We start from the raw sequence: 70,000 nt of genomic DNA, 5'->3' as shown, positions 1-70,000 counted from the left end.
ACATGTAACGATTAATTGAGTATCAAGGACCCCAATTGAAATAAGCCAGTGGCTTTCTTGGGTTTTTATCCTGTTAGTTGACCTTGTATGTAATATGTACTTTCATGTACCTACTTCTGCAAATCTTCTAATAAAGTTTTCAATCAATCAATCAAAAACAGTGACTGCATCTTCAATTAGGGACTTAATACTAAACAATACAACATCGTAGTCAACAGAGTGACAGGTAGAGAAGAGAGGAGGAGTCTAGAAATGTTTACCTGACATTCCGGGGAACAATCTTCATCAGCAGAGTCTGCATCAGAAGCAGAGTCTGCATCAGAAGCAGGGCCAGGGCTGCGACCATCGTCAAAGCCATCGCCAAAGCCGTAGTCAAAGTCAGAGTCAGAGTCAGAGTCAGAGTCAAAGTCAGAGTCAAAGTCAGAGTCAGAGTCAGAGTCAAAGTCAGAGTCAAAGTCAGAGGCAAAGTGGGGTTCCAGGGGGGTCGAGTGTGACGTCCTCTCACTCCATGTGTTGTGACACGCTTCCCCCAAGGAGTTCATCTTCAACTCAGTGTATTGCAGGTAGACGTCCCTCAGCTGCAAAGACCACAGTATCTACCAATCAGATACCTCCGTCCGCTACACAACAATGAAACACTAGCCAATCAGAGCTCAGAACAATGGGGGGGCATTTACCTGGACGTCCTCCAAATACCGATATTGGGAGGTCTCCTCCGAGCAGTACGATATCCACTGCTGGACTCTCCCGCCCATGATCTACAAAGGGAGGAAAGAGAGAGGAACTCCTCTAATATCTTTATATCTGGGGGGTCGTGGTGGTCTAGTGGATAGTGAGTTCGACTGGTGATCGGAAGGTTGTGAGTTCAAATCCCGCCTGAAATCACACCACTGCTAATGTGCCCTTGAGTAAGGCACTTAGCCCTCAGTTTCTCCAGGGGGAATGTCCCCTAATTAATTAATTAAATTAAAACACAGGTAGTTATGTATCTATAGTAAATCAATGCTCACCAGACTAGAAACCAAACCATTGCTTAAAAGACAATAAGAGGTTGGTATAAAGTATAAAACAAGAATGCGCTCCTACCTGAATCCCAGTACACATTTTGGTCTCCGTCTTGAAGAGGGGCTCAAGCTGAAGGTGAAGACCATAAGAACATGCACTATGACACTGCCGTACATTAACATTTACATAGAGACATGAGACAATAGAATTAGAATTATTATGTCATGTGACACTGGTCAATTCTAATTCAATACATAAGACACTCACATAATTCACTACGTCTACTCTTGTCTGGCTCAACCACATCCAGGTCACGACCCCTGTGACCTCACAGATGCAGATCCATTTGACTTCTGAGCTCTAAAGTGAAATCAGTCAAATAATTTCAATACATCTGAGCGGGTATGTTTAAATTAAATTCAATAGTTCAAGTATTAGGTAAAATAGAATAATTATAATTTCATACAAGAAGCCAGCAAGTGCTTTCATACACTGGCTCTCAGTGCAGGCAAGGAATTAGAACATCTTATTATATTCCTTGAGTGCAGGGAACCTTTTGAAGATTAAGCCTTAATATCACATTCTATAGTGGAACATTTGAAATGTTTTACATTAGAACACTCAGCTTACCTTCCGTGGGCCTCTGACACGCCACTCAGTAACAAACTGCCAGATGTGATTTGACTTCTGGACCTCAGAGCTGAAGTCCTTCTGTATAAGACAGAGGCGATATCAAAATTGTCTCAAACTACAGTGAATACACCAACTGGGACAATGTATGTGAAAGTCTTGGTGTTCTTACCTGGAAAATGGCCAGTGTATTATTTGATTTGTAATACAGGGGGCTGTCCTGCCAGGACAACAACTGCCCTGTCTCCTCAGTGACCGCCTTCAGAGACAAACAAACAAACAAACAAACAACAGTTCGCGTACAGAGCCAACAGAGCCAATAGAGCCAACAGAGCCAATAGAGCCAACAGAGCCAATAGATCCACGGAGGACGCCGTGAACATGGCTCTGCACTACGTACTAGAACACCTAGACACTGCAGGCAACTACGCCAGGATCCTGTTCGTGGACTTCAGCTCGGCCTTCAACACGATCCTCCCACACATCCTGGAGCACCAGCTATCCCTGCTGCAGGTGCCGGACTCCACCTGCAGGTGGATCACGGACTTCCTGACTGACAGGTCTCAGCGGGTGAAGCTGGGGAAGAGCATTTCCAGCTCCAGGTCCACCAGCACGGGCTCCCCGCAGGGCTGCGTCCTGTCTCCAGCACTATTCTCCCTATACACCAACAGCTGTGTCTCCCGCCACCCCTCGGTCTAGCTCCTGAAGTTTGCAGACGACACCACCCTGGTGGGCCTCATCTCCGGGGGGGACGAATCTGCCTACAGGGGTGAGATCGAGGGGCTGCAGAGCTGGTGCAGTTTAAACAATCTGGAGCTCAATGCTCTGAAAACAGTGGAGATGGTGGTGGACTTCCGTAGGAAAGCAGCCCTGCCCCCTCCCATCACGCTGGGAGGTACCCCGGTGGCCTCCGTGGAGTCATGCCGCTTTCTAGGCATGACCATCTCCCGGGACCTCAAGTGGGAGCGGAACACCGAGGCCCTCACGAAGAAGGCCCAGAAGAGGATGTTCTTCCTCCGGCAGCTGAGGAAATTCAGTCTGCCGAGGTCCATGATGGTCCAGTTTTACACGGCCATCATAGAGTCCATCCTCACCCACTCCATCATCACCTGGTTCCCTGCTGCAACGACCAAGGACAAGGCCAAGTTGCAGCGGGTGTTACGTTCAGCAGAGAGGGTGATCGGCTGTCCCTTGCCCTCCCTCAACTCCTTGCATGACACCAGGGCTCTGAGGAGGGCAAGAAAGATCATGGCCGACCCCTTCCACCCCGGCCACGGCCTCCTCACCCTGCTTCCCTCTGGAAGAAGGTTGCGGCTGCCTAAGGCACTGAAGGCCCGCCACAGGCTCAGTTTCTTCCCCTCAGCCGCCAGGCTGATAAATGACTCTGGCTTCCCCCTCCCCCCCGCCCCCAAGTCTGCCCAGGACTGAATATGCACTGGACTCACTGTAAAAACTCTGCACTGCACTTTATATATGTTGCACTATCCAATGCACTGTTGTCTGTCCTGTGTTGTCCTGTTTTTTGCATTTGTTTTTGTATACACGTGAAAAAAGTATAAACGCACTTACTGTAATGCCGAAGCAAATTCCTATATGTGTATGCATAATGGCAATAAACGTTATCTGAATCTGAATCTGAATCTGAACAAAGGTTGTGAGGTTTTTGTTGATATTCTATGTTGATCTATATTCTAGAATCTTCCGGATTTATTGGAATGTCAGTCTCACCGACAACGCTGGTTAATAAGGACGTAAAGTGAGTCTAGAAATATTTACCTCATTCAAGAATCCCTGGAGTTCCGTACCAGGGCCAGGGGCGGAGCTAGATCCAGGGGCGGAGCTAGGTCCAGGGGCGGGGCTAGGTCCAGGGACGGGTCTGGGGCCAGGGGCAGGGGCAGGTCTGGGGCCACGGGGAGGTCTGGGTCGAGGGGGAAATCTGGGGCCAGGGGCAGGTCTGGGGCCAGGGGCAGGTACGCAGCCAGGGGTGGGTCTGGGGCCCTTTGGCTTGGCCTGAGAATAGGGGTGGGGCCCTTGGTCAGATGCAGAACCAGGGCGAGCTGAGGCAGGGCCAGGGCCAGAAGCTGGTGATTCATTATACTGGGCATCCATGAAGGAATGAAACTGGTCCTGGGTGTTACCGCTTGAAATCCCATTCAGTACGTCCTCCCACGTCGCCTGACAACACAAAACACAAATGCACATTCATGGCGTCTGATACTGTTCTCTTACACAATCACATCATGTATTAACAGTGACTGCATCTTCAATTAGGGACTTAATACTAAACAATACAACATCGTAGTCAACAGAGTGACAGGTAGAGAAGAGAGGAGGAGTCTAGAAATGTTTACCTGATATTCCGGGGAACAAGGGGCGGGGCTAGGGGCGGGGCTATGTCCAGGGGCGGAGCTAGGTCCAGGGGCGGAGCTAGGTCCAGGGGCGGGGCTAGGTCCAGGGGCTGGCGTTCGATTCTCAACTCCTCCTCTTCCGTTGACAATTCGAATGCTGTCACGTAGGTCTATCAAGAAAATATCTTTAAAACATAATAATTTAATCTAAACGCAAATGCAGGTAATTCCTCTCTATGACATGAAGTTATAACAATTAATTCAATATTAATTTCAAAATCTGTGATTTGACCCCAGAGGAGCTTTCTTGACTAGGTCTGGCTCCTTTTTTACTTAATTGTCTTTTGCAGCAAGCTCTAAAAAAAAACACTAAAAAAAACCTGGAAGAGGCCATAACCAGCTTAAACTCAGGAAAGACTAATTGGCATAAATGCTTGTACTCGTGTCTTTGTATGCTACCATTGATAATGGCCTGCTCCTCTGAAGTGGCTTTCAAAACTTCGAAAATGGCCCCCTGTCAAAGTCTTAACTTAACCCCCCCCCTTCCAACCCATGCCAGTGAGCTCACATGTAGCCCACGTGGGACACACATGGGCTTGCCCACTTCCAACCCGTGCCAGTTAGCCCACATGTAGACCACGTGGGAACCACATGGGCTTGCCCACTTCCAACCCATGCCAGTTAGCCCACATGTAGACCACGTGGGACCCACATGGGCTTGCCCACTTCCATCCCATGCCCAGTTAGCCCATATGCAGACCATGTGGGACCCTCATAATTTGCCCAGTTCCAGCCCATGCCCACTTGGTACCCAAGTAGCCCGCATTGAACCCATATGGGTCCCACGTGGGCGTGCTGGCTGGGAGTGCTGCTCGAATAGTGCATTGTGGGATTATGAGTTTTAGTGTACTTTTTATTGTTACTTTCTGACCTACCGATCTACTCTAATATCCTCAAGGGAAACACATTGGCATATTAATCGCTTAAATAGACACAATTCAACTTGTTTCATGTAACTTGAAAAAACTAATAACTGTGAAATAACATTGTAAACCCGTATTATGGGTCTAGCGTAGCATTGAATCATTGTTGACGGTGAACTGTGTTCGAGTAGTGCATTTTGGGACATTGAGTCTTAACGTGATAATTTCTGAGCTACTCTCAACTGAATGATCCCAATATTTTCTCCGAAAACATAATAGTATGTTAAATCACCTAGACACGCACAGTTTAACTGGTTTGCAAATAAACATATAAGAAAAAAGAACAATATAAACCAGTGTTAGAGGTCTAACATGACGTTGCTCGTTATCAAAGCCAGTAGTAGTGTCTCATATACTCATCCACTCCCGTTCTCTTCTTGGATTCGTTTGATGAAACTTTCCACTTCTGTCGGTGTGCCAAAAGTTTGTGTTTTGTCCTTGTGTGTCACCAGCAATCTAGCCGGGATCAACATGCCATGTTTTATCCCCATGCTGCGTAATTTCTGTCTGGCCGAGTCGAATTCCTTCTGCTTCTTGTGTTCTCCTGTCGCTAGGTCGGGGTAGAAACGTACTGGTTTGTCCTTGTGTAGGATTTGTTTTTGGGCTCTGGCTGCTCTTAATACGGTCACCTTATCTCTGTCGTTCAGGAATTTCATGATCATCGTTCTCGGAGGCGCGTTGCGCTCCCGTTTCTGGCCAATGCGATGAGCTCTCTCCAGTGTGAGTTTGGATCTTAGTGCTGCGAGCCCCAGTGTCTCCGGTATCCAACTCTCGAGAAAGGTGCAGGCGTCGTCTCCCTCCTCTCCCTCCCGCAGGCCAACGAGTCTCAGATTAGACCGCCTGGCTCTTGCCTCTAGGTCTGTCACCTTGTCTTCCAGCTCTTGCTTCTTTTCCTCCAGAGAGTGGACCTTTGCCTGGAGGACATTCACCTCATCCTGAACTGAGTAGAATCTGCATCTGGCTAGCTGACAATAAACTATCAATACACCTAGGTAAAACTGAAACCATCCTATACGGATCCCCATCTAAACTCAGAAAGGCTGAACATTTTTAAATAAAAGTGGGTAACATTAATATCACAAGAAAAGAGGATATTACATACCTGGGCTCCATCTTAGAGGCAAATCTTTCCGGAGATAAAATGGCAGCAAAAGTAATCAAAAAAGTGAACCATAGAACTAGATTCTTGTACAGGATATCCTCACTTGTCAGTAAAAACACACTGAGGACCCTATCAGGAGCTCTCATTCAATGTCACTTCGACTATGCCGTAACATCATGGTACTATAGAACCACAAAGGCCCATAAAACAAGACTCCAGACAGCCCAAAATAAACTGGTTAGGCTTCTGCTAGGCCTCAACCCTAGGACACATCTAACCGCTGCTCATTTTTTGAGCCTTGATTGGCTACGAGTAGTTGACAGAGTGCAGCAGCTTGCACTGGGCCTGGTCTTCAAGATACGCTACACCACAAAGACACCCAAGTACCTGTCAACATACTTCCAAAAAGTGAACAACGTCCACACATACAACACCAGAGGAAGCTCCACGAACCACGTTCAACCGCGTTGCACCACAAACAAGGGGTTAAACTCGTTTGCAAACTATGCAGTAAAAATGTGGAACGCCCTTCCTATAATCTTAAAGGAGTGCAAAACACTGCCCACCTTCAAAACCACTCTCAAAAAACATTTACAGGAGGCTGCAATCCGTAACTGGACCCTCTAAATCAAAAATCAAATTAAAAGACTACACCCCCACCAGGACTACCCTCTATATATTCTTGTGGTTTTGTTGTTATGTCTCCCACACCTCCCCCCCCCCCCCCCCCCCCCCCACCCGAAAGACCCTCTGCACATACTAGTTGTTTAAATGATCAGTTTTCTGTAGTACCCGGAGTATTGCCATTTTCAATGTTTTGCTGTGTTAAAAAGATGTAAATTATCTCAAATAAGTATCTCACGTTGTGGATGATGCCGCACCCTCTTTTCAGTTGTGAATGAAATGTTTGTTTGTTTAGTTAATTACGTTTTTGATTGGTTTGTTTTTCCAAGATAATTTCCTGCCTTCTGCGTATACACGATGACATTATTTATATTGCAACGTGGTTGATGTCTCTTTATATACAGTACCGACCACTGTACATTTCGTTTACGGCCATACCACTCTGACCACGCCCTGTCGTAAAAGTTTGGTTGAGCAGCGAGAGCGTTTGGATTTTGTTTGTGTGCATGAGAGTTTAAGTGTTTGAATATTTGCGTAGTTTGTGTGAGTGAAAGGAGAGTCAGTGTGTGAGAGTTTATTCCCCCAGCAGCTTGCTGTTAGGGGGGATATTTTTGTTTTTTTTCGGTTTGTTTTGTGCACGGACGGCTCAAAAATGGTGAAGACACGCGGAATGACAGAGACGGAGAATGACACGGAAGCAGACAATACGAAAGAAGGAGAGAAAGAAGGAGAGAGCGAAAGAGAAGAGATGGAGAGACAGAAAGTAAGAGAGGAAATTGAAGGGTTTATAAGAAGGGAGAAAGAGAAAATCGCGAGGGAGAAACAGGAGACGGAAGCGAGAAAACAAGCGGAGCGAGAGGTCCCCGCATACAGCAAGGAACTGACGGTGGCGGTGGAACTGGTCGGCGAGGAGAGGATAACAATGATGGCACTGCTACGGGCGACGAAGGAGGTGTGCGGGCTCGTCGTGGGATGTCGCTATATCGGATTAAATAAATACGAAGTCACGATGAGCCATCCGAAGGGGAAAGAGAGGCTGCTCGACGGCTTTAAAATCAAGGAGACGAGGGTCATGGCGAGGGAGTTGTGCGGGGACGAGATGGTGGTCTCATTCATTGGACTGCCAGTCTACACCAAGGACGGGGACATTATCCGGAAATTAACGGACTGGGGGGTGCAAGCGGTCTCCCCGATAAAGAGGAGGATGTGGCCGGGGACCAGCATATGCGAAGGTACACGGTTTGTAAAAGTGAAGTTTAATGATGTTGTAAAATCACTGCCGTACTCGACCAAGTTCGAGACGGACAATGGGTCTGACTTTTTTCGGGTGATTCATGACAGACAGGTGAAGGTGTGTAGGATGTGTCTGCAGCCAGGGCACATCCTACGAGAATGTCCCGAGTTCAAGTGCAGAAGGTGTGGGCGCAGCGGGCATTATGCGAGGGAATGCGCGACTTTTGAAAACAAGTGCAGGGGGTGTGGGGACCTGGAATCCCAATGCAAGTGTAGGGAGGAGGAGGAAGTAGTGATGAGTCCATCCACTGTTTTTAGACAGAGGGAGGAAGAAGGGAAGGGGGGAAAGGGGGGAGAGGAAGAGAAGGGAGAGGGAGAAAAGGGAGAGGGAGAAGAGGGAGAGAAGAGCGAGGGAGAGGAGGAAGAGAAGAGCGAGGGAGAAGAGGAAGAGAAGAGCGAGGGAGAGGAGGAAGAGGGGATGGAGGAGGGAGTATCGTTGACAGCTCAGACTGTGCCAGAGACTCAGAGAACGGAGTGGTCGAGACTGACAGGAAAGAGCGGGAAGGGGGGGGGCATGGGGTCGAGCCTCGACAGTTTTATGGGGGTAACCCAGGCATCGGAGTTGCAAGGGAGCGCACAGACGACCGGGGGGAGAGGTTCCCAACAAGAGCCTTTGCCCCCGAGAGTCGTGCGCCCGAAAGAAGCAAAAGAGGCAGGCAACAAATCGAAGGAGGGAACCCCCATGAACAACGAGTCGGAATGGCGAGAGGCCGTACCCGTAAGCCCCCCCCCGAAAACATCTGAAAAGATGTTAACAAACAGTGACGAGGGGTGCGGTGAGCAAGACGAGTCTGAGCTGTTGACGATAGTGGGAGGAGGAAGAGGGCGCTTTTAGCGGGGAAACTAAAGCGCAAATCAAAGCAGCAGTACATAGAGGGAAAGAAGAAATGAAATAAAAATGGCAGTAAACATATTTATCCTCCTACACTTGTTTTCAATGGTCACGATTTCCTCCATAAACATCAATGGGCTCAATAACATGGAGAAGCTAGAGGAGGTGCTGGTGACTTTCACATCTGATGTTCTGGTACTGCAGGAGACAAAGTGGACAGACACCAAAATGACAGAAATCAAGGGGAAATGGAGGGGTATGCTGTTTACAAATAATGGGACGAATAAATCATGTGGGGTAGCGATATTAATTAAAGAGAATAGGGTAGAGAATGTAAGAGAGGTTTTGAATGACGGGAAGGGCAGGGTAATAGGGATAGAATTTAATATAAATAATGTAATGTTTAGATTAATTAATGTGTATGCACCAAATAGAGAGGTTGAAAAGAGGGATTTTTTTGTAGAACTGAGCTTGCACTGCACAGGGAATTGTATTTTGGTGGGTGATTTTAACGTATTTTGCACTAAGATGGATGTTTATAGAGTAGATAGTTTTAAGACGGATTCAGCTAGGAGAGGGTTATTAGAAATGATAGAGCAGAGAAATTTAATAGATGTATGGAGAGTTAGGAACACAAGTAAGAGAGAGTTTTCAAGAAGACAGGTAGTTAGTGGGGTTTTGAAGCAGAGTAGAATAGATTTATGTTTAGTATCACAGGGGATAGAAAAGGAAATAGGAGATATACAACACAAATTCACGGGATACAGCGATCACGCAGCAATCACGTTTCACTTAGGAGGTAGGCACACAGGGAAAGGGGGGGGTGTGTGGTGTTTGAACACGAGGGTATTAGGGGAGAATGAGTATAGGGATATGGTGAATGAGCATATTAGTGAGCGAATGAAGTGTGGAATGTATGAAGAGAATGTGTGTGAATGGTGGGAGTGTGTTAAGAGACAGGTAAAACAATTAAGTATTAGTTATTGCAGAAAACGAAGTCAGGATAGAAAGAGAAAAGAAAGTGTATTGAGAGGGAGGATGGATGAGGAACTAAAAGAAATAGACAGGGACCCAGATAGAAGCGTAGTGAAATACATGGAGATTAGGGGAGAATTAGAAGCGTATGAAAAGGAGAAGTGTAGAGGGGCTATAGTTAGGAGTAGGGCACAGTATACAGTGGAAGGGGAGAAATGCACAGCGTTCTTTTTAGGGTTAGAGAAGCAGAAGCAGGGGAAAACATACATAGAAGAGATAGAGAATGGAAAAGGGGAGATAGTGAAGGACTATGTAGGGGTTTTAGAGACAGTGCAGGAGTATTATGAGAATTTATTCAAAAAAGGTAGTGTAGACAATGACAGTGTAGGAGAAGTTTTAGGGACAGTTGAGCATAGGTTAGCAGATAGTGACAGGGAAGGGTGTGATAGGGATTTATCAGAGGGGGAGGTCACCTTAGCCATTCAGAGCTCAAATAATGGCAAAAGCCCGGGCTCTGATGGCTTACCAGGTGAATTCTACAAGTGTTTTAGTGCAGTGCTTAGTAAGATTTTGTTGAAGGTTTATAAGGAAATGGAAAGGGTAGAGAAGGTTAGTGAGTCGATGGCAACAGGGTTAATTACTTTATTATACAAGAAGGGTAGTAAGTTACAGTTAGGGAATTACAGAGGGATTAGTTTATTGAATACAGACTACAAAGTGTTAGCGAAGATTTTAGCCAATAGGATTAAGTCAGTAGTAGGGTCCATAGTATCATCGACTCAAGCGTATAGCATACCAGGAAGAGATATAGCGGATACAATAGGATCAGTCAGAGATACAGTGAAACACATGAAGGAAGAGGGAGGGATAGTGTTGAGTGTAGATTTCAATAAGGCTTTTGATAGAGTAGAGCACGAGTTTATGTTTAGGACGTTAGAGAAGTTTGGTTTTGGGAAGAGGATAGTTCAGTGGATTAGGTTACTGTATAGTTGTGCAAAGAGTAGGGTAAAGTGTAGTGGAGTTTTGACAGATAGTTTTAGCTTAGAAAGATCAGTTAGGCAGGGTTGTCCGTTGTCCAGTCTGCTGTACAGCATTACAGCAGAGCCACTGGCGACGTTGTTAAAATCAGACAAACACATTCAGGGTATACATATTCCAGGGGGTGGGAGGAGTTTAATACATCAGTATGCAGACGACACAAACATAACAGTTAGGGATGTAGACAGTGTGAAGAGAGTAGTCAAGTTATTAGAAGTATATGGGAAAGCATCAGGGGCCAAAATGAATGTAGAGAAGTCAGAAATACTGTGTGTAGGGAGTGTAGACATGAGTGAATGTGATATACCTTTGAAAGTGGCAAAAGGAATGATAAAAGTGCTAGGAGTGAATGTGGGTGTGAATGAAAAAGAAGCAAGGGATGTAACATGGACAGGGATTTTGAACAGGGTGAAACAAGCACTGAATTCATGGAGAAGGAGAAAACTGAAACTAAGGGGAAAGGTGACGGTAATAAACTGCCTGATCCTATCAAAGGTGAATCATGTGTTGAGTGCACTAGATTTACCTTTGTGGGTCACGAAAGAATTGAATGGGGTGATAAATAGTTTTTTGTGGGATAGCAAGCAGGCACTAATTAGGCACGGGGTGTTAATAAATAGTTATAAGAATGGGGGGTTAAAATTGATAGATATAGAAGTGAAGAAAAGGGCACTTAGGGTCAAAATTGTGAAAAAGTTTTTGTATGGTAGGGATGAATATTGTTGGATGGGTTTCTTTGAGGATTATTTGCACAGATATGGAGGGTGTGGTGTGAATGGTCTTTTAATGGTTTTTAATAAACCACGGTACGAGGGAATGTCACTGTTTTATAGAGAGGTGTTTGAAGCATGGGGGAAATATTTAGAGCAGGTAAGGTACAAGTGTGTAGGGAAAGATGAGGTTTTAAATCAGCCCATCTTTTTCAACCCCAAGATAAAGTACAATAACAAGATGATAGTTAGTAAGCATTTTGAACAGGCAGGGTTTAGACAGATAAAACATATAGTGTCAGAGAACAATTTCAAAACAGAGCAGGAGATAGTGCAGGGAATAAGGGCAGTGAATAGGGATATAAGGAAAGGTGGGATTGCAGGAGTGTATAATAGAATTAGGGACAGTATAAGTAGGGAATGGAAAACGTTAATGTTAGGACAGGGAGAGGCAGGTGAGGAAAAAATGATGGTAGAATTAAGGGTAGAAAGGAAAGGTTTAGAGGTCAAGTTTGAGGATGTGAAAACGAAAGGGATATACATGGATTTACTGGGTGATGGGTTGGTGAGGCCAGCGTCAGAGAAGGTGTGGAAAAGGGTTTTTGAAGGTATTGATGTGGGAAAGGTATGGGCAAATCTGGGTGTGAAATATAATAGCGTAGAATGTGAGCACAATGATTTTAAGATTAGGCACAATAGGGTTTACACAAATGTCGTTTTGCACCAAATGGATAGGAATATAGGTAGGGTATGTGATGTATGTAAAGGGAGGGATGAAAACTTTGACCACTATTTTGTTGAATGTCCAAGTTTGTCTGTCTTATTTGTGAAAGTAAAGGGGTTGTTAAGTGTACACTGTGGGGTTACCGTCAGGAATGAGATTGAATGGAAGGAATTGTTATTGTTTGGGGTGGTGGGAAAAAAGAAAGAAGTGAATGTAGATTTGGTTAATTTTTTGTTGAGTCACGTAAGGTATGCAATTGTATGTAGGAGGAATGTAGCACATTATGAGGGGAAAGTTACCAGGGTGTGGGAGTTGTTTGTGTCACTATTTAAAAAGGATGTTAGGTTAGTGCACACACTGGGGAAAGCAGATTTTTGTAAACACTTTGTCAATAATAGCACTTTGGTGACTATTACAGGATCAGGGATGTTAGGTTATAATATAGAAGATTAGTATCTGTGTTTGGTTTTGAGTCAGTGTTTTTGTTTGTTTTGTTTGTTTTATGTTTTTTCTGAGTTGACCAAGGGCTGCCAGGCATAGATAAGACCTGGTATGCTACTTGGTCTCATGTTGTTTTGTCTATTCTGGTTTAGGTTTAGGGTTAGGGTTAGGGTTAGGGTTGTGTCTGTCCCACTTTTTGTCTGTCATGAATCACCCGTTTTTTATGTGTCATATGTCCTTTGCTTCATCATTTTTTACTGTTTTATCATTTCTATATTTGTTGTAGCATTCTTTTTGTCTCTTTGTTTGGATTATTTTGCGTATGGTTTATTTGTTATGTTTGACGTTATGATTTTTCTGATTTGACCAAGGGCTGCCAGGCATAGATAAGACCTGGTATGCTACTTGGTCTTTTTTGTTGTCGTCCTTTGTCTATTCTATGTCTGTCCCACATTATGTGTTGTGCTGTCAGTCATGTCTCACTGTGTTATTTACGTATCGTATCTGTATGTGTTTTGTGAATAATGTAAATAACCAACTGAACAAATTATCTGTGAAATGTATTTTTGATAATAAAAGTAAAAAAAAAAAAAACCACGCCCGATCTCGTCCGATCTCGGAAGCTAAGCAGGGTCGGGCCGGGTTAGTACTTGGATGGGAGACCGCCTGGGAATACCCGGTGCCGTAAGCATTTTCCTGATTTCGACCAGTAGGGTGTACTATTGTACCATCACAACTGTAGTTGTAACAGTGCTGTAGTGTTACAGTTTTTCTCCAGCGCTTCCACAAAACATGGCTCGTTTTCTCAAAACTCTAAACACAAATCCCAAAACTCACACACAAAACCTTAAAGTGTAAAGCTTTACAATGCATGAAACACATTCAAATGTAAGAACTTCTAAATCTGGAAAATGGGTATGCAGTCGTAATGTCGTAATGTCAATTGTCTCATTAAAGGGGACAATATTCATGCCCGTAGCGAGGGGGGCGGGGGGGGCGGACGGTTCGACGACCCCCCCCCTCTCACGGCCAAAGGTCCACAATTTAAGGCCGTTTTTTAAAGTGTGTCCCCTCTTAAATAACGAAGTGAAATAATTCTGAACTAATCTAAAAAATATATATACACAAGTAGCAGACACACTACACTATCCAGAATGCATATAAACATATCTTTTAACAATGTTCATAGGAGGATTCCAACTAACAAGACTGTTGGCATGGGAGAACAGGTAGGTTTTGAGGTGGGATTTAAAAGTGAGGAGTGAGGGTGAGTCTCTGAGTGGTTGAGGGAGAGAGTTCCAGAGGCGGGGTGCAGCTCGTGAAAAGGCACGGTGACCGAAGCCTTTGAGTTTTGAGGGTGGGACAGTGAGGGGAACAATGGATGAGGATCGGAGGGTACGGGTAGGGCGGTGGGGGAGAAGGAGGTCAGTCAGGTAAGGGGGGGCCAGGCTATGGAGGGCTTTGTATGTGAGGATGAGGACTTTGAATTGTATACGTTCTTTGATGGGGAGCCAGTGGAGAGAGTGGAGGACAGGAGTGATGTGGTCACGGGAGCGGGTGTTTGAGAGGAGGCGTGCAGCAGAGTTTTGGACCATCTGGAGTCTATGGAGGGAGCGGGAGGTGATGCCGGTGAGTAGGGAGTTGCAGTAGTCAAGGCGGGAGGAGATGAAGGCGTGGATGAGGGATTCAGCAGCGGGGGGTGAGAGGCAGTGTCTGATTTTTGCAATGTTTCGGAGGTGGAAGTAGGATGTCTTGACAATAGAACTGACGTGGGGATCGAATGAGAGGGTGGGGTCCAGAATGAAGCCGAGGTTGCGAGCCAGGGGGGAGGGGGTGATGGTAGTGTCGTCAATGGTGAGTGTGATGGGTCCGGTTTTATTGAGGATGGATTTGGTGCCGATGAGGATGACTTCGGTCTTTTCACTGTTCAGTTTGAGGAAGTTGTGTGTGAGCCAGGTTTTTATTGCAGAGATGCAGTTTTCGATGTGAGTGAGGGGTGGGTTCTGGGTGGAGTTTGTGGTGATGTAAATCTGGGTGTCATCGGCGTAGCAGTGGAAGTCCAGGTTGAATTGGCGGATGATGTGACCGAGGGGGAGTGTGTAGCAGAGGAAGAGCAGGGGGCCGAGGACTGAGCCTTGTGGGACCCCCTGTGTGACAGAGGAGGAGGAGGAGGTGTGACCGGAGAGGGAGATGAACTGGTGTCTGTTGGTGAGGTAGGAGGTGAGCCAGTCCAGGGCGGTGCCCTCAACACCCAGTTGGCGCAGCCTTTGAAGGAGGATGGAGTGGGACACTGTGTCGAAGGCTGCGCTCAGGTCTAGTAGAACTAGGATGTTGAGGGCACCTGAGTCTGCAGAGGTGAGGAGATCGTTGATTACTTTGACCAGGGCTGTTTCAGTGCTGTGATGTGGGCGGAAGCCAGATTGAAGGGGTTCATACAGTTTGTTGGATTGGAGGTGGGAGTGAAGTTGGGCAGCGACAACGCGCTCTAGGGTTTTGGAAAGGAATGGTAGGTTGGCGATGAGGCGGTAGTTGGAGAGATTGGCTGGGTCAAGAGTGGGCTTTTTGAGAATGGGGGTGACAGCGGCAAGTTTGTAGCTTGAGGGAACGTGGCCTTGGGATAGTGACTGATTGAAGAGGGCAGTGAGGTGGGGGATGAGGGCAGGGAGGCAGGCCTTGGTCAGGGTAGTAGGGAGGGGGTCGAGGGAGCAGGTGGTTGTTTTGGAGGCGGTGATGATAGTAGTGATGAGGGAGGAGTCAACAGGGGAGAAAGTAGTGAGAGGAGTAGGGGGAGGGTAGTCAGGAGGGGGGAAGATGACAGCAGGGGGGGCGGGGGTGGTGGAGTTGGAGATGGAGGCAGTCAGTGAGCTATTGATGTGGGAGATCTTGCTGTTGAAGGCGTGGAGAAAGGAGTTGCAGAGGTCAGGGGAGGAAGTTGTGTTGTTGTCCGGGGGTTGGAGTAGTGTCTTGACAGTGGAGAAGAGGGTGCGGGGGTTTCGATTGGAGGTGTTGATGAGGGTGGAGTAGATGTATCAACACCACCCATGTACTTATTATACTCCCCGACAGCTGTGGGCCCGGGGATGGGGACCCTCTCATTTTGTCCATCAGCTAGATAGATAGGAGAGAAAAGGAGGGTGCACATTGTCACAATGGTAATTCAATGTGTTTTGCTCCTGTCATTTATTCATCAACTGACAAAAGGTTACATTACAGCATTATGTCAATACCTGTCTTCTGCCAGCGCTGTACCGTCTCGCCAGTGTAGACTGGATGGACATTGGTGCACATGGACACCCCTCTCGTGTCCATCCACTTTACAAAGAGCAGGTTACCATCCCTGATCCACCGGATGGTTCCTCGTGGTGACCTTTGAGGTGTTTCAAACAAAAAGTGCATTACAAATAAAATCAAATGTATTATTACTATTATTATTCTGTCTAGATAGTATTATTACTGTTATTACCTTTTACACACAGCATTCTCCTGAGAGGATGGAGTGCCAACTCTACCCTGCCGATAGGTTCCACATGCCCCAAATCCCTGCTGGCCGAGGTGTCTGAAGAGGGCTGGGCTGGTGTAGTAGTTATCACAATATATGTGATAACCAGAGCGCAGGAAGTTCTTGTTCACCAGGTCAGCCACAACATCAAACGACAGACCCTTCCCAGTGGCAAACTTGGACTTGCCGGTGTAGAGCCTGTAGTCGATGGTATAGCCATTTACATCGGCAATAACAAAAAACTTCAGCCCCCACTTGGTGGGCTTTGCCCCCATGTACTGTTTTATGGACAACCGGGCCTTGTGGCGACCATCCTCTCATCGACGGAAATGTGTTGCCTGGGATGGTAAATGGCCATGCAGCGGTTCCTGATCATGCCATACAATGGCCTGACCCGGTGGAGGAGGTCATATTCTTCAGTGCCCCTTTTTCTGTCATTCTCCACATCTTCAGTTGGATCGCTCATGTGGAGATTGGCAGAAATTGACATGAAGCGGTCTCTGGGCATCATGGTGGCCATGTAAAGCATTATGCCCAGGTACTGCTTCATGTCTGCAGGGGTCAATTCTCTCCACGCAAATGTTTTACCATTCTCTTTAGTCTTTGCTGCTTTGCTGTTTGTGTTGTTACACAGAACTCTCATTATTTCCTCATCAAAAAACTGTAAAAAGATTTCGCCTGGGGATGGATTCCCAGTGTTGAGGGGGGGCTGAACTCCGGGGCTCCTTTTGGGAGCAAACCGTGGTGGTTTGGGGGCAATGTCACAATGTCAGGGTCAATGTCAGGGTCAATGTCAGGGTCTGCCTCCGTTTTCCAACCGGTTGCTCTGATTGGTGACCGGCTTCTGAAGCTGTCTGCGGTGTGCACTCTCTCCCCTCTCAGTACTTCCATTCCTCCCCTCAGAAGGCATGCTGCTAAAAGTCATGTAGATAATATAACATAAGATTATAGTCTCAGTCATCCCGAAGGAAAATATTATGCGAGTTACCCAAAAAGTTAGGCTACAAATGTTACAGGCTACAACATACAAAGTTACTCACGCTGATGAAGACGAAATCACGTCCCCAAGTTCACTGTCGTCCTCTGACTCCTCGATAAATCGAGATGGATGTTTTGACACCCTCAATGATTTCCGAGACATTTTTTAAAGTTTAAAGATCCAAAAAGCCCGCGCTAGCAAAAATGTTGTAAACCAAACTCCACGTAACTCATCCACAGAACGCTCCGCCAATCACTGTGAGTAAACTGACTCTGAGAATGTCGTCATGTCACATTTTACCGTAATACCCTATATGTTGGTTGAAGTGCAACATCTCAGCTTTCAGGGACAGTTGGATTTTTTTCGATAGCACAAACCGTTTAGAAATTACGGTAATTACAATGTCGGGTGCGGATTTGTGCCGTCGGCAGTACATTCGGCGCAGAAGGAAAGTAGATATACAATCTTTCCTATTCTGCTAGAATTGGGCTTTATAGTAAAACATAATGGTATATTTACAGTACATGGACAGTGGATTGAAGCATTGGAACAAACCCTCACTCATTGGAAATGTCTGTTTTTTGTAGTTGGACATACGATTTTCTTACAGGTGAGAGAGTAAGTAAAGACAGTATCTGACTGCATTGCCCACAGCAACCCAATATTCAATTAGAATGATGTTATGATTTGATGTGAATTCAATGTATATGTAACAGGGTTATAAATTATATTGAAGTTATAGGTTGAAGTTCATCAAAATCGTTTGCTTTTTATCATTTGGTTAAGTGTTTTGAATTGATTTACCCATGGCTGCATACGGTGTGTAGTGCCCCTAGTGGTGGTTGGACTGGCCGCGTTTAATGTTTTGACGAAGGCCACCGTAGCTCACCCCTTTCGTCTTTGTGAGCTGTTGAGATGGTAGGTTAAGAGGCTGGAGATCGTCTTCGAGCGTCTGCGGGCATACAACCTAAAGTTGGCCCCCAAGAAGTGCCACCTACTGCGCCGCTCTGTCCACTTCCTGGGGCACATTGTGGACAGTAGTGGCGTGTCAACAGATCCAGCTAAGGTGGGAGCCGTAACGGAGATGACCAAGTCAGACCTGATGTCCTCCGACTGCCAGTCCCCATGCCCCAAGAAGATTAAGTCATTCCTTGGTTTGGTCATGTGGTACCAGCGGTTCATCCCTCACTGCTCCACTCTAGCTAAACCTCTCTTCAGACTGACGGCTGAGGCGAAGACGGACAAGAGTAACAAGGGGAAGAGACAGAAGCGTGTGACCTACAGGAAACTGACCGCTGCAGACTGGACCGCAGAGTGCGACCAGGCCCTCCAGAACCTTAAAGAGGCCTTACTCAGCAACGTCATGCTGGCTCACCCTGACTTCTCAAAGCCGTTCATCCTTTCCACCGACACGTCGTCTGACGGCTTAGGAGCTGTGCTGTCTCAGGTTGCCTCCAGTGATGGGCGGGCTCGCCCAATAGCCTTTGCGAGTAAGACCCTGAACAAAGCCCAGAGTGTGTACCCTGCTCATCTGTTGGAGTTTCTGGCTCTGAAATGGGCTGTCTGCGAGAAGTTCAGCCACTGGCTGAAGGGCCATGTTTTCACCGCCTGGACAGACAACAACCCTCTCGCTCACATCCTCACTAAGCCCAAGCTGGACGCTGTCGAGCAACGGTGGGTTGCAAAGCTCGCTGCTTACGAGTTTGACATCAAATATGTCCCAGGGCCACAGAATGTCGTCGCGGATGCCCTTAGTAGGGAGCCTTTTGCGGGAAGGAGAATCGGTGGGCGCCTGATCAGTGAGCCTTACGAGTGTCTATTGAAGGAGTCAGAGGGTCTGTCTGGGGATGGTGTCCAAGAGGCCTTCAGGTGGTCCAACGCCCGCCAGTCAACCCAGAAAACCTCTCGGAAAGACCAGTCGACAGCCTCCAACGCAGCTGTGCCCTCAGTCAGCTCCATGTCCCAAGATGAAGTGTCAGCTCTGTTTGAAGGTCATAACAATTGGGACACAGCTGCGAGAGTCAGGTCCACAGTCCTGGTAGACCACGTCCAGAGGGTCATGTCCACTGGCCAAGATGTGTTACCGTCTTTCTCTAAGCAAGATCTCAGAGACAAGCAACGGGAAGATGCTGACATAGCGAGAGTGGTGTTCTACGTCGAGCGGAACCGGAGACCTTCAAGGAGAGAGAGGCCTGGTGAGACTGCGGGTGCTTTGAGGCTTATGAGGCAGTGGGGCAAGTTAGTGATGGAGGATGGTATCATGTATCGTGTGTCCAGAGATCCGGTAACCAGGAAGAAGAGGCAGCAGTACGTTGTCCCTTCGTCACCGAGAGAGGATGCTCTGCGTGGGTGTCATGACAATGCGGGACACCAGGGTCAGGATAGAACCTTCTCCCTCATGAGACAGAGGTTTTACTGGAGCTCCATGGAGCGAGATGTAAGAGAACATGTCAAACGCTGTCCCAGGTGCGTTGCAGCCAAGACCCCAGAGCCAGAGGGCCGTGCGCCACTCGAGAGCATCAAGACTACAGCACCGTTGGAGTTGGTGTGCATCGATTTCTGGACTGCTGAGGATTCTAAGAACCGTCCTGTGGACGTCTTAGTTGTGACGGACCACTTCACAAAGCTGGCTCACGCCTTCTACTGTCCTGACCAGACCGCTAAACAGGTGGCGAGGAGATTGTGGGATGACTTCTTCTGCTACTACGGTCTCCCTGAAAGAATACATTCAGATCAGGGCGCCAACTTTGGGAGCGAGTTGATAGCAGCCCTTCTTCAGGTGTCCGGTGTTAAGAAGTCTCGTACCACAGCCTATCACCCGATGGGAAACGGATCAGCAGAGCGTTTCAACCGCACGTTGGGGAACATGATCAGGACCCTCTCTCCACGAGCCAAGCACGTCTGGCCTCAAATGTTACACACACTGACATTCGTGTACAACAGCACCACGCATGAGACCACCGGATACCCGCCGTTTTACCTCATGTTCGGCCGGGTTCCACGCCTACCGGTTGATGTCCTGTTCAAATCCGCTCTGAGAGACGACAGTGAAACCTTGCTCCCACAGTACGTTGAGGAGCTGAAGTCAGATCTTCGTGAAGCTATGGTGTTGGCAGAAAGACACACCAGTGACGAACAAAGGCGTCAGGCCAAGATCTACAACCGGAGAGTCAAGGGAGTGGATATCGAACCCGGTGACAGAGTTCTCCTGGCGAACAAGGGAGAGAGAGGACGCAGGAAGCTGGCTGACCGATGGGGAGATGTGGTCTATGCAGTGATCAGCAAGAACCCCCTGACTCACACCTATGAGGTGCGGAATCCGGTCTCAGGCCAGTCAAAACTTGTCCACCGTAACCTGTTACTCTGTGTGAATTTCCTGCCAGTCCTGCCCGAGGATGATGATAGTGCCTCAGTGATCTCTGATAGTGCTTCTGAAGATAATGGAGCTCTGGATATCTCATCTGAGCAACTCACACAGCTTGACTGTGCTTCTGAAGAGAATGGAGCCGTGGATATCTCTGAGCAACTCACGGGGCTTGACTGTGCAGTGGGACACACCTCCCGTACTCGGCACTGGGTGTCCCAGATTCCGGTACACGAGGAGAGTCTTCGTGCAGTGGATAGTAACCCCCCCACCCCTCCCCATGAGAACAGACCCGATCAGGACCAGGATGGGGGCGTAGTGGCCGAAGAGATTTCTGGGAGGACAGTTCTGGAGTCGATCGGCGGGTCCACCTGTCCGCGGACGGAGGGAAGCTCTGAGCACACTGCATCCATGGTGGGTCCACATAGCCACGCTCATGCTGATACCAGTGCCTTGCTAGCAGAATCTAGCCATGTTCACGATGCTGACACAGTGGTATCCAGAGTAGGCCGCGTCATCAAACCGGTGAACAGGCTGATTCAAACCATGAGCAATCAGAGGGTGTTGAACGTGAAGACGCAGAAACTTAAGATGTGGGCTAGCTCCTTATTTGGCATAGACACACTGGGATAGGCTTTCTTGCCTTTGAGATGTTGTTTTGTTTGTGTTTTCATACCTCTTAGCAGTGCCATTGTAGTTGGCTGGTCTTGAGTTTGAATTGAATGCGAGAGGTGTATAAAGGCACCTTTTACGTCGTCTGTGAAGGGTTTGTGATATGCGCAGCACTGCCCTCAGGAGTTCTTTATTGAACAGTCTTGTGGCTTGACAGGGCACATTGTTGTATATGTGTGTTATTCATTCAAAGTGTTGCTTATGGGGTATGGTGGGATTCTTTGACACTTTCATGGTGCTAGTTAGTCCCTCGTGTTTTGGATGTCTTTAGATTTTATGTTACTCCCCCGTTAGTCTCGATTTCGTTGAATTCAGGCGGGGAGAGTGTAACAGGGTTATAAATTATATTTAAGTTATAGGTTGAAGTTCATCAAAATCGTTTGCTTTTTATCATTTGGTTAAGTGTTTTGAATTGATTTACCCATGGCTGCATACGGTGTGTAGTGCCCCTAGTGGTGGTTGGACTGGCCGCGTTTAATGTTTTGACGAAGGCCACCGTAGCTCACCCCTTTCGTCTTTGTGAGCTGTTGAGATGGTAGGTTAGATTTTGTGCTCCGGTCCCGTTTTATATTTCCTTTGATAAAGAGTTGCCACTAATATAAACCGAATGTATTATTTGAGATTAATGTTTACCATTGGTTTTTATGCCATTACTTTTGAGTTATGTTTTGTTTATTTGTATTTTATGGATGGATAAAGTTGTGAGCTAACTAGCTAACAGCTAGCTAACAGCCATCTTAGCTCAGATGGCGGCAATGTAGCGTGTTCTGAATGTATTGTTTTGCTGACATGCAGGGGCGAGAGCTGTTTTGTGCTGGAGCCTACCATTAAATAACCACCATTTTGTTTGCACATTCAGGTATGTTGTATGTATGTTGTATCCATGGGTATGGTTTAGTCTTGTGTGTTATAATGATATGAATGGTATGATAACTAATAATTATTTGATGTTATGACAAAGGCAGATGCCCTTTCGTCTTTGTGAGCTGTTGAGATGGGGCGAGAGCTGTTTTGTGCTGGAGCCTACCATTAAATAACCACCATTTTGTTTGCACATTCAGATAAATAAACAGCTTGAAAGTGAACCTGTGTGCCTGCCTGGTCTGTCCGGATTGTGAGGGGTTACATATACCTCTTATTAAATTATAAATATTCTGGTTGTTATATTTGCCTTTTGGTTGACAGCAAAATAGGGAGAGAGGAGGATAGAGAGGGAGAGAAGGAGAGAGAGCAGGATGGTGTCGGCACACCAGAGAGAGAGCAAGAACCAGGTGAGAAAGTGGACATGTAGTCAAGACCACATAAGTAGCCTTGAGAACCGATGGTTCTCGAGCCTAACAGTCCTTAGGGGGCAGGAGCCTATCTCCTGTTTCTGTAGCGTGAGGCAGCTTGATGTACAAGTACAGTCCATGCCAACCCCCCCAAGGCAGCAAACACTGGTGTAGATGCATACTGTATGCATAAGTGAGTGTGGTGGTGCTTATGGGGTGTCGCTACGGGACAGGTGTCGCTCTGACTGGGAGGGCAAAATCACAGTATACCCACTAGAAAAAACTAGACTACACCACTGAAGACACATATAAACTAACTGACAGGCAACAAAGGAGAAAGACACATTAATAATGACAATAACAACAATGCACACATTCACACACACACAATACACACTCAACATATGCTTATACACACACACACACACATACTATAAACCATAATATTATACCTCACCGCTGGCCATAGGATTCATCAGAGCAATTGCGCGTCATAAATAAAATGTATTATTATTATTATTATTATCTCCCTGTCATCAGAATGTCCACGCCCCTTTTTGGGTGATAGAAGCGGAGAAGTTTGAATGGCGGTCAATGGGAATTTCTGGTCTTCGCTACTTTAATCCGATAAAATAAGGAAACCGTAGTGCTTTTTAGATAATAGGAGCCCAAATCCGATGGCCAGTTAGGCAAACTATTATATAGTGTTGTTGCCGATCAATGATCGACGTCGTTATATAGAGAAAATTAATGAAATAGGGGTTGATTCATCAGAGCAGTCATACGTCATCTCCCTGTCATCAGGGATTTGTAGTTCTTCATTTGATTTGCCGTGGTCCTAACGTCTTCACCTCCAGTCCCCCCAACAGCGTTTGCTTTCGTTTCTTCTTTGAACATTTATCTCCCATGATTACAATAGAAATATCATGCACAGTAGCACTAGTCGATAGCCGTTATGGGTGAAGGGTTAGTAGGTACTAAGTAGTACCTTAGTAGGCTAGATCAAATGAAGAACTACAAATCCCTGATGACAGGGAGATGACGTATGACTGCTCTGATGAATCAACCCCTATTTCATAAATTTTCTCTATATAACGACGTCGATCATTGATCGGCAACGACACTATATAATAGTTTGCCTAACTGGCCATCGGCTTTGGGCTCCTATTATCCAAAAAGCACTACGTTTTTTTTATTTTATCGGATTAAAGTAGCAAAGACCAGAAATTCCCATTGACCGCCAGTCAAACTTCTCCGCTTCTATCACCCAAAAAGGGGCGTGGACATTACGGGAGGGGAAAGTACCCGGATGCGTTGCTCTGATGAATAGACGTCAGCTATTCCCGCGAGACCAGGGAACGGGATTTGAAACGGCAGGACGTGAAACTAAAATGGTGGATCCATAAACGCACACAGCGCTGAGACTGAAGACAACACGACTCATTTATTAAGTTTATAACTGTGCTCGAGGGCAAACATTACAACATGTTCACGTATTACACAAAGACTGGGAAAGCGACACTAGCTTGAACAACAACGGAGGCGCCGACCTGACGGTAGGAGTTGGAGTGATTGATGAATGAAGCAGAGAGCTGCTAGATACAATGGTCAGTACAGAGTAGGGCTGGCTCCCGTCTCTAGCAGCCCCACAGCCCGAGTTACGAGTGAAAGAACTAAACTTACATGAAACTTACGTTGGGTTGCTTTAAAGTCAAGCTTCAGTTTAAGATTCACTGTGTAATAGATGTAATGGAGCATTACTAACCTGACTCAGATGGTTTGTTTCACACAACCATCTAGGAAAGCTTCATTGGAAGCTGTTTGGAAAAGGCTAGGTACTTTCAAAAATACAGGTGATTGGATGAATCTGTCTATCACCTTCTATCATGGACTAATTTCAGAGAGCATTACCACATGATACCATCAAACTGTTAACTGCTCTAATTCTAATGCAAGGATGAGAGCTTAAAAGATATGAATTGGAACAACATATTTATTTTATGGGTTTTTTAAACAGCTGTGATTTTGTTTCTCTCAACAAGTGTCCACATGTTTTAACAATTCCAATATGAAAATAAAATAGGACCTTTCTACAAACAAGGTTATTCAATTATGGCTCAGGAGCAGCATCTAAATATTGCACATACTGCAATCAAGTTAAATAAAGTGATAATAAAAATGTCCAGTAAAGAATAATAGGTCCTTTCTGTAAACATTGAAATAGATAAAGCAGGACAGTATACCGTTTGCAGGCAACTCTTCAACTCAAAGTCGTAATGTATAAAGTGCACGGTGAGACTGAGATACGGCTCGGTCGTCCTGCCCGACAGATCGGTTGTTGTTGTTGCATATAATAATATAATATGTATAATAGTACTCCACATTTTTCAGCTCCGTCTCAAGTATCTTACTACATTCCGCATGTACGTTTCTGGGATGGCCACATGACTAAAGTACGTTTCTGGGATGGCCACATGACTAAAGTACGTTTCTGGGATGGCCACATGACTAAAGTACGTTTCTGGGATGGCCACATGGCTAAAGTACGTGCGAGAGGGAACCGCATATCTTTTATCCAGCGTTTGGATGAGTTGTTTAAACCCTTCGTTGCTCACAGTGTTAATAGACACCATGTCTTTAGCGAGGTAGTGCGTGATGGAATTGGTTATTTCACGGTGCCTTCGTGAGCCCTTTTCATACGGCGTAACAGCCGCAAACGACTCTAAAACACTAGGAGCCGGTTTCACAGACAAGGCTTAAGCTTAATCCTAGACAAAAAAGCATCTTCAATGGAGATTTTAGATTGAAAGTGTGATTTAGGCCAGGACTAGGCTTAAGCCTTGTCTGTGAAACCAGCCCTAAGTTGCTTAACGTTAGACTGGGCTACGGGACTTTCACTCAACTCTCTGTTTCTGACCGTACACTCGTCATAGAGCTGCCTGTGGTACTTTTTCAAGTGCTGATACAGGTTTGTGGTGTTGCCTCTGGATGGAGCGACTGTTCCACGACAGGTTGTGCGCATTAACACCTGCTGTTGTTGCACATCTGTCGTCCTAAACCCGAAATACTTCCCTACAACAGAAGTGCTGTTTTTGAAGCGATTTATCCACACCATGAATGTTGCTAGCTACTGAAATGTCTTCACAGATTCACACGTGGGCGTTTCACGTGCAGTGTTGTTGTTCTTGGGGTGTGTGCGTTCATTGACTTTGAATCAGACGCGCTGTATAATGTATCCCAAATCGCAGGCTTTGCGATTTGCTAATCGCATCATCTCAAATCGCGATTTCGATTTAAAATCGATTAATCGTGCAGCCCTAGTACAGAGCTGCAGCCGCTCATAGGTGGAGCTACGTTAGTGATACAAGATCATTATTACATACTTATTCATTACAATCAAATACAATCATGTTAATAGATGTGGCTTTGTTTGGCTAGTTAACCAGCCAACTCTGTAACATTACCGTAGTGAATTACTCATGACATGACGTAGGCCTACTAGTTCCCTCTCGTCCGCATTTCAGACAGCAAATGTTACCAGCCCTTTATAAACAAGCACAAACAGTTTCCACCACTTATCCATGGCACTTTTTGTTCAGTAAAAGATTGCATTTCATGTTCGAAAGGCGCTATGTAAATAAAGTAGGGATGCACGATATGCATTTTTTTCCTACCGATACCGATGTTTACCCGCTTCTCGTGGCCGATAACCGATATGAGAACCGATATGAGAACAGATATAATTTCACAGTTGATAACCTGTAGTTCATGCACACCTGTAGTGAGGCTATGTAGTGAGCAAAGATTGATGATTTAATATTCCATAGTGATCTCACCAAATCTAACTTACATCACTATTGTTAACACAACAAAGAGAACACTTCTGACTCTTCAAATGTTCATTTTGTATATATTGAAGTCCTCATCCAGCCACTGGGCCGTCAAACTAAGCATACTGACTGGACTAACGTCAGAAGTCCATATGTCCGTGGTAAAACTTATCTGGCTTACGCTAGTATCGATCAGACTATGGATGTGTGTGGCGACTGTATCATACAGAGCAGGCAGGCACACGTCTGCAAAATAGCGGCGACTTGGGAGTGTATACCGGGGCTCTAAATGTGAAATTAGCTGGCGAAATCCTTTATCTTCTACTACAGAGAAAGGCTGGTCGTCGAGGGCCATCAACTCCATTATTTTTTAATTGATTGCTTGAGCCTTTGAGCTGTCTCGAGTGAACTTCCTGCAGTTTTCAAATGCGTGTTCAATAGGCACAGCAGCTTTTTTTTCGCGGCTAGGCTACCTTGTTCTGCTACTAGTGCTTGATATTCTGCTACTAGTGCATTTCAAGCCTGCAAACTGTGACACTTTAAATAACGTGAAAAATATTTTTGTGCAATATGACAACCCTAGTTGACTATCTGTGCAGTATAGTACAGTGGATTGTGTACATAGCCTTTATTTATGTAAACCAGCTCCTTACCTTCTTGTGATTTTATTCTTTTTCTAAAAGTTTTTTTTTTTTTTCTTTCCTAACACCAGGGGAGCCACCCCTCCTAAATTTCGTTGTTTGGTACCTGTACTGTAGCAATGACAATAAAGTCCATTCATTCATTCATTCATTCATTCATATTCCTTCCATACAGCGTGCTTGCAATGGTGAATCTTAAGGTGACTTATGAGATTCGTTGTGTTGTAACTCGTAGACCTTTGCCCTCCTCTCCGAACTTTTGTCGAACATGTATTGCAAATTGCAAACGCACTATCTGCCTCAGAAACTGTGAAGAATGTCCACACCGGGGAAGGCATGTTTCGCTCTCGTCTCGTCTATACACTGCGTGCCTGTACGCAGGCGCAGCAGCATGAGCGCGGAAACCGGAAGCAGAAATATTTCCGGCTTCATATTATCGGCTATATATCGGCTAAAATGTATAAATACCGATAAACATTAATTTCCCATTATCGGGCCGATAAATATCGGTGCCGATAATATCGTGCATCCCTAAAATAAAGCTTTACTTACTTACTTATTTACTTACTTACTTACTTACTTACTTACTTAGTTACTTTTACACTGCTGTACTGAAAAGGTACTGAACCGTGACTTCAAAACCACAAACTGAAATGTGTCTGTACCGTTACACCCCTATATATTTTAAATGTAACAATACAAACTTGATCTATTCAAATCTGTAATCTCTTACCTTTTCATTCGCTATTTTCATTTCGTCTGCACTCTTATCCTGTGGCCTGTAAATGGTATTTGAAAATCATGGCATAGTCAGCCTATTTGCTGTGTTGTCAACACAGAAAAAGCTAAACTTTTGGTTTTCCCTTGAAAAAGAGGGGGCCACTAAAGAGCTGTAATTCCTAGACCCTTCCTCCAATCTGGATAGGAATACCCTCAAATTAAAGAGGGTATTTAGTCTGCACTTTAAGGCCATATCATTCTATAACTGTAACTTGAATATGTTTTGGTAAACAGCTAAAATAACAACAATTCTGTCAGTGTCCAAAATGGATATATATATATATATATATATATATATATATATATATATATATATATATATATATATATATATATATATATATATATATATATATATACTGTATATGGACCTACATATAGCTTGGCTACTGTTTTCCACTTCTGGTAAAAAAAAATACATAAAATATGTTTTGATTAAATTTCTTCACTCTTGTTTTAATATTTTGATCATCTTTATTCGTAGGTTTCCCTGCACTGTGAACTCCCCATCTGGGCAATGATGGATGCTTCTGCTTGTTCTGGTCATGACGACATGCGCCAGTGCTACGTCCAGTGTGGGAAGAAACTAAACATGGAGGATATTGTGAAAATACGGCAGCGAATTAGAAAAGGAGGACAACACCATTGTGGTACAACTGATCAGTAAGTCATACACATGCTGTGAATCCTGTCTACAAGTAGCCTATTGTGTTCACAGGGTTCGACAGTAACGCTTGTCCGGAGCAAGTAAAACATTTGCCGGGTTTGTTTGCGCGAGCCCGGTGACGCTGCTGGATCCTGGATACTTTTAACTGTGTGCAGGAAGAACAACAGACGGCATAATAATAATATCTTCACTCCACGATCATCTAGTCTGGTCTGGCGCCTGCGCCGTCTGTTGTTCTTCCTGCACACAGGTAAAAATATCCAGGATCCAGCAGCGTTGCCGGGCTCGCGCAAACAAATCCGGTGAATTTTTTACTTGCTCCGGGCAAGCGTTACTGTCGAACCCTGGTTCAATAATTCACCATAGGGTGCCAGGTGTACAGTATGCTAATGGTGGTCATTGAATTGATATGATGAATTATACTGCCAGGTGCATAACTATAATCTTAGCCAAGTCATTGTATTAGCTCAGTACATTTCAGCAGCAGCTAAACAGTTGGTAATTAAAGGGCAGAACTATAAGCACATCTAATAGATGAATGTCATGTATGATAACACAGCAAGCTTGCTTGAAAGGGAGCTGCCAGTCAAGCGTGCAAAGTCCACGCCCATACAGCCCTCTGTCTGACCAGGAAGTTGAGCCTAACTAGAAGATTATTGTAATTTTTTCTTGTGTTAAGTATTTAAAATATCAAATATCAAAATACTAATTGGAAACGTTTAATGTCTATTTTCCAGACCCTTTAATTACAAAGAAATGCAATCAGTAATCCATAGATTATTGCATTTGCAGGACATGTCCTGTCAGTCTAGATGGGCTTTCAGTGAACTGGTTGGCTGTCATTTACAATTGACTCTGCACTGTTTGTGCCTCCATTGTTTCTAGCTGCAGGTCCTCTTCAGCTCATGTAACCATGTATGAACCAGAGTCCACAGAGTCCCCCGGATCTGGCTGTGGTTCTCCAGCCCTGAAAATCACACAGTGGGGTCCAGAGATGGTGGCAGTGAAGCTGGAGGAAGAAGATGTAGAGGAGAATGGTGTGATGGTGAAAGAAGAAGTGGAGGAGAAGAGAGTGATGGTGAAAGAAGAAGATGGAGGTGCAGCTGTAATGCAGAAGGGTGTGATGGTGAAAGAAGAAGATGGAGGAGAAGAAATGAGGGAGGAGGGAGGGATGGTGAAAGAAGAGGTCGAAGTAGAAGTGGAGATTGAAGACACGGATGGTAAGTCTTTGTTGTATAGTTGTGAGGGTCATTGCACTGCTGTAAAATCAATGCTGCCAGTGGCAAGGCAAGTTTATTTGTAGGGCAAATGTCATACAACAGGGGCAATTCAAAGTGCTTTACATGCATTATTTAAAAATACAGCAAGAGGAGCATAGCAAGAAAATAAAAACGACTGAATAAAAGCAAATATAAGAGGTAAATAGATAAAACATTTAATACGACAATAGTTCATGGATAAAATACATTGATAGAAGTGTTTAATCATAACTGCTGCAAAACATGAAGGTTTTCAGCTTAGATTTAAATATGTTTAGGGTTTGCGCCTGTTGATTTCTTCAGGGAGTTTGTTCCAGGAGCATGCAGCAGCGTGACTGAAAGCTGCTGCACCGTGTTTTGTTTTTACTCTTGGAATTATTAGCTGATTAGTCTCAGCTGACCTTAGGGGCCTTGCGGGAATATAGGGTGGGAGGAGATCTGATATGTATTTTGGTCCAAGACCATTTTCTGTGAGAGACTGGTAGCCAGTGTAGATATCTCAGGATTTGTGTAATGTGTTCAAACGTATTCATTTTTGTTAGGACCCTAGCAGTTGCGTTTTGGATGAGCTGCAGCTTACGAACAGCCCCTTTAGATAGGCCTGTTAGTAGACCATTACAATAATCAAGTCTACTTGAAACAAATGCATGGATGAGTTTTTTTTCAAAGTCTTATTTGGACATGAAACCTCTCATTCTTGTTATGTTTTTCAGGTGATAGTAGGCTGATTTAGTTATCGAGTTCATGTGGCTGTTGAAGTTTAGAGTCTAGAATTACACTAAGATTTCTGACCTGTTTTTTAGTTTAGAGAGAGAATCAAGTTTTGCACTGACTTTCGATCTTTTGTCAGGTTTACCGAATACAATTATCTCTGTTTTGTCCTTTTGAAGAATGGACAGACTCTCACATGGGCAGTTCAGTTCAAACCCTGTATGTCTGATATGTTTGGAGACCATGGCGATTATTAAAAGCGGCAATGTAAAGCGTTACGAGACTAAACCCATCTTTTGAGCAGAAACATACACACTCAAATCTGAACCGAGGACAGAGAAAATACACGATACAGAGTCCAATATGATCGATCCACCAGAATTCAAACACATTCATTCACTCCCCAACAACGTGCTAATGAATGTTCCCTTAAAGTTGCTTGCGTTTTGCGTCAACATAAAACACATTTACTGACGGTCAAGGAGTGCATGAGTGGTAGCTGAAACCTTCCTTGAGTGAAAAAACATGGTCTGTCTCGCAAACATGTGAAATGCAGGGAAGCTTTCATGTCAGCTCAGAACAAGCCCCTTGAGAAAGCTGTTGGACGCCAGAAGGCTAGCTCCAGTGAGGAAATTAAAAGACAGCTCAAGTTAAAGTTTAACATCGCTTACTACGTGGCAAAAGAAGAGATCCCATTTATTAAATTCCACAAATTATTCGCCCTTCACAAGAAAAATGGCGTTGAATTAAATCCAACCTATAGTAATGACAAACGATGCGCTGACATGATCGGGCAGATAGCGGATGCCATGAGAGAAGACCTTGCTGTGAAGATCAATTCCGCACACTATCTCGCCGTACTGATAGACGGGGACACGGACATCACGAACACAGAGTGTGAGATTGTATATGTACGTCTTCTTGACAACGGGAAGCCTGTGAACCTTCTGGTGGGACAACAAGCCCTCGAACATGCCCATGCCATTGGTAAGTTTTTTTTTAATAGTCTTAATTTATGTAAGTTGTAATTAGTCTATTTGGTTTTGGAGACTATTGTGTTTTTCTAATTGTGTTTTTTTCTGTAAAGGGGTTCTGAAGGCCACAAAGGCTGCCTTTGCAGCTGTTTGTGAAGGTGATGGAGCGGCATGGATGCAGAAGTGTGTGTCGTTTGGTGCTGATGGGACCGCAGTGAACATGGGCAGGCGGGGGGGGTGATAGCCCATCTTCAGCGAGAGGCAGGGCCTCACATCATACCCATCCATTGTATGCCACACAGGTGAGTGTAAATGCATAACGCTACACTATACATAAATAATGACTACCTACTGTAAACTATAAATACTATGCACTAAATAAATAAGCCTATGATAACACTACCATATACATAAATACTGTACACTATAAATACTATACACTTAATAAATACTACACTTTAAATAAATACTCATGAACACAACCATTCATAGTTGCATTACAATCTCCATACTCTTAACCTTGAAAACATTTTTAATTAAGTGGCAACACATTTGTTTGAGTCTCTTGTGTTGGAAGAATATGTCTGCTTCTTACACAGATTGGAGCTTGCCATACTCACTCTACAGAAGACAGAGCCAAAGGTGTCGATAGTCTATGATCTCCTGCACCTCATCTGGAAGACCTACCACTACAGTGGAAAATCTAAACGAGAGCTCTGTGCTCTTGGACAGGAGCTTGGAGTGGATGTCCACAATCCCAGCAGTGTCAAGGTGTTGTATTTAATACTTATCTGGAATGTTGTTTTGTTATGGACATGATTCAGATGTTTTACCCTGTAAAACACTTAATAATAATTATTATTATTAAGGGAACTCGTGGATCCCCCACATTCACCGGGCGCTGAAGGTATTCCTGCAGTATGGAGAGGGGAAGGACTTTTTTTTTTTTTTTAAATTTGTTTTTCAGATTTTATCCCCTTTTCACCCAATTTGGTAGCCAATTTAACCCAACTTAGCATCCAATTATCCCCTGCCTATTGCGAAGGATCCGCCGCACGACCCCGTGGTCGGCAGTCTCAGAGGAGGCCGCCAGGCAGACTAGGCTGACTGGCTCCTCGAGCCCAGTACCGTTACTCCGACACCAGACGGGGGCGGTGTTGCGCGACGGATCCTAGTCCAGAACTACTCCTATACCCCCCTCGGAAGCGGCCGGCCAATATGCCGCTTCCCGTGTGCCTCGGCCATATCTGGATCTGGCGAGCCGGGATACGAACCCCGGCCCCGGTGGGCAGCATGCACTAGCGGCCAGTGCTTAGACCGCTACACCACCGCGGGGCGAGGGGAAGGACCTTGCCAGTGATCCTGATCAATACTCTGTGGTTCTCCAACATATGGAGCATCTGGCAGCCTCACAGTCCACTTCTGTGGAAGTGCAAGGACGGGCCAAAAAGGTCAGTTTTCTTGTGTTGACCACTATGAATAAATAAACTAAAGTTAGGCTTTAAAGAATAGGTTAAAAACGCAAACACTACTGTCATCAAGTTGTTAGATGGTTAAGTTTATTTTCAACAGCTAACCATTTTTTATCGTATCCATTTACTCAACTACTCAACAGATAAAGAAGGAAATGGAGACTACACTTTTCTGTGTATTCTGCCACTTTCTCTGTGACCTGTTTGGCCTGCTAGCCAGCCTCAGCCTCACACTGCAGAGGAACAGTTTAATCCTCCCCACAGCCACTTCAGAAATAAGAAAAACGTTAACCAAGCTTCAGGCACTCAAGACACAGCCAAAGGAAGGTGGCTTGTTTGAGAGAATCCTGGCCACATTCGCACAGCAGCAGGGAAATTAGACGAGATTCCAGGTTAGTTTAGGATAAGTCAGTGTTTGTGATGTCAGGGTTTAACATTGATCATCTTGAGGATTATGCAGGGTTGAGAGAGTTTGAGGATGAAATACTGCTATGGTCACAACCAAGATTTTGTGTGTGTGTGTGTGTGTGTCTTTTGAAGGGAATGACCCTGAAGGGGAACATGAACGGCCTCACACATCCACAGCTGAAGCGACATGTGGATGCTGCCATTGACATCAGCATGGATGCTATCAAAGCGAGGTATGGGCAACAAACACTAAAGGAGCTCTGTGCTCTCTTTTGTTTTTAAAAGCATCACACCAAGGTAAATCACAAATCGATTGTGTTGACATCGCAATAAATCTTCTTTTTTAGGTTTGGTAGTTTGGTGTCAGATGAGGGCGTCAAGTCTACGCTGGACTCTTTCAAAGTCTTCAACCCTGATGCCTGGCCAAAAGACCAAGCCAGCCTACTCACTTATGGAAATGAGAGCGTTGCAGATCTGGCAAGGCATTTCCATGAGCCTCTGACAGGGTAAGAATGCATTTTAAGACATTGCATTGACAGACGTGAGACACTAGTTGCATATGTGCTAACCCAATTGCTCTCTTCTATCCTTCAGAGCGGGGTGTGATATTCCTGCCCTGCAACAGGAATGGGAAGGGCTGAAAGTACTCGTAAGCGAGAACTTCAGCGACAAAAGCTATGCTGAGCTGTGGAAGGTTCTCCTCACAAAGGACCCCTATAAGAAAGACTACCAAGTAAGGCAAAGTAGATCCAGATAGCCCTACACTTAAACACATTCATGTTTATTGTATGTATGTTGTTTTTGAATAGTGAGAGGTGAGGGTTAAAAATTAATTAAAAATGAAAATTGTTCTCCCCTTAGAACATACTGGAACTGGTCCAAATTATGTTGGTGCTCCCAATCTCGGCTGCCCAATGTGAGAGGGGGATTTCAGCCCAGAACCGCATTAAAAGTGCAACCAGAAGTAGGCTGGCCGTTTCTACCACAGAAGACCTAATGCGAATCAGTTTGGAGGGGCCTCCGCTTGAGCAGTTTGATCCAAGTCCAGCGGTTGAAAGATGGCTTGATAGCTCTAAGCGGGCCAGGCGACCAGATTATCAAGACTACTGGACCACAGACATTCTTTGCATTTAATTGCTCAGAATTTATGAATTTTATATGAAGGCTTAATTATTTATTTATTCATGAATCATTTATTAATAAATGAATATTCTTACTTCCCCTTTACATTGTGTGAGTCTCAATTTTTATTACGGCCAAGAGCCGGTTATGATAATTCTGATATGTTATGATTATGATAATTTGTTGTCATACGAAAATTGCGCAATTTTCATTGTGCTACTGAAATTCTTGGTGTGCTACTAAATTTTTTTGACATGGTAGCACAGTGCTACCTGGGGAAAAGGTAAGCGTCAAACCCTGATTAAAGGGGAGGAAGAATCGACTGAAATAACGTTTCCAAACTTTTTTTGAGGAGTTTATATATATGGCACTAAATCATAACGCAATTTAGACATTATAATGTTCCAGACCTTTGCTTGAGGACATTTTCTCTAACTGGACCTTGTTGAATTTTTTGCTGAATACCCCTGCTATAGTCGTTCGGTGAGAGGGCTATGTATGTCATCTGCATATTTGTGGTAGGCAATTTTGTTCTTTTTTATGATGTGTCCCAATGGAACCTCTAGAGCAGCGGTTCCCAACCTATTGGCCGCGGCCCACTGGTGGTCCTCGAGAGTACTGCAAGTGGGCCGCCAAATCATGGGCAAAAAAAAACGTTTTAATTTTAAAAAGATAAAAAATCTTGGATTGAACAGCCTTGATCGTATTGTGTGTGGTGTGCGCCGATATTTCCATCCGAAAAGAAGAAGTCAGCTCGCTTCTTGATTGGCTACATTCCATCCCGGACTCGCGAACAGGGTTGCCAGATGGGATCGACATTTTCCACCCTAACCACAGTCTAAAACCGCAAATTCCACCCCAAAAAAACGAGCCCATCTGGCAACCCTAGTCGGGAGTTGGGAGTTGCCCACACACATAAGGATGTTTGGTCGTAAATATTGAACACATACAACATTTACGATCTTGGTATTTGATCACCTGCTATATAAAACATCGCCGCTCGGCTTTAATGGTTTAACCGCTATTTATTTTTTTACAAAATGTGTTTGTAACCCTGTATATGTTCATATTCTTACAGATGAGCAGAGCTCCAACCCAGGTTCAGACAGCGAGCCCAGCTCCACCACATCAGGAAACACAGTAGAGAAACCATACCACTGTTACCAGTGTGGGAAGAGTTTCAATCGTGCAGGAGACCTAAAGAGACACCAGAGAATACACTCAGGAGAGAAACCATACCAGTGCACACAGTGTGGCAAGAGCTTCAATCAAGCAGGATACCTAATGCTACACCAGAGAATACACACAGGAGAGAAACCATACCAGTGCTCCCAGTGTGGGAAGAGTTTCATTAAGGAACAACACTTAAAGACACACCAGAGAATACACACAGGAGAGAAACCATACCAGTGCTCCCAGTGTGGGAAGAGTTTCACTCGTGCAGGAGACCTAAAGAGACACCAGCGAATACACTCAGGAGAGAAACCATACCAGTGCACACAGTGTGGCAAGAGCTTCAATCAAGCAGGATACCTAAAGATACACCAGAGAATACACACAGGAGAGAAACCATACCAGTGCTCCCAGTGTGGCAAGAGTTTCAATCAATCAGGAGACCTATTTCTACACCAGAGAATACACACAGGAGAGAAACCATACCAGTGCTCTGAGTGTGGGAAGAGTTTCAGACAAGCAGGAAGCCTGAAGAAGCATCAGAGAGGAAGAATCTGCAGGAGAGTGTGATGTTCACCACACCGGATAAGTGGTTGTTGAAGATCACTCCACGGTTCTTGCCACCAGAGGGAGGCATCGAGCAGTCCACCCTGCCACAGGTCATTATAACAAATCACAGATGTTAGCATGATAGAAGAACCAACTGATGTAGGCTGCTGTATGTTTTACTTACACCTCCCAGCATGTCTTTTAGTTTCCACTTCCTATTCTTATCCATTTTAATGTCAGATTGAGGTTTTGTTTGAATTTGTGAAAGCTAAGTGGACTACTGACATGGTTTTCTAACATTTACACTGTGGTGTTTTTTTTGTTGAGTTATGAATAAAAATTCTATCTTCTAAGGTTTGTTCTCAAATTGTATATCATTCTCTCAACAGATTGTATATACATACGTATATATTTTGGATAATCTCAGTTTAATGATGCATACTTAGAACTAGTGTTGTTCCGATACCATTTTTTGATCCCGATACCGATACCGATACCTGACCGTGCAGTACTTGCCGATACCGAGTACCGATCCGATACCACGGCGTTTGAAAAAAAAAAAAAAAAAAATTGAAAAAAAATTATTGCTAACACTTAGTCTGGCACTGCTCAAAACCTTTTTAAAACAGGAAAAAATACCAACAGAGAGTGAATGCTATAGAACTTTTTTTTATTGTCTACCTGGTATGGTGACAAGAAAATCAACCCCTTATAAAACCTGAAATGTGGCTCTCACAGATGCCAATCAGTGCAATATCCATTTAAGATATAAAACAGTCGTAGTAGTAGTGCAACAACAAGTGAACATTTACAAACAAAATAACTTTAAGATATAAAACAGTCGTAGTAGTAGTGCAACAGCAAGTAAACATTTACCGCGTGAGTACCGCATTTACCGCGTGAGCCATAAAAAGGCGGAATCCCACATTGTCAACAATTTTCTCAGTCATCTTTCTTGCCATTTCACTCGTCGCGTCCCACTGGTCCTTTTTATGGAATGCGCTACTCAGCATTTGTTGTTTTGCTCCATCCGTTCTCTTGCTCGCTGTCGCTGCAGTAGATGACAGAAACTCTTCGTGCTCTTTAATATGTTTTAGCTTTAAATGCTTAATTAAGTTGCTAGTATTGAAACTGGCAGCTTTAGTGCCACCCCTCGACACATTGAGACCGCAAATTGTGCATTTAGCCGTTGTACACACCGGACTATCCACCTTGAAATATCTCCAAACCGCCGACATGTTTTCCTCACTACACCTCTACAGCATGCGTGTTTGTTTTTCCGCGATAGTGAAAAGTGAAAACGAAAGCTGCCACGCCATTGGTTGAGAGCAGCTGCTCTGGGAGGAGCATGCCTGGGCATGTCTGCGCATGTCTGTTAGGAAGGCGGTGTCAGGTTACAGACAAGCTGAGAAAAACGCAACGTGGTATCGGGAGTTATTATTTGTTAGTACTCGCCGATACCGATACCAGCATTTTTGTAAGTATCGGTGGCCATGCCGATACTAGTATCGGTATCGGAACAACACTACTTAGAATACATAAAAAAATCCAGTGGGCGTACTGTACCGAAGAACAGATTATTGCTTTAACTGCCCAGACTACTTATTTCCATGTTATAATAACTGCTTGGATAAATGACAACTAATGACATGATGAGATTTGTCAGAGGGTTTATTAAAGTGTCTTAATGGAGATCTAAAAACTGGCCATTACAATGCATTTATAATAATGCAATATTGATAGGGCATCTATTTGGGATTAAGCCTAATTTACCTCAAAGCCTGGGTATATCTCTCGCCAAAATAGGACACTTTTTTTATGATGGTGTTTTTATTCTAGGTAAACTAGATATAATTCTATTCTAGGTAACTGTGATGTAATTTTGACAAATGATGCAATAGTGGATTACGTTGTGTCTTTTGTTTCAATCAAATAAATGATCCATTGAAGTCATCCTAGAACGTAGTATCCTAGAACGTACTCTTATGCAATCGTAAATAGTTATGTCGTTTTCATTCAACATCAAGCACTGGTGTTGCATCTCCTGTCTGCCAGAGCATGCTGTGTTTGCAGGTGTCTCAGAGCTGCACTCCACCACACGACATGGCCCCTGAGGCGTCCTGCCCCAGTCCACTCCCCAGGAGTCGTTCCTCCTTTAGTTTGACCTCTGTGAACTCCTCCCTCACCCGCCGCAGCAGCTCTGGACACAGCAGCACATCCAGGGCCGTCATGGCCAAGGCCTTCGCTGCCCGCAGAGCATAGAACTGAGCCTTCTCATCACCTACAAGGAATCAGTCAAGGACAAGGAATTACATTTATTTTATTTTTAACATGCTTTTCCCAATCCAATGACTACAACATCTGAACATGCAGCATGCTGTAGGGAAGAAAACATGCTGGCTTTGATAAAGATGACATCTACTGTATATATAATCTAATGTGATCAAAAGGAAAACTATTACTGTAATCAGATAATAGTGGTCATGCATGTTTAAGGTGCATACCAGCTGCTACAGTGTACTCTTCTGTGTGATTCAGAGCCTCAGAACCAATATAGAAGTAGGGGTGGATTCCAGGTATAATAAAAGACACATTTCCAAAGTCAGTGGAGCCTGTGGGTGTTCAAGACAATATGGGCCTTTCATGAAGTTATACAAGAGCTTTCATATAGTCACACACAACATTTCTATCTCATTGCCTAACTGTTGTTTCTATCGCAACTGAACTGTTGCCTGAGTAATGTGTAGAAACGAATGTCCACCTTCTAATGACCACAAGAGGGCCTATGGGATGCATAAGAGATGCTTCTCCTACCAGAAGAGTTTTTAAGAACCTCTTCATCTGTTGTGAATTCCATCCCCAAGGCTTTGCCGTTGTCCTCATACAGACTGTGCAGTGTGGTGTTCCGCAGGACGTTGTCAAACGCATTCTTTGCAAACTGGACTTCAACCTTAGGAAGACATTTTTGGTAAAAATGTTTTAATAATAATGAAAAAAAGTAATACACGTTGGGTTCAATGCAACAGAAAAATGCATGACTGTACCAGATGAGTTCTTAATTTCTATAATAATTTTCCTATGTGGTGATTAAAAAAAAAAATCGCTTACTTCACAGCCAGTTGCCATGGCAGCAGATCTAAAACACCTCTCAGCCTTGGCTTTGATAGTGGGCAGGTCTTTGCGTGAGGGAGTGCGCAGGTAATACTCCAGCTCAGTGTAGGCAGGGATGATATTGGGTTTCACCCCACCATGCTTGATGATACCTGCACAGGACAAGGTCCACCAGTGCTTGAGAGCAAGTGGGGAAGGTCACTACAAGAAACAGTTGTTGTTGTTGTTGTTGTTGTATGTTAAACATAACTCCTGAAGACAAGATCAGGAGGAACATAAGTGTTAACTAGGCTGTCCCTCACCATGGACTCTCCAGTCTGGTTTGAGTTGCTGTCTGAGCACAGAGATGTTGTTGTAGGCCAGGACAGCAGCGTCCAGCGCATTGATCCCTTCCCAGGGGTAGGCGGCAGCATGAGACGCCTTGCCATGGTACCTCACTATGACACTGGAAATGAAATCATAAACCAGACACTAAGTGTTAGACTCTGTCCTCCTGGTTTATTCTGGGAGTAGGACAGGGGCACGAGAGATCTCTCACACATAACTGGCCTGTAGCCTGAAATAGCTACAGGCCAGAAACGAGGGCCTCCAACTACAACGAGAGCTCCTGCACAGTTGATATTAATAAATGATTGCATGCACTACTACAACATGCATGTTTCTAATGTGTTATTCGTGTAGTTGGAAATTACTGTGAGAAGTGGAAATCAAATATTTGTCTTTATTCATCATGAAATATATTGTAATAGACTGTTTTGGTTGTAAGAACCGATAAAATAACTAATCAAATAGCCTTACTCGTGTTCAGCCACGTCTGGCAGATAGGAGGCATCCTCCTGTGAGGGGTGGGCCATGAACGCCATGTCAAGGCCTTCAAAAGCACCCAACCGTATCATGTCTATTTTACCCCCACCATCCTCCTCGGCTGGGGTCCCCAACACCGTCATCTGTGGAGAGAGCAAGTTACCCGATCAACCTGTGTCTAGTTCCATGCTCTCTCACGGCATCCACGGACTTGTATATAATTCAACGTTATACAGGCTGTATAATACAGCATAAACAATATAGTTGAGGAATTTGGCTATTTATTGCACTGAGAATTGGCGCAGAGCATGCTCAAGGTGTCAGTCTTCAGAAAAGACTTCTCAGATTTCTATTGCATAATTCATGTGTGTGCGATCATATTATATATCTACAGTATATGTATGTGTATGAGCGCTGACAATACCTGGCAGTGGCGGCTGGCCGATAGAGGGCGCTGGGGCGCCGCCCCCACTTTCACTTCCTAGTTGCGTTGTTTTATTTTTAAATAACGTTTTTTTTTTAAAATAAACATTGTTTATTCACAAAATGCGGCTGATATTCTGTCGGCGCCTATCAGCATTCATTAAAAATCCTCCAATTCATAGCTTTCATGTGACGTCACAGCATAGTGGAAACGCCCACCTGACGGGCAAAAGGCACTTTTTGCGGGCAAAACCCACGGGCAAAACCCACTTTTTGCGGGTTAATAACTTTGATTTCCCGTGGGTTAGGAAAATAATTCCAACGTGTCCGGATAGAGTAGAAGACAGGGAATCCAACACTATTTGAATGGAGTCGATCCTCCACTCCTATCACCGTGGACACAGCAAGGAGCGAATTCCATTCCCTCGCCTCGCTGACAGCGGGAGTTGGGAGTTTCGTCCAGCAGCCGGTGAACGCCCGGTTGATCGAGTTTCATATTAAAAGTATATCTTCTCGGGGTGTCAGCGCGGTGGTTAAGTACTCAAAATGACCGTATACTGATGGTGAATTTAGCAATAATAGTCTTATGTTTGTACCACCTCCATAACCGGTGTTATTCACGGGAAAAGCCGGTCAAGGAGGCACCCTTTGCAGGTCAATAACTTTGATTCTCCGGGGGTTAGGAAAATAATTCCAACGTGTCCGGATAGAGTAGAAGACAGGGAATCCAACACTATTTGAATGGTGTCAATCCTCCACTCCTATCACCGTCGTGTATCTTGATAGTTCTTCATGAGTGAGGTGGTCTAAATAGTAGGCAGCCATGTTGAGCGATGTTGCTATGGTACTTTTTGCCCGTCAGTTTGGTGGTTGCTAGGGAAGAAACCACGTGACTGAAAGCTATGAATACAATAAACATTTTTATCTGTGTGTGTGTAAAATTCACTGTTAAAATACATAGGGGGAGGAGTCGTCCTGAGGACTTCCGACTTCCGGGGCAGCATGGATTGAACGCACGCACGACTGCTCTCCTAACAAATTACGTTTTTTACAATGTAAGGAGGATTTATTTCTGTAAACAAATTGAACAAATGGATTAGAAGGAGGCATCTTTTGTTCCTAACTTGAGGATATTGCAACTGGACCTATTACCGAAGTCAAACTTATCTCGTTTGTGGTCGCAATCTCCGCACCGGCTGTTTGTTGATTGTTTGATATAGGTTACTCAAGTTGTATGGCCAACGCTGCTGGCAGCAGAGACTTAAGAAATCTAAGAAGCGATCTAAAACAAAAAGTTACGGTGATGGACCGCGGAGAACTTGCATCAATTATGAGAGAAGTCATACGTGAAGAGCTTGACTCCGCATTTGATCTGAAACTTAAACCAATTAAAGAATGTCTGGATTCACTCCGCAAGGATATGATTTCCAATACGACCAAGGTAAAGGACCTGGAAACAGCCGCTAACGAGACGGAACGCCGTCTAACTGATATCGAACAAAAACTTTCTCAACCCCGCGGGAGGCTAACGTGAGGTATGGGCTGTTATTTCCACGCAAGCTGATTGTCACATTTGCTAACAACACTGCCTCCTTCACGGACCACAGAGAGGCCATGGCACACTACATCCAGGTAATTAAACCAACTCTATAATCCTGACTACATCAATGGCTAACATCAATACCTGAACAACAGCCCACTATGGGCAATGTGACAGTAGACAATGTAATGAATCCTGGATTGATGGAGATGCCTATAGGCTACGTGACATTTAATTGGAGTCCCTGACTATGACGAATATATGATATGTATGTATATATCAGTGGTTCTCAACCTTTTTTGGGCCAGCGCCCCCCTGTCCATTATCCAGGCCTCTTACCGCCCCCCCATCAAAAAAAGTTGGCTTATTTTCTTCCCTAAATATTAATGTTGACTAATATTCTGTGTTATATAATTTAAAAAGCATGTCACTGAATGCCAAATAATAGATTGGATTTAACTGGGCAGTTGGAATATCATTATCATTAGTTTACCAGAGAGCAGAAAAGCCATTTGAATGTGAATAAAAATGCTGTTTCTGAGTGTTAAACAAACTCAGACAACATCAGAGAATACAAACAGACTGCTACGGAACAGCAGCAATTTCACACATGTCCGATGCAGAACAAACAGTAGGATGCAGAACTGTACATTACAACTAACATTGTTAGTTTTTTTTAAGTGTGCTGGTGTTGCATTTCTCCAAATTGCTGTTTTATGATGCTAATATGTATTCATTTTTTATTGGACTTTGGGGGGGGGGTGGTGTCACAATATGGCGGCAAACACTAGGGGGCTATTATTTTAATATTTTATTTAGTATTCTATGGTATTATTTTCATAAACTGACCACTTCGAATTTCTCATATCAAAACATAACAAAGTTCCAAAGTTCAGAGCTCTGCGCTCTGGGAGCGCTCAGAGATGGGCGCTCTGACTGAAAACACGGTTTTGTCCGAGCGAACTGACCGTTTGTGCATTTACGAACGTACCCGTAATAACACAGCTAACAGCTGATCAATACAAAAGACGCTGCAGCTGATGCGTTCGTTTCCAGGACATCACAAGAGGAGCAACATATCACAAAAAAGCGATCGTATATTTTAGTTTGCAAACACATCGCAATGCTAATTGCTAACCTCAGAATGGCACTAGGGATAACATCCACAACAACACTTAACAGTAATACATTTATGTAATATACTGTGATGAACCTGCGAGGGGAGGGGACATTCGTAGCTGATTTCTCTAGGTTCGGTTATTGGTAAGCGACAGAGAACTTTCAGGACTGGTTTATTACGATCGCTTTTTTGAGATAGGTTGTTCCTGCTGTGATGTTCTGGTATGGTGGTATGGTATTAGCACTCATTTTAACTAAATTAAATAAGCTGTATTGAAAGGAAGCGAACGAAGCGAACGCAACAATTACAATGAGCCCACAAACTGAAACATATGTCACTCAAGCATAGCCTACAAGGAAAACACTCATAGAAGTTGGGCATTGGTCAACATGATGTTACAGATGGGATGAACCGGGGTTCTTTCTATCGTAGCATAGTATTGCAATTTCTGCACTGTACATGAACTGTCAAGATTCTTCTACAATGCAGCTTACCCAGACACATTGGAAACTTTTATTTTTTTGGGCGTGGCGCTACGTGTGTCTGCGTCACAGAGCCCGGCCAAGTTCAGAACACTGCGCTCAGAGATGGGTGCTCTGACTGAAAACACGGTTTGTCCGAGCGAACTGACCGTTCGTGCATTTACGAATGTGCCCGTAATAACACAGCTGTTTTTCATGAGAAAAATACTTTATGCGTGAACGAACACCCCCCAAGAACACCTCAACGCCCCCCTTTAAAAAATATTTTTACAGCGCCCCCCGATGTTGTCTGAACGCCCCCGTTGAGAAACGATGGTATATATGAATAACAATTGATATGGATCAATTTATACCTCTTATTAGATTATAAATACTCTGGTTGTTATGTTTGCCTTTTGGTTGACAACAAAAGGGAGAGAGAAGGATAGGGAGGGAGAGAAGGAGAGAGAGCAGGATGGTGTCGGCACACCAGAGAGAGAGAGAGAGAGAGAGAGAGAGAGAGAGAGACAGCAAGAACCAGGTGAGAAAGTGGACAGGTAGTCAAGACCACATAAGTAAGTAGCCTTGAGAACCGATGGTTCTCGAGCCTAATGGCCCATAGGGAAGGAGCCTATCTCCTGTTTCCGTAGCGTGAGGCGGCTTAATGTACAAGTTAGTACACCCCCTGGACATGACGCTGGTATGTCGCAGGGTCTTACCCCCTGGGGGGTCCATGCCACCCCCCCAAGGCAGCAAACCTACGGGAAACACTGTTATTCTCATGCTAAAATCGACTGTAAATCCAGATTTTAAAGTTGATATTCTTCCCCGTGGAGCATGCCCCCATAACCTGTGCCCCACCCATAATTTTTAGCACCAGCCACCACTGATACCTGGACACGAACAGGGAACTCGGGTGTGCATTCTACCAATGCTTTTAGCCCCAACGCTGCGGCAGCTCCCACTTCTGCGATCAGGTTATGGCCACAGGCATGTCCAAGGCCAGGTAATGCATCGATCAGGTTATGGCCACAGGCATGTCCAAGGCCAGGTAATGCATCGATCAGGTTATGGCCACAGGCATGTCCAATGCCAGGTAATGCATCGTATTCGCACAAGAAACTAATATGGAATACATCACTGACCGGTCCCCATGACGCACGGAATGCTGTCTCAAGTTTATAGTGACTATTCACACTCCATCCCTTTTCATCAGAGAAAAATTGCACCAACCTGTCGTGAGACTTTCTTTCTTCATATGCAAGTTCTGGGCAACTCCATATGTCTTTGCTTAGACTATAGAGCTTGTCTTTGACTTCGTCAATACAATTGCCAACTTTCTGTTTGAACTCGAGGAGTGACTCAGTGGATATGGTGTGCCGAGCCATTGGCAGCTGGATACGCTATTGACACCTATGGTAATGGAGAAAACAATATTTCGAGTAACCTCGGCACGCACCTCAGGTCGTCCGGTACGTACGTATCTCTGAAATAAGCATGCTGTTAGTCGGCAGGGCGCAATCATATTTATATTTGGTCGGCAGGGCGCACTCATCATTATATTTGGTCGGCAGGGGGCACTCATCATTATATTTGGTCGGCAGGGGGCACTCATCATTATATTTGGTCGGCAGGGGGCACTCATCATTATATTTGGTCGGCAGGGGGCACTCATCATTATATTTGGTCGGCAGGGGGCACTTATCATTATATTTGGTCGGCAGGGCGCACTCATCATTATATTTGGTCGGCAGGGCGCACTCATCATTATATTTGGTCGGCAGGGGGCACTCATCATTATATTTGGTCGGCAGGGGGCACTCATAACTATATTTGGTCGGCAGGGGGCACTCTCCATCTGTTTTTCCATCACCAACTACAACAACAACCCAGTCCCAAACAAGAAGCTGATTCTCCAGAGATTTGCCAGAGATTTGCCGGGGAGGGCAAACGACAGGAGTGTAATTCTGTCCCAGCTCTGTTTAAACAGACGTTTCGCGTGCACGCGCGCTCAAAACAACGATCTAATCACAGCCAAAACTAGAGGGTGGCCAAAAACAAAAATATGAATATACAGAATATAAACTTGTGACTGACAGTCACATACACACACAAAGATCATCAGCTATAATATAATACGAAGTAGGCCTACATGAGCACAAAAGCGGCTAACGTTACTGATTAACTGTTTACTGTAGTGCAGAGAGATGGTAGTCGTAGGCGGCGTATCAAATGACAAAGCTAAACGTTTAATGAAGGACATGAACGATTGTCAACAACACACTCAAGCAGTAAATAGAACCGTCTAAACAACTTGGGTACTACGCAATCAACTGCGGACGGAACAATACTCTCAACCTATAGTTCCGTGCGTGAATTATGTCAACCCACCACATTACAGAAGTAAAATCACAGTCAGATGGAGCATTCGGTAAACAGCTGAGTATCAGCTGAGTTAAAGAAAACAAACTCTTACCTTTGATGAGACCCACATGAGCCCTGTTTTCCCGTACTTCTCCTGTGTGTCTCTTATTGTCCAAATGTTCCCTGAATTTTAGCTGCATGTTTTTCCAGCATGTAATTCCGTTGTCAATAAAAAAATTGTCTCCCCTTCTTTTCCCCTTGACAATACTGTGTCGTTGCTAAAGTGACGGCACATAAGAATCGTTTTTTGACTTGCTAATGTCTGCTAACGTAGCACTTGAAACTGGCGCCGTTCTCTGGACTGCAGCTGCTCCCGCGTTAGCATTAGCATCCATCTTTTCTTCTCCCTTCTCACCGTCACAAGCTCAAATGACACTTGTCGGCCGATCTAGCTCTTAACACTCACTTACAGGACTTCTGACACCATGTCGTGTTATTCTATTAAACATACACGTGAGTCCTTCTGTATTTCAATGTAAGTGTCTTTATTTTAACTCGCTCTGTAAGCTCTACAATACCGGTCTCTTGTTGTCTCGTCGTAACCTGCCCACCTGACCTGGGGGGTATTCCATCAACGTCGCTAAAGGAAAATCCTGGCTTATTTTTGATAACTCTCGCGAGACCTATCAGAATATGCCTGGATATTTTTAAGAACTCTCGTGAGATTTATCAGACTAAACCTGGATTTTCCCTTTAGCGATGTTGATGGAATACCCCCCTGATGTCACTACGGTGGCCTGTACACAATAACAATAATACCACAGTTCACATTTAGACCAATCAGGAGCCCTTGTGTCACGTCGTCAACTGAATGTCATTAATCTGATTTTGGATCAGCGGTTAGAGAGAGATGGGCGTGGATTTAGGTGCACTTTTAGTCAACATCCATTATAGCGCTGATCTAGGATAAGATATATTTTAATCAGCTAAAATGTTTTTGTTTTTTTTTGAGAACTTTTTTTTTTTTTTTTTGTGGACTGAATCAATTCGTGGCGGAGGAAATTCATTTGTGGCGGCCCGCCACCAATAAATGCATGTAGAGGAAACACTGGGTAAATGTCTCAAGAGTGTGCCGTCACTGGATTTCTACGTTAAACCAAGCACACACCCCTATTATAAAGACTGATAAGAAGCAGACAAACAATAGATTGGGGGTAGCCAATATTTTAAATGTATTTCTCATTAAATTGGAAAAGAAAATGGTTTTCTAATTGCAATACGGGAGTGTATTTCTTTAACATGTATTCACTGGACTGAAATAACTTATTAAAACATTGCAACCAAATGTGCATTTTTGGTACAATAATAACATTTCTGCATTTGTATGACATCACTTGATAACGGTCCCTGAGGTTACGTTGAGAGCTTGGTAGAGCATCTGTACCTACTGCAGAGTCACGTGTCCCCCTCCTCCTCCTGACCCCGTCAGGGCTGGCAGAGGAAAAGGCGGGAAAGTTCTCCGTGATAACAAGAGACTCCTGTGAGTAACAACAACCATAATCATGTTACCACTTTGAGAGGAATTCCTCATATATATTCTATTATCCTTATATAACAACATATATATTCTATTATCCTTATATAACAACATATATATTCTATTATCCTTATATAACAACATATATATTCTATTATCCTTATATAACAACATATATATTCTATTATCCTTATATAACAACATATATATTCTATTATCCTTATATAACAACATATATATTCTATTATCCTTATATAACAACATATATATTCTATTATCCTTATATAACAACATATATATTCTATTATCCTTATATAACAACATATATATTCTATTATCCTTATATAACAACATATATATTCTATTTGGCAGTTTTTGGAGTGCCTGTCTGTGTATTCTAGTTGACATGACATGGATGTTGTTTGTTTAAAACGTTTATATTGATCGCAGACTAAGATAACGGTCGAGGTTATGCTAGCTCGAGAGCTTCGTAGAGCTAGCATCTGTATTTAGCTACTGTGCGCAGGGTTGCCAGATGGGGCGGATTACCCTCGAATGGGGCTACTTTTGATCACACTGGGCCGGAAAAAGGCAGTTGGGCTGGATAAATAACATTTAAGCGATATCAAAATGTCAGTACCTGAATGTTACAAAATGTGTTAAGTTAAAACGCACACCCTAGTAGCTACATACAATGTGCAATTTTTTTAAAACGGTATTTTACAAACATCATTGGCAACAGACAAACAGTTTGGGGGCAGGAGATGGGCACCTGCCGAATAGTAATTAGTGGTTTTCTGACAATTATAGGTTTGGGGCTGGTGGTTTTTGGTCGATTAAGCGATTTGTAGACTGTGGTTAGGCTGGAAAATGTCAACCTATCTGGCAACCCTGGTTCGCCCTGTCACAAGGAAACAGAGGATGAGAAGGTGAATGTGATGTTGGAAGGTGAGATTAGCGAGGGACATGAGGGTCTTTGCTGATCATTTCTGAGTTTGAGAGTATTTAATTGTACACCTACTTAGTAGCTGAAGTTTGCCAGCAATATTAGAGCAACTTTAATAAGTTTGGAATTGAGCTGGCATAGCTATCAAGACATTTCTGAGGTGATTATAGCTAGCTAGCTAATTATCGTCACATTTGGCTTTTTTCACTGGAGGTTTTTGGTGAGGAGGTGCGATGCGTTTGTCTAATTCTCTAAATGTGCAGGAGGTGGACAAGGTCATCAAATCCATCCGTGACAATTGAAAAGTACAAAACATGATGTCAATATTATTATATCTTTCTTGGATGATATTTGAGTGATCGTAAATTGCTCAACAGTGAACGTTATTAGAACGTTATTAGAACGTTATTAGAGCGTTATTAGAACGTTATTAGAACGTTATTAGAACGTTATTAGAGCGTTATTAAACGTTATTAGAGCGTTATTAGAGCGTTATTAAACGTTATTAGAACGTTATTAGAGCGTTATTAGAACGTTATTAGAGCGCAGAAACGCAACAATGTTGAAGCAGCACAGTTATCACTGGGCATCACGGGAGTAACGCAGCTAAAAGCCTGAGCTCCAAAATGTCTTAAAAAAACCTTTTTAAACCTAAATGATATTTACACAGATAATGTCATATAGACAATGGCATACTAATACTTTTGTCTCTTTGTAAGACTACACTTTTGATTGTAAAACCACAAATGGAGGACACGGAATACGCTGAGGGGTGTCTGCAACCTCTTTCATCAATTGAAGCTCTCCTCAACGCCCCCAATCCCTCGCCTCCTCCCTGCCCCCCATACCTAGAGCATTGGATGGGCCGTGAGACAGATGTAAATAGAGAGATAGGTGAGTACATTGGATGGGCCGTGAGACAGATGTAAATAGAGAGATAGGTGAGTAGCCGGGCCCACCTGTGTTGATAGTCACACACATCGTAGAATTAGTTTATGACATGGTTGTTGTCTATGGGGGGCGTTTATGAATGAACGATAAGTGGACAATCCCTTGTTGTGTACCTTTTTGGGACTGATGTTTCTTATCTACATTAGCAGCTGTCTCAGCCAATGCCCCATGTCCTTTAATGGCGGGTGAGGGCCCTCTGTTGGCGTCTGAGGTATGTTCACCAACAGCACCTGTCCGGATGTCACCTCATGAGTGTTCACTCTGTCATAAAATGTTTGGAACAGCCAATGCACTCAACAAACACCTGCTGAGCCACCAGCAGGGGAGACCACACGTCTGTCCCGTCTGCCAGCGAGGCTTTAAACGCCACGATCACCTGTGAGTCACAAACCCTTCCTCCTTTCTGAGATGAACTCATTTACCCTTTCTCCTGTCTGTGAATCATGTACCCTTTCTCTTGTCTGTGAATCATGTACCCTTTCTCCTGTCTGTGAATCATGTACCCTTTCTCCTGTCTGTGAATCATGTACCCTTTCTCCTGTCTGTGAATCATGTACCCTTTCTCCTGTCTGTGAATCATGTACCCTTTCTCCTGTCTGTGAATCATGTACCCTTTCTCCTGTCTGTGAATCATGTACCCTTTCTCCTGTCTGTGAATCATGTACCCTTTCTCCTGTCTGTGAATCATGTACCCTTTCTCCTGTCTGTGAATCATGTACCCGTTCTCCTGTCTGTGAATCATGTACCCTTTCTCCTGTCTGTGAATCATGTACCCTTTCTCCTGTCTGTGAATCATGTACCCTTTCTCCTGTCTGTGAATCATGTACCCTTTCTCCTGTCTGTGACTCATGTACCCTTTCTCCTGTCTGTGAATCATGTACCCTTTCTCCTGTCTGTGAATCATGTACCCTTTCTCCTGTCTGTGAATCATGTACCCTTTCTCCTGTCTGTGAATCATGTACCCTTTCTCCTGTCTGTGAATCATGTACCCTTTCTCCTGTCTGTGAATCATGTACCCTTTCTCCTGTCTGTGAATCATGTACCCTTTCTCCTGTCTGTGAATCATGTACCCTTTCTCCTGTCTGTGAATCATGTACCCTTTCTCCTGTCTGTGAATCATGTACCCTTTCTCCTGTCTGTGAATCATGTACCCTTTCTCCTGTCTGAGATGAAGTCATTTACCCTTTCTCCTGTCTGAGATGAAGCCATTTCAAATGATGAAACATACCCCTTGAATTTGATGAATATGACTTGTATGTTATTTACCGTAATACCTTACCATGACTTAATATATTATATATGACCTAATATATTACTCCATCATTTATGTTTTTATTTTTATGGGAGACTTTGTAAACAAGTGATGTAGAAACAGATATGTTGGTTCCAGAATTACATGAATCACAAGAAAAAGAAAAAACAACAAGTCATTCCCTGTCATTCCACCTGAATACTTGTTCCATATAAATTAAATCTTATGGGGTGCATTTGTGTTGGCTGGTATGCTCTTAGATTGTGGCTTTGGTCTATAATATAGTACTTTAAAAAATAATTGTTTCATTGTAATGCACCTGATGCAATATCATTCTTCTTCACAGTAATGACCACATCTTAACTCATCAAAAACGGAAGCAGTTTCGATGTGTTGAACCTGGGTGCCGGAAGAGCTACTATGATTCTCACTCCCTGAAGCGCCACTTTATCTCTCAGCACGGTGTTTCCCTCATCCAGCCCACGTCTCAAAGCCTCCCCCATCCGGCCCACTCCACTATGGCACAGTGGAAGCCTGTGGATAGTGCTACATATTTGGGAGGCTCCGTAGCTCACACTAATTCCCACTCCCACATGTTCCTCTCTCCGCCCAAGCTTGTGTTAGAGCAGAACGGCTCAGATTGCTCTGGCTCTGGCAGCTACAACAGTTACAAGACATTTGAACCTCAAAGTGGCCTGCAAGTGAACAACTACTCAGCGCAAAACCTTTCTCAAGCAGAATCGGTCTCCGTCCTGGACCCATGGAGGCCAGAGTCAGATAAAGGTCCTTGTAATGACTGCACAGGTGACCTACACCCAACACACTGGGCCCCTGGTAACACAGCTACTGCTGCGTCACTACCTCCTGAAGTGGAAGGCCCCAGTCCTCACAGCTGGGAAAGTGGATTTGACTTCCCTGTGTCTGACCTCCAAGCGCTAGAAGAAATATTGTCATATCCCTGCGACGAGGCAGGTCATTCTAGACGAGGCAGCAACGAGGCAGTGAAGCCTTCCCCTGCAGCAGAGAATTCCTCTCAGATCAAACAGCATCAGTCTGATGTGATGAAGGAGACTTGTGGCCAGACTGAAGGGAAAGCCCAAGTTCAACCTCAGTTTCATTCTTTGGGAAGTGTGAATCCCACAGCATCCTCTGACTCAAATGCAGCCTCCAAGTCTGTTCCCCATGCTGCTGTCGGTCGCTCCAGCTCAGCTCTTCCGACCAACCCTGTTCCACCTCCACCAGCGATTGTCCCTCCTGCTCTCTACAGTGTGGTGAAGTCAAAGACTTGTCCTTCAAGGGTAGAAAATAAGAGGAAGAGAGGGAGACGGAAAATGGTAAGGGCGGAGGATGTGCCTGCCCCGCCTCTCCCTTCACCTTGCCCCATGTCTCTCTTAGCTCGTCAACGTCCCCGCCCTCGCCCGCTCTACCTGGTCTCCCCGAGCCAGGTGGCCATGGCCTCTTTCAGCACAGAACTCACCTCCTGTCAGCCCTTCAAGGTATGTATCCTACTACTCATAGTGCTCAATGATCATCAATACTGTATGTCTCTGAAATGGTTTTAATTACTACATACTGCTAAATAATATTCCAAGGCTTTATGGGCGGTTATTTTTTTAGGATGAAACATCTGTCCGAAGTAGTAGTAGAAGTAGTAGTAGAAGTAGTAGTAGTAGTAGTAGTAGTAGTAGTAGTAGTAGTAGTAGTAGTAGAAGTAGTAGTAGTAGTAGTAGTAGTAGTAGTAGTAGTAGTAGTAGTAGTAGTAGTAGTAGTAGAAGTAGTAGTAGTAGTAGTAGTAGTAGTAGTAGTAGAAGTAGTAGTAGTAGTAGTAGTAGTAGTAGTAGTAGTAGTAGTAGTAGTAGTAGAAGTAGTAGTAGTAGTAGTAGGATAGTAGTAGTAGTAAGTAAAACTTTATTTATATAGCGCCTTTCGCACATGAAATGCAACTCAAAGCACTAGTAGTAGTAGTAGTAGAGCTGTATTCGGTTCTGTGTTCCACAGGGAGGAAATGCCAGTATGCTAGGAGACGGACAGGAGGGTAGTGACAGGTAAGTTCATTTGAAATGATGATAACTGCATTACCGGTACATTATAAAATAAGAGACAGAAATAGGGAGATTTATCTGTCAAAATAAAGCAAAAAAGCAGTAATACTTTGTGTCTCTACTGGTGTTTTGTCCTGTCAGGATGCCCCCTAGCTCTCACCCCCCCCCATCAACCATGACAGCAAGGCCAGACTCTCAGATGGAGAGTCCCAGACTCCCAGACTCTCCTTTAAAATGGAACCTCTCTCCCCTGAGGTACTGCTCTCCTGGTGGCCCGTACCCGAATCGCAACAGAGTTTAGACGAAGCCACGGCCATTAACATACACGATGCGTGATGGAGGCAAGAGGGAGATGTTGATGCGGGATCACAGTTAGGGTTAGGGTTAGGGTTAGGAAAATGTATGCTAGCTATGGTTAGGGTTAGGGTAAGGGTTACGGCCGAGAGCTGCGGTGTCCATAGCAACGCAGCAGGCGACGCGCACATCTTGCGGAAGTGGGCGTGGTTTTGTCTAAGCTCTGTGCTGTTATTTACATCCTGATACTCACGTCATCCTTCGACACCCTCTGTCCACTAACCTTGAAGCCAGCTCGATCCTCTCCTCGAGCTCCCTGGCTCTCTGAAACGCTACATGCTTGTAGACTAGAGCTCAGAGCAGCTGAGAGGAAATGGAGAAAAACTGGCCTTTCTGATGACCTTAACCTCTATCACTCTCTCCTTGCCAACTACGCCTCCTCGGCATCAGCTGCTAAAACATCCTACTATCATTCAAAAATGCATTCTTCTGCCTCTAATCCTAGAAAACTGTTCTCCACTTTCTCTTCACTCCTTAATCCACCTCCTCCCCCTCCTCCTTCCTCCCTGTCCGCCGATGACTTTGTCACCTACTTTGAAAAAAAGGTGGACGACATCAGCAGCACCTTTCTCCCCCCACCGCTCCCTCCTCCCACTAACAATGCTAACACTGTTCCCACTAACAATGCTAACACCCCTTCCAAACTCTCCCCTCGACACTCGATCTCTGGATTGTCATCTTTTTCCCCCCTCTCCCCCGATGAGATTCTCACACTTATCACATCAAAGCGGGCAACCACATGCCCTCTTGACCCCATCCCCTCCCCTCTTCTCCAATCCATTTCCGCCGACATCCTTCCTTACCTTACCACCCTAATCAACTCCTCCCTATCCACTGGATCTGTCCCAGCGGCCTTCAAAATAGCCAGAGTCAAGCCTCTCCTCAAGAAACCTACCCTTGACCCATCATCTGTCCACAATTACAGACCGGTATCCCGTCTCTCCTTCCCTTCCAAAATCCTTGAACGCGCGGCATCTAAACAACTGACTGACTATCTCCGGAAGATGGATCACTTAGACCCCCACCAATCCGGCTTCAAGGCTGGGCATTCCACTGAGACTGCGCTCCTTGCTGTCACGGAAGCCCTCCACTCTGCCCAAGCTTCCTCCCTCTCCTCTGTTCTCATTCTCCTTGACCTGTCTGCTGCCTTCGACACAGTCAATCACCAGATCCTTCTCTCCATCCTCTCAGACCTGGGCATCTCTGGCACCGCACACTCCTGGTTTTCTTCCTACCTGGCGGGCCGCTCCTACCAGGTGACCTGGAGAGAATCGCTATCTTCTCCACGAACCCTCTCCACTGGAGTTCCCCAGGGTTCCGTCCTAGGGCCCCTACTCTTCTCCCTCTACACCAAGTCTCTTGGCTCGGTAATCTCTTCACATGGGCTCTCCTACCACAGCTACGCAGACGACACTCAACTCTTCCTGTCCTTCCCCCCGTCTGATGTACACGTGGCAACCCGTATCTCAGCATGTCTCGCTGACATTTCAACTTGGATGGCTGACCACCATCTCAAGCTCAATCTTAACAAGACCGAGCTCCTCTTCATCCCCGGGAAAGCCTGCCCTCTCCAAGACTTCTCCATCACAGTGGAGAACTCTACTGTAACCCCCTCCCTGACAGCCAAGAACCTTGGAGTGATCCTGGATAACCGACTATCCTGTGCGGAGAACATTGCAGCAACGGCTCGCTCCTGCAGATTCCTCCTCTACAACATCAGAAGGATACGACCATTCCTTACCAGAGAGGCAGCGCAACTCTTGACCCAGGCACTGGTCATCTCCCGCCTGGATTACTGCAATGTACTCCTGGCTGGGCTCCCCGCTTCAGCCATTAGACCTCTGCAGCTCATCCAGAATGCTGCTGCCCGGCTGGTATTCAACCTCCCCAAATACTCGCATGTCACCCCTCTCCTTCGCACCCTGCACTGGCTCCCGATAGCAGCTCGCATCAGATTCAAGAACCTGGTGCTTGCATACCAGGCAGCTAAAGGGACAGCCCCTGCCTACCTGAAGGAAATGGTAACCCCCCAAACCCCTGCCCGCTCACTCCGTTCCTCCACCTCGGCTGGCCGACTGGCCCCACCTCCTCTACACAGCAGTCGGGCTGCCCGATCACGTCTCTTCACAACACTGGCTCCCCGCTGGTGGAATGAGCTCCCCACGACTGTCAGAACGGCAGAGTCACTACCCATCTTCCGTCGTAGACTGAAGACCCATCTCTTCAGGTTACATCTTAACTGCTCCTCCTGAGACATCTTCCGACCCTCACCACTACGTCTCCTAAAGATACCCGCTTTCCCCTTTACTGTGTCCCTAAGAACTTCTACTGCCCCCCTTGTACTGTTTCTCAGTTTCTCCAGTAAAAAAAAAAAAAAAAAAAAACGTTTTAGTAGAAGGCGATAATAGGGAGAAGGTTTTTCCTTCTATCAGTGGCCCCGGGCCTGAGCTAGAGTACTCTTCCTGCAACGAATAGTGGACTGCTGATTCACATGCTTAGTATTCAAATGTATTGATTGTAAGTCGCTTTGGAATAAGGTGTTTTTTATTGGTTTTTATAAAAACACAACACCGTATATACAATCAATTAATCAAACAATCAGACATTTAAGACATTACATTCAACAACAACCAACATTAAACTAACTAAAGTGCTCAGTGTTCAGTGTATTGTCCAGTGTAGTGTAATGTTCAGTGTTCAGTGTTCAGTGTCCAGGTTCCAGTGTCGGTAGGAGGCAGGGGCAAAAAACCTGTTCGCTGTGCATCCGGGAAAAAAATTCCCCTGCAGCCCTCTAGTTGTAGAGCGACTACTATCCAGTTTGCCCACCAGTGCAAAGCCGTGGCTCCCCCACCTCCCTCCCCCGAGGGACCCCACACACCCGACTCACCCGACCCGCCCCACCACCGGCGCATCCGGCCCAGCCCACCAGGCTCAGACTCCTGTAGCCCTTCACGAGGCTAGCCGGACCAGGCGCCCCAGCGGCGGAGCAGATCGAGCACGCAGGCCGACCGGAGGCCCCTGAGGAGAGGCCCAGAGAGCTCGGCGCATGGCAGGCAAGCAGAGGCGAAAAACCTGTACACAGCTTATCCAGGGAAAAAGCTCCCTGGCTCTTCTCAGCTTGTTCCGGGCTGGGGGTTGGGGGTTGGCGGGTAGGGGACTGGGCCTGTAGCTGGGGGCCTGGAGTTGGGGGGGGGGGGCCCGGAACAGGGGGTTTGGGGTCGCTGAGTTGGAACCTGGGGTTGGTGCTGGGGTGACGTGGTGGTTCCCGCCGGTCTCTGCTCCTGGGTCTGGAAGCCTGGGTAGGTGTCAGAGCTGGATATGACATGTGCCTGAAAAGATACAGGAGTGAGAGAAGGGAGGTGTGCATGGTTTGTGTAGTGTGCATTTTGGTGTCAGGCGGGTGATCAGTACTTCCCTGTGACCCAGTGGTGTTGGTCATCCTGGTGCTGGTGGTGCTGGCAGAGACGGCTGGTTCGGCTGTGGGTTGTGTGTGGTGATATTCTGGTGAGGGTAGGAAGTGGGTCAGTGCTGTGTACATGTGTAGGTGGTGGAAGGTGCAGTAAACTTCCCTGTTGGTGTTGTGCGCTGCTCCTCTCCTGGTCCTTGTGATGGTGATACTGCTGACCAGGGCTTGTGCTGGAACGGTGGTGAAGGTGATAGTGCAGGAACTGGTGGTGTAGTGAGGTAGGCCCGGGGTGGGGGGGGGTTGGGCGATGCGGCGCGGCATGGGGGGGGGATTTAGAGGATGACGTCCTTCCATCTCTCCACCCCCCACACCGCTCTTGCTTGATCCGGGTTATTTTTAAAGTCAACAATAGCATGGTCCCTGAGGCAGAGGGTGATTCTCCTCCTCAGGGTTGTCAGGTGGACGCTCTGTTTCTGATAGACCCTGATGTTCCTCGTCTCCCAGAGTACCTGCTTGACGGCGCTGATGATCCTCCACTGTTGTTGTAGTTGGGGGGTTGTGCACCCCCCGGGAGGACCATACAGGATGTTCTCGCTCGTCAAGCGGGGCAGGGTCAGCAGGCTGTTTAGGGAGACAGAGGGAACAAACAGGGCCCAGACCCGCCTGGCCACGGAGCACTCACAGAACAGGTGGTTAATGTGTTCTGTGTCCGTGCATCCGTGGGGGCATTTATCAGTCGTTGCGATGTGCCGCCTATGCAAGAATTCCCTAGTGGGGAGACAACCATGAGCAGCCATCCAGGCAATGTCTTTTTGTTTATTGTTAGTACATTTATGATTAATGTTTTTCCATACCTGTTTGGAGTCCACGGCTGTGCTGGCCTTGGGGTGAGTAATGGTTTCCTTCGACCTTATGAAGGTCATAATGTCTTTGTATTTCCATGAGGCCAGCCCAGCCGCGGACAATCCTGTCTTGAAGGCAAAGTCCCTCCATATCTTGTAGACTGGAGGGGGGTCCCAGCTGTAGGGCACAGTGTGATTTATTGATGCGGTCACCCTGAGTGTCCGGAGGATGGGTGTGGCATAGTATATTTCAAAGAACCTGGCTTTCCTATCTTTGTTGTTGATGTTGTTGATGAGGTTGGAGAGTCCCTGTGCCCTAATGATGTTTAGGATGTCTGGGACCCCTTTCCCCCCATTCTCCACTGTTTTGTACAGGGTGGTGCGTTTTAGTTTTTCCATCTGGCTCCCCCAGACAAAGGTAAACATGATCCTTTCGATGGTTTTGGATACTGCTCTGTCTGGGGGAAACACCCTGCCCAGGTAAAGGAGAATGGGAAGAACAATAGCCTTCAGGACCAGGATCTTGCCTGTCATTGTGAGAGGCCGTGCACTCCACTCACAGATCTTCTTTTGGACCTGGCGGATGGTCTCCTTCCAGCTGCCGGAGGCTCCTCCATCTTTCTGGTAGGTGATCCCCAGCAGCTTAATGTTTTCCGTCTTTACAGGGAAGGAGGTTGCCAGGTTCTCCTGCCAGTGCTGCGACAGAAACAGCTCACACTTACCCCTATTGATCAGGGCGCCAGTGGCTGCACAGTAGTCCTCCACCACTTTCGTTGCTGTGGAAATGGAGCGACTATCTGTGCCGACGATGGTAATGTCGTCCATGTACGCCACCACCTTGAGCCTCTCCCCCCGGGCCCCTGGTAGAGGGTAGCCCATGATGTTGGGGGAGCTCCTGATCTTCCGTAGGAACGGCTCCAGGTAGATGACGTACAGTAGAGGGGCCAAGGGGCATCCCTGCCGTACTCCAGCTTTGATGGGGAAGGGGTCTGTCAACTGGTTGTTGATCCGAACTCTGCTCGTGATGTTGTTGTAGCAGAGTTCGGTCCAGTTGAGCAGGTGCTGGGGGAAGTTCATGCCCCTCAGCACCCTCTGCAGGAAACCATGGCTAACCCTGTCAAAGGCCTTCTCCTGATCCAGGCTGAGAAGGCCTAAAGGGGACCTCCGCTCCTGGGAGTGCAGGATGAGGTCTCTTACCAGGAGCAGGTTGTCGTTGATGGACCTACCGGGGACGCTACAGGTTTGGTCAGGGGCTATAACTGAGGGGAGGAGGGTTTGAAACCGTTGGGTGAGGGCTTTTGTCATAATTTTATAGTCCACTGGGAGGAGATTGATGGGGCGCCAGTTCCGGAGGTCCTTGAGGTCCCCTTTCTTGGGGATCAGTGTGACCGTACTCTGTCTCATTGACTCTCCAAGCCTCCCTTCCCTGTAGACGGCTTTGAAGACCTCCGCCAAGTCCTCCTTGAGGAGATCCCAGAGAGTCTTGTAGAACTCTGCTGGGATCCCATCCGGTCCAGGGGCCTTGTGTGTATTCAAGGAGTGCACGGCCCGGGTGAGCTCCTCCGTGGTCAGCTCTGGGTTCTCACTCTCACCACCCTCGGGGACCCGGTCCAGACCATCCAGGAAGGTGGCCATGAGAGTCTCGTCGGTTGTCTTGATGTTGTAGAGACTCTCGTAGAACTCTCTTGCCACCCCCGGGATGTTGCCTCTGTCTGACACGGTGTCCCCATTGGTGTCGTATAGGGACAGGATAGGCTTGTGTTTTGACCGTGCCTTGCGGAAGAAGTGGCGTGTGCATTTCTCCTCCTCCTCCAGGCCCTGGAGTTTTTCCCTGAACTGTTTCTTTTGTTGTTGCTCCCGGTAGAGGGTGGCAAGGTGTTGTTTGGTCTCAGCCAGTTCTCGGGCCACATCCAGACCACCCAGTTGTAGGAGACTTAGGCGTTGGAGGGCCGCGTTGTGGTGTTGAAACCTGGCCCTCTGTTCTGCCGCTTTCCTCCTTCCGACTGACCCGAAGTAGCCCTTTGTCCTGGCCTTAACCATCTCCCACCACTCTATCGGGGAGTCGAACAGTTCTTTTAGGGTCCTCCACTCCAGGTAGCGCCTGGAGAAGGAATGCACCACTGTTGGGTCCTGAAGGATCGATGTATTCATCCTCCAGGTACCCCTACCCGCTCTTGTTTGGCCATCCCATTCCAGGGACACTGTCAACATCCTGTGGTCCGAGAAGTGGGCCGCCTGGCTGGTCAGGGTTCCCATCCTCAGACCTGGCGAGAGCAAGAACATGTCTATCCTGGAGGAAGAATTCCCGGAGGAACTCACCCTTGTGTGTGTCGGCGGGGAGGTGCCACCGGCGTCTACCAGTTGGAAGTCGTCTATGATGGACTGAAGTTCTGTAGTGGATCGGTCTCTCCTGGGCCTGCTGCGGTCCTCATCCCGGAGGGCACAGTTGAAATCTCCCCCCACTAGGACTGGTGTGGGGATGAGGAGGAGAGACCGAAGTTTCTTGAAAAGGGAGACTCTCTTGGCCACGTTGGTTGGGCCGTACACATTGATGACCCTCAGCGGCGAACCCTGGATCTCTAGGTCCAGAACCAGGATTCGCCCGCTCTCTACAACCTCCCCCTTTTTGGTCTGCAGAAAAGGGTTGGCCACCAAAATGCCGACCCCATCAGCTCTATCAATGTTTGAGCCTGACCAGAGAGAGTCCCCCCGTGTCCATTCCTCCTCCAGGGTGGCGTCCATCTCCTTGAATGGGATGGCGCACTCCTGGAGGATATACATGTCTGACTGATGTTGGGTGATGTACTGGTAGACGACCTCCCGTTTGTCTGGTTGCCGGAGGCTTCTGGTGTTGAGAGATGAGATTGTTATCCTCATGGTTCTTGGATTTGGTTTGTTCCAATTTTTGCTAAACTGTTGCACATGAGGTTGAGGCCCTCCAATGGGTCGTTGGGGGCCAGATAGTGTGGTACCTCCCCTTGGCTGCTCATGGTGTGGGGGTTGTCTCCCCTCTGACTGCCTGGTGGCCCCCTCATCTGTGTTGTTGATGAGGTGATTTTCGGTGGCCCGTACGGTCCGGTGAGCATGGACTGGGGGTGGCTGGTGGGCTGTGCAGGGTGAGGAGCATGTGATGACTGGAGAGAGGAAGAGGGTGGGGAGGAGGGTTTGGGGGGGGGAGCCGGCTTACCTGTATGGCGTTGGGGTTTGGGTTCTGGAGTAGTCTTTTTGTCTGGTTTTTTCCGGATTGCCTTTTTTTGTGGTCTTTTGCGTTTTGGTTGAGCCAAGCTCCAGTCATTTTCACTGTCTGATTGGGAGGGGAGGTGGATCTGCGGTGTGCTGCTGGTGGCTATCTCAATAGAGGCCGGCTCCCCCTTCATGGTGTTTTTGCAGGGGGTGGAGGTGGCCATGGGGTTTAGGAGGGGGTGGGTGTTGAGGTTGTCTGTAGGGGGTGCTGGGACGGTTGGTTCCTCTCCTTCTCCTTCTCCGTCGCTCGAGCTCTGATCGTCCCCTCCATCGCTCGGGCGCCGGTCCTCCTCCGTCTCTCCCTTCTCTTCCTCCATGTTGGGTGTGGGTTGGGGTGTGGGTTGGGGTGGGGGTTGGGGTGGGGGTTGGGGTGGGGGTGGGGGTTGGGGTGGTGGTTGGTTGGATTTATAGCCCCGGGCTCTACTTGCATAGGAACTTGGGCAGTCACGGTAAAGATGCCCCTGTCCCCCGCACAGGTTGCAAGGTCTGGTCGTGGTGCACTCCGACGTCGGGTGGTCTTGGCGGCAGATTTTACATACCACGGCCTTGCAGGCCGCTGCCAGATGGCCCAATTGGCCGCAGTTCCTGCAGAGCTTCGGCATACCGTAGTAGTAGACGGAGCCCCTGTTGTTCCCCAGGTTGATGGTGCTGGGGATATGTTGGACTCCGCCTATCCCCTCCGGGTCCGGACGGAGTTGCACCAGCCATTTCTTGGCCCCCGTCCACACTCCGTCTTCATCCAGGACCATCCGGGCCCCTGATTTAAGGGTGGCATGACGGTGTAGCCACACCTCAATATCATATTCCTGAATCACCTCATTGTGGAATTGAATTGTGACCACTTTTGATTCTAAATCCGTTAGTGGGTGGGCTGTAAAACGGTTAAGTGGGGGTTTGTGTTCATTAATCCTATGAAAGGTCCAGAATTCCTCTAACAGTTGGGGGGTTTTAAAGCTAACTTCAAAACATTCATTCGGCCCAGGGGGCTTCACCAGGCAGTTTAGATCAGACGGCACAAAGCCCATACCTCTCTGTAGAACCGCCCTGCTGAATTCCAGGCGGGTCATCGTTGTTACTGGTCTGGCAGTCTTCTGTTGGGGGGCTCCATCCCTGGCAGCCTCCTCAGTTGGGTTGAGCGTCAACCTGACGGCGTTGTAGCGCCGCATCGCTCCGGGGTTCATCGTTGGAGTGGGGTGGGGGGGGTGGGGGATCAGGGAGGAAGGAGGGAGAGGAATAGGGTTAGGGGGAGGTTGTAGATAATTTTTTGGGGGGGGGAATAGGGTACTTGCCGTTAGGTTAGGGGTGTTGTTCCTCTCAGGTCCTCACGGCAGATTTTGGACTCTGGCTTGGGTCTGGAACTGGGTTCCCGTCTGGGGACAAAAGAGGGACACCTGAGAGCGAGTGGGGACACCAGGTGGCCAGAGACCTACGGTCTTCAAAGCACTCCCCTGTGTCCCTCTCGCTCCTAGCTTAGATGTTATAGTTGTCCTCCCTCCTGGTCTGGTTGGGGTCCACTGGCTCAGCTGGGTCGGCTGGTGGGTGTTGGGCCCTCTCTCACCTCTGGCGTGCTTGGGGGAGTCGAGGTCTTCGGAAGCTCCTCTCGGGGTCCGGCCTTTCCGCTCTTTTGAGGGGGGCTGCCCAGGGGCCGAACTCGTGCTCCAGTGGCGGGCAGGCCACCTACTGAAAGAGTCGCGGTCTTTGGAAGCTCCTCTCGGGGTCCGGCCTGTCCGCTCTTTGGAGGGGGGCTGCCCAGGGGCCGAACTCGTGCTCCAGTGGCTCCAGTGGCGGGCAGGCCACCTACTGGTCACCTACTGGAAGAGTCGCGGTCTTTGGAAGCTCCTCTCGGGGTCCGGCCTTTCCGCTCTTTGGAGGGGGGCTGCCCAGGGGCCGAACTCGTGCTCCAGTGGCTCCAGTGGCGGGCAGGCCACCTACTGGTCATCCACTGGAAGAGTCGCGGTCTTTGGAAGCTCCTCTCGGGGTCCGGCCTTTCCGCTCTTTGGAGGGGGGCTGCCCAGCGGCCGAACTGCCCCAGTGGTGAAAAGGCCACCTACTGGAAGAGTCGCGGGTCTCCGGCAGCTCCTCTCGGATCCCGGCCTGTTCCGCTCAGAGAGGGGGGGTGGGTCGGGGGAGCCACCTCCCAGCAGCGGACAAGCCACCTACTGAGAAGACGTGCTCCCCGACCAAGAATAGAAAAAAAGGAGGGGCATAGAGCCTAGTGAGGAAAAAGGAAAAACCCTAGATTTCTCAAAAAAAACACAAAAACCCACACCCCACCGGAGACTAGCTTTAATAGAAGTCTCTAGTAAGGGCGAAAGGCCTGTGCGTTTCTTGAAGAGAAACCAGAGTTTGCTCTTAGCCAAAAGGCCGAGTCGCTTTGGAATAAGGCGTCTGCTAAATGCCAAAAATGTAAATGTAAAATGTAAATGGTAGGAGATGCACTGTTGGGACCAATGGGGGATTGAGATCACCTTCATCCTGGTTTGCCCCTTTTCTCAATTTAAGCCTCTCACGCAACCTCTCAAAAAGTCCCAATTTCCTTTGAGATATAGGCTGCTGGTTTTTGGAGAAGTTGAACAGTGCTAGTCTGTCACCATACGAGGGAATGTATTTTGCCAGGTCTCCATCCTCCATGAGCAATATAACATCTCTGTCTATCTGTGGAGTGAGCACAACATAAGTTCAGTGAATTTCTTCATAGCCTAAAGGTAATCTAACAATTCTATATCATAAATGCTTCATGATGTATCTTCTTTTTTCTATAATCTATTTTACAGATTAGCTTGGTTGGGTGACTGTTAGGTAATTACATTACACATACTGTATATTGCACATACTGTATATTGCACATACTTTACATTACACATACTTTACATTACACATACTTTATATTGCACATACTGTATATTGCACATACTTTACATTACACATACTGTATATTGCACGTCACTTAATACAGCTTCCTTATACCCTGCACATTAGATAGTGGTACATAAACTAACTACCACATTGCACAAGCTACCTAACTGTATAGCTTATAACTAGATATAGCCTAACTGTATACTACTGTTTACAATACCACTTATAACTAATTACCACTGATGTTTACAATACTACCTCTGCACTTACTGTACATTCCATAGTTTTGTTTAAACGTTTCATCTTTCATGATTATGGTTAAAATCCTGAAGAAATACCATACCTTTTCCTCCTCCAGGCGAGAGATGGCTTCTTCAGTGACGCCACGGTCACGAAGGAAACTTGCCACATCAATGTGTGATGCTGTAAAGAGCAGTAAAACAGGATCCTCTCATCAATTTCGCTAGGTTGCTGATACAACATTGGCTGCAATTAGATAACTAACTAGCTATTAACCTTCGTTAGCACACTTGCGTGGCCTCATTGCGGTAAACACTGAGTACTGCACAACACCAGTCTCGCAAACACTAATGAACCCATGTTGATAGCTAATCCAACTGGCTCATTTAGCTGTAACGTTGTAGCCAGCCAGCTATTCTATGTTGTAGAAACGTTAACGTCCAGTCAAAAGTGAGAGGCAGAATCTGATCTTGAAACAGAAGTTAAGCCTACATCGTATTGGTGAAAAAGCAAAAGGGCTTCAGATGGGGGAGGTGAGGAAACTATAGAAGAAGTTGAGACAGATTGCGAATCTGGACATCAAAATCACTCTCACACCAGAAGAAAGAGTTAAGGTACAGAAGACGACGTCTTCATGATCTTGTTTTATTAGCTGGCAGCGAGAGCCCCCCACCGCTTACTCCACAATCCAGAACAGAATAGATTTCCCCTAGGTATAGTTCCCCTGGATATCACTGTGCTAGGGTTCCCAAGCGTGGAGACCTTGATTTAACACCCTAATTCAAAACAGTGTAACTTCCTTCTTTTAAAAATATTGCTGTTAACTTCATTATTGCACCCTCGATCATACAAGTTTGTGCCACTCTCAAACTCCAATTGAGAAGAATGCAATTCTACCATTATAAGCGAAGAGCAGTATTGTCCCACTTAGTGATATCTGCAGTTAAGGCCAGATATTAGTAGGCCTATGTAAAAGTAAAATCAAAGAGAATAAAGAGAACAAAATAATAATTTAAATCGAATTTACTGATTTGTGTCTTTTTCCTAGAGATACACTAGCTACATACACTAGCTACGAATCATACCATTAAGCCATGATAACCTCTTCAAAAGATAACAGAAGTGTGTATCAGGGTAGAAGACATTAACATTTACAGTAGATATCACTTGACATTTGACGATTTCAGTGACATTACCATCAAAAAAGGGAGGGACTACTTTGTCAATCTGAATCATAATCTAACCCAGAATATGTTTTTCATTCATAATAGGCTTATCATTCATTCATATCTTCAAGTACAGCCTAGATTTAGTACAGCCTAGACACGAGCAGCGTCATTCGAACGTAGCGTTGTAACCTCCTGAATTAGCCTAGTCCATGGAGATTCCCATGGTCATGCATGTTTATCAGCCAAAAAGATGTTCTGGCATGTATAACCAGAAGCCCTCCTCCCCTCCTCTTCCTTTCCCCCTCTCAGATCTCCAGGAAGGCGGAGCTTCGCAGCAGATTGGCTGAGCTGCAGCTGCAGCTTTCTGGCCCCCAGCAAACTCCGGGGATTGTGGGAGAGGGAAAAAAGACGAAGATGAAAAGACAAGTGTAAGGAAGTGAGGGGAGAGGTGTAAAGGAGGGAGGGAGGGAGGGAAGTGAAGAGAAGAGAGGGAGGGGAGGGAGGGAGGAATCACTCTTCAGAAGCTGTAACATTGGCTTTGATGCTGAAAGGCTTTGATCTTATCTTGTGTATGTCTAGCCAAAATACTGTCTTTTAAGGTGGGAGACATTTGTGCTTTCAAGAGATTCTAACTTCTTTCTGGTAGAGGATTCATAATACGTCATGTAGGGCGTCACTCATTCCGTTCCTCCGTAGGCGTGTCTGTATAGTGACAGTCTGTCCCAGGGGGTGTCAAACCTGCAGCCTGATATGTCCTATTAACATGTCACAATGTTCAATAAAGAGAACGATCATGTGAACAAACAAACACAATCTGTTTCTCACCGCTGATTACTTGACAGCTTGCATGACATGTTGATAGGGCTGAATAAGGTTTTCATAATGTTGAATAAGGTTAAAACAGGATACTCTGTATGATTCTGTGTATCACTGTGTAAACTTTGTACGACCTGTCTCTGGGCTCTGTTAATGATTGTGTGAACCTTGTACACCCTTGTACTCTGGACTCTGTTTATGAACTTTTCCTCACCCATTACCCCTGCTTATCAGATTTCCATGACACTTTTCGAAAACAGGTTTTGAGTCGCTCACGGCCACATCTGTTAATGATTCATTCTGAACACCACCCCCCTTTTCTAGGACTCTGATAGGATCACAAACTGCCTCCTCTTTTCCATTCTGAGAGAATAAATAAACTGGCTTACAGGAGGAGAGATTAGTATGAATGTGGGGTCTCTCTCTCAGGAGAGGCCTCATATTCGTCCTCCTTGCAAGTAAATAATAATCATGATTGATTCCGTGTCTCTTTGTTGTTTAAAGTCTACTACGGTCTGTTTGAACTAAGCGATGGGTTAGCATGGCTTGCTTTACAACCAAGCTGAACAGAATATAGCATTTAAGCCCAGAACCAACCCGACACGTGGTCCTTCGAGCCGGATCTCAAGGTCGTCTGATGGGGGAGGAAGACTCGACAACGCCGACAGTCTGTCGACAGCCCGGATCCAGGACCCGGACAAAGTCCTGGAACGTTGAATTCGGTCCAGGCCGGCTAGATGTCGAACCTTTCTCCTCCAAAAGGACGGCTGACGAGATCCAGACCAAGACATAAGCAACAAAGACCGGTAAATATAATAGAAACTATGAATGAAAGTGAATTATAATAGAAAAAGAAAGATTGCAATCGAAATGAATAGTCTATCTATCCTAAATTGTACAAAATAGGAATTGTTTGACATGCAAAAAGAATCCACTTTAAAAGACAGATGTATATCTTTTTATGCTATGTAAACAGTAGACTAATGGAAATTAGACTGTGGAGTTTGACATACGAAAGGAATCCACTTTGAAAGATAAATGTATATCCTTTCGTGTTAGGTAAACAGCAGACTAAGAATGGAACTGAAACTATGACTGAAAGTGAGAATTAGAAAAGTGTAGAATTAGAAAGTGTATGTGTTAGAATTAGTGCAAGATTAGGGTTACTGTATGATCAGTGATAGACAGAGAGAGCAGAGGAGAAGCACACGAGGTGGGGGCTATGTGTCAGAGTGGACACAGAACAGGAAACAGGGAGCATGGAACAGCAGACAGAGAGAGAGAGACACAGAGAGAGGAATGTTAAAGTTGTTTAAGGAGAGGAGGAGAGGAGACTAGGAGACGAGTAGAGGAGACGAGGAGAGGAGACTAGGAGACGAGTAGAGGAGACGAGGAGAGGAGACTAGGAGACGAGTAGAGGAGACGAGGAGAGGAGACTAGGAGACGAGTAGAGGAGACGAGGAGAGGAGACTAGGAGACGAGTAGAGGAGACGAGACTAGGAGACGAGTAGAGGAGACGAGGAGACTAGGAGACGAGTAGAGGAGACGAGGAGAGGAGACTAGGAGACGAGTAGAGGAGACGAGGAGAGGAGACTAGGAGACGAGTAGAGGAGACGAGGAGAGGAGACTAGGAGACAAGGAGAGGAGACGAGGAGACTAGGAGAATAGTAGAGGAGTAGAGGAGACTAGGAGACTAGGAGACAAGGAGAGGAGACGAGGAGACTAGGAGAGGAGACGGGGAGAGGAGACGAGACTAGGAGACTAGTAGAGGAGACGAGGAGACTAGGAGAGAAGGAAGGAAAAAGTGACAGAGAGGAGAGCGAGAGCAGGAGAGAGGGACAGAGAGGAGAGAGAGAGAGAGAGAACAGGAAGCAGAAGGGTGGGGGTAGACGGACTCTGACCCAAGAAGGGGTTGGAGGGCAGTAAAACCTCCATTATAACACACGAATTTGGACGAATGACAAAGTTTATAGAATAAATGGGAAAATGCCTCTACGAAACAGAAGCTCATTTGATACATGGTCTTTTTAATTACATGTATCAAACAGCAGGGGAAATGATGATTGACAGGAGTTAACGCACATTTTCACGTATATAATTACACACAATTTAAAAAAAAAAATAGTGATAATGGCGCACATTTCGTGAACGAATTGATCAAACACGGTGTCCAAACACCTGGACATTGAAGAGTGTGTTTCTCTAAAGGAAACACACATGAGAATAACACAGACAACTATGGGTTTGAATGAATGAATGAATGAATGAAATGAATGAAATAAATGAAATTAATGAATTTGAAATAGTAAATGGGAGATGGGGTTTAGACTACCCATAGTAGACGACAATAGGGAAGTATTGATTGATTGATTGAAAACTTTATTAGAAGATTTGCAGAAGCAAGTGACATGAAAGTACATATTTCAATTGGGGTCCTAGATACTCAATTCATCGTTATATGTAAAGACAGCAGATTTGGCAGAAACAGAAAACACACTGGCCACGTGGATGGCTATTTAGGAAATAGGAAATAGCCAGAACAAATGATCTGCCAGTCCCTTCTGTTTCCTACAGGATCGAGAATACAACCTGATGACCAGATCCTCATCGACGAGATGGAAGGAGAACACTGGCGCAGCCCGCGGTGGGTTGAGCCATTTGGGGTGCTGCTGAGCATCTCAACTGCTGTCAAGATCGCAGAACGAGATACGTGGATACACAGAGCCATTGAAAGAAGGTGACATTGTTTCCCTCGAACGACGGATAGTGGTGGAAGCCCGGGCTACAAAGGGGTTATTCATTTAGTGAATATTACGTCTCAAACCCGGTGAAGAATTCTTCAGATCCACTACCTCTTAGAATGAGGGGACCAAATCCTCCCGACGACCCAAACGAGACGCCCGTCCAGGCACACGACCCAGTCTGGGGCAGTAATGTCCCAGATGACAAGAAACCCTGAACTATCAATCAGAGACATTTGTAAACGCATCCCTTACGATAAACGAAGCCTAGAACCGCGAAATCGATCAGATCAGACTGATGACACTCCAGAACTGAATGACTCTTGACCTATCGACTGCAGTGGCAGGAGGAACATGTGTGATGCTTGACATCACATGCCCCTGCTTCAAAGCTATGACTAACACACTGATTTCAGGAATATTTGTAACCTAAGTACCTAACCCAATTTGAGAAACTCTAATCCAAATTGAGATTCATGTCTGTGATCTGTACGGCGATGTTGAATGACAGTTAAACTAGAAAAATGAAAGAAAGTTAAATTACCTGAATAGAGAGAGAATGTTTGTATCGTGATAAATTATGAAAAACAGCAGGGAATGATAGGGCTGAATAAGGTTTTCATAATGTTGAATAAGGTTAAAACAGGATACTCTGTATGATTCTGTGTATCACTGTGTAAACTTTGTACGACCTGTCTCTGGGCTCTGTTAATGATTGTGTGAACCTTGTACACCCTTGTACTCTGGACTCTGTTTATGAACTTTTCCTCACCCATTACCCCTGCTTATCAGATTTCCATGACACTTTTCGAAAACAGGTTTTGAGTCGCTCACGGCCACATCTGTTAATGATTCATTCTGAACACCACCCCCCTTTTCTAGGACTCTGATAGGATCACAAACTGCCTCCTCTTTTCCATTCTGAGAGAATAAATAAACTGGCTTACAGGAGGAGAGATTAGTATGAATGTGGGGTCTCTCTCTCAGGAGAGGCCTCATATTCGTCCTCCTTGCAAGTAAATAATAATCATGATTGATTCCGTGTCTCTTTGTTGTTTAAAGTCTACTACGGTCTGTTTGAACTAAGCGATGGGTTAGCATGGCTTGCTTTACAACCAAGCTGAACAGAATATAGCATTTAAGCCCAGAACCAACCCGACACATGTATGCTTGTATATCGTGGTCTATCTTGGCACTTAGTAGGTTAGCGTTGATATACAGTATGTGGTGACTGTTTCCTCCTTAGTCACCGCAACTGTTGAACTGTAAACTTTAGTTGACTCGTGATACCAACACCGACGACTTCTGTACGTTGCAATCATTTGTTTACTTTATTATAAATAACATGATACACTACAAAGTTTCGCGTGTGGCAACACGGTCAAAGACTGTGTGCTCACCAGTTCAATCAGTAACACCTGTAGCCTACCGGTGAGCTCACCTATATACCTATGCCCTCGCCACTCAGTGGTCAACAGTAAAAATGACATCCAGCACAGACATAATGGCTGCAACACAGTATATTTGCATGAATGTGATTCATTCATGCTCATTTCTGTTTTTGGGTACAGGAACAGTCAGGAGGAAAGCTCGGAGGCTGTTCCATCGCAGTCCCCTCGGGCCACTAAGATCCCCAGAGGAGAGCCGGCGCAGGCAGCCCAACAGATGGAGACAGTAACACTGGCTTAGATTTTAATCTAGAAAAG

General features: G+C 45.7%; 1 protein-coding gene across 1 annotated transcript; it reads right to left on the bottom strand.

The window, feature by feature from the left end:
* Positions 1-38,131: 38,131 nt before the first annotated feature.
* Positions 38,132-44,923, bottom strand: LOC308170472 (peptidase M20 domain-containing protein 2-like; the record flags this gene model as incomplete). The annotated part of the gene is made up of 8 exons (XM_080545260.1): positions 38,132-38,357; positions 38,581-38,688; positions 38,891-39,026; positions 39,185-39,339; positions 39,490-39,632; positions 39,986-40,134; positions 44,429-44,657; positions 44,769-44,923. 8 exons carry the CDS (start codon positions 44,921-44,923, stop codon positions 38,155-38,157), a joined length of 1,278 nt encoding a protein of 425 aa, XP_080401386.1. The 3' UTR covers positions 38,132-38,154.
* Between the last annotated feature and the right edge of the window lie 25,077 nt (positions 44,924-70,000).

The sequence above is a fragment of the Nansenia antarctica genome (genome assembly GCF_963989245.1).
Source record: "Nansenia antarctica genome assembly, chromosome: 14".
Taxonomy (NCBI): domain Eukaryota; kingdom Metazoa; phylum Chordata; class Actinopteri; order Argentiniformes; family Microstomatidae; genus Nansenia; species Nansenia antarctica.
The sequence above is the reverse complement of the archived record's forward strand: the minus strand, read 5'-3'. Positions and strand labels throughout refer to the sequence as shown.